Source organism: Hakea prostrata, chromosome 7, assembly GCF_041222555.1.
Source record: "Hakea prostrata isolate BN-2017 chromosome 7, UWA_Hpros_2, whole genome shotgun sequence".
In the NCBI taxonomy this organism is placed as follows: domain Eukaryota; kingdom Viridiplantae; phylum Streptophyta; class Magnoliopsida; order Proteales; family Proteaceae; genus Hakea; species Hakea prostrata.
In genome coordinates this window covers 9,334,494-9,398,164 of record NC_142606.1, presented here as the reverse complement: position 1 = coordinate 9,398,164, position 63,671 = coordinate 9,334,494, and the positions used below count along the sequence as shown (strand labels likewise).

At 36.9% G+C, this 63,671-nt stretch overlaps 8 protein-coding genes, 1 non-coding gene and 1 pseudogene across 12 annotated transcripts in view; 6 read left to right on the top strand and 4 right to left on the bottom strand.

Annotated features, from left to right (window-relative positions):
* Positions 1 to 3,653: 3,653 nt before the first annotated feature.
* On the top strand, positions 3,654 to 7,303 carry LOC149009544 (4-coumarate--CoA ligase 1-like). Its single transcript, XM_089164267.1, has 5 exons — positions 3,654 to 4,790; positions 4,873 to 5,068; positions 6,461 to 6,674; positions 6,761 to 6,863; positions 6,959 to 7,303. The coding sequence occupies exons 1-5, from the start codon at positions 3,795 to 3,797 to the stop codon at positions 7,079 to 7,081; spliced, it is 1,632 nt and encodes a 543-aa protein (XP_089020393.1). The 5' UTR covers positions 3,654 to 3,794; the 3' UTR covers positions 7,082 to 7,303.
* A 3,012-nt stretch (positions 7,304 to 10,315) lies between these two features.
* Positions 10,316 to 12,501, top strand: LOC149009543 (Tetratricopeptide repeat (TPR)-like superfamily protein). The gene has a single exon (XM_089164265.1). It carries the CDS (start codon positions 10,337 to 10,339, stop codon positions 11,888 to 11,890), a length of 1,554 nt encoding a protein of 517 aa, XP_089020391.1. The 5' UTR covers positions 10,316 to 10,336; the 3' UTR covers positions 11,891 to 12,501.
* Positions 12,502 to 12,662: 161 nt separating this feature from the next.
* LOC149009542 (nifU-like protein 3, chloroplastic) lies at positions 12,663 to 14,379 on the bottom strand. Of its 2 annotated transcripts, none has more exons than XM_089164269.1 (4): positions 14,152 to 14,379; positions 13,946 to 14,024; positions 13,384 to 13,682; positions 12,663 to 13,150 (listed from the first exon to the last, which is right to left on the bottom strand). In XM_089164269.1, exons 1-4 carry the CDS (start codon positions 14,230 to 14,232, stop codon positions 12,956 to 12,958), a joined length of 654 nt encoding a protein of 217 aa, XP_089020395.1. In that variant the 5' UTR covers positions 14,233 to 14,379; the 3' UTR covers positions 12,663 to 12,955. The 2 variants fall into 2 exon arrangements, with proteins under 2 accessions (XP_089020395.1, XP_089020394.1); XM_089164268.1 differs by having other exon boundaries at positions 13,946 to 14,063; positions 14,152 to 14,371.
* A 272-nt stretch (positions 14,380 to 14,651) lies between these two features.
* LOC149009541 (4-coumarate:CoA ligase 1-like) lies at positions 14,652 to 18,622 on the bottom strand. Its single transcript, XM_089164264.1, has 5 exons — positions 17,391 to 18,622; positions 16,447 to 16,642; positions 15,764 to 15,977; positions 15,581 to 15,683; positions 14,652 to 15,207 (listed from the first exon to the last, which is right to left on the bottom strand). The coding sequence occupies exons 1-5, from the start codon at positions 18,381 to 18,383 to the stop codon at positions 15,106 to 15,108; spliced, it is 1,608 nt and encodes a 535-aa protein (XP_089020390.1). The 5' UTR covers positions 18,384 to 18,622; the 3' UTR covers positions 14,652 to 15,105.
* Positions 18,623 to 25,096: 6,474 nt separating this feature from the next.
* Positions 25,097 to 27,504, top strand: LOC149009540 (WAT1-related protein At4g08290-like). Its single transcript, XM_089162046.1, has 6 exons — positions 25,097 to 25,377; positions 25,472 to 25,534; positions 25,642 to 25,978; positions 26,610 to 26,777; positions 26,960 to 27,111; positions 27,232 to 27,504. The coding sequence occupies exons 1-6, from the start codon at positions 25,187 to 25,189 to the stop codon at positions 27,353 to 27,355; spliced, it is 1,035 nt and encodes a 344-aa protein (XP_089018172.1). The 5' UTR covers positions 25,097 to 25,186; the 3' UTR covers positions 27,356 to 27,504.
* A 4,519-nt stretch (positions 27,505 to 32,023) lies between these two features.
* Positions 32,024 to 35,659, top strand: ZFP2 (zinc finger protein 2). Its single transcript, XM_089163252.1, has 2 exons — positions 32,024 to 32,128; positions 34,652 to 35,659. Exon 2 carries the CDS (start codon positions 34,927 to 34,929, stop codon positions 35,371 to 35,373), a length of 447 nt encoding a protein of 148 aa, XP_089019378.1. The 5' UTR covers positions 32,024 to 32,128; positions 34,652 to 34,926; the 3' UTR covers positions 35,374 to 35,659.
* A 1,429-nt stretch (positions 35,660 to 37,088) lies between these two features.
* Positions 37,089 to 37,160, top strand: TRNAH-GUG (transfer RNA histidin (anticodon GUG)). Its single transcript has one exon. It is a non-coding gene; the product is annotated as a tRNA-His (tRNA).
* A 10,604-nt stretch (positions 37,161 to 47,764) lies between these two features.
* On the top strand, positions 47,765 to 48,484 carry LOC149009537 (deSI-like protein At4g17486 pseudogene; annotated as a pseudogene). The gene is made up of 3 exons (XR_016174537.1): positions 47,765 to 47,897; positions 48,038 to 48,313; positions 48,407 to 48,484. The product of XR_016174537.1 is annotated as a deSI-like protein At4g17486 pseudogene (transcript).
* Positions 48,485 to 51,667: 3,183 nt separating this feature from the next.
* LOC149009536 (uncharacterized) lies at positions 51,668 to 52,657 on the bottom strand. The gene has a single exon (XM_089162361.1). It carries the CDS (start codon positions 52,655 to 52,657, stop codon positions 51,668 to 51,670), a length of 990 nt encoding a protein of 329 aa, XP_089018487.1.
* A 7,693-nt stretch (positions 52,658 to 60,350) lies between these two features.
* LOC149009535 (defective in cullin neddylation protein (DUF298)) overlaps positions 60,351 to 63,671 on the bottom strand; it is an 11,427-nt gene continuing 8,106 nt past the window's right edge. Inside the window, exons 9-10 of one of the 2 annotated variants that reach the window (XM_089162006.1) lie at positions 61,019 to 61,168; positions 60,351 to 60,912 (exon numbers count right to left, since the gene is read on the bottom strand). In XM_089162006.1, coding sequence (XP_089018132.1) covers positions 61,073 to 61,168 — 96 coding nt within the window. In that variant the 3' untranslated portion in view covers positions 60,351 to 60,912; positions 61,019 to 61,072. The remainder of the gene's footprint in view (positions 60,913 to 61,018; positions 61,169 to 63,671) is intronic. The other variant, XM_089162005.1, reaches the window with a different exon arrangement.

Sequence of the window (63,671 nt, the reverse complement as noted above, 5' to 3'; positions counted from 1 at the left end):
AAGAGTCAAAGACACCAGGAATGACACAATCGCATTAAAGGATATTTGGGGAATGCACAAGTAACCATGTGATCCTTAATTTTACCACTCTGCTCGAGACAAATTAATTAATGCCATCCATTTCTGCTTGGCTCCATAACTCAAGCAGCAGACACTCACATAATTAATGTCATTGAATTCAGGCTATCTTCATTCTTCAGTTCATCTCTGTTTCTCTTGCATGCATGCATGCATGTGCTTCTGATTCACAATTTCCAAGAGTAAAAAAAATAAAAATACACAATACTGAGTTTTTGCTGATGGTACTCCTTAGTATTTGATACTGAGTCATTCATAGTATTATTATACCTTTTCTATTCATTGCGGGTTGGTTATTCGTTGGAACGGATTTAGCTGAGGATGTGTTTGAAAACGCTCGGCTAAACAAGTATTTTACAAAGAACCGACAAGGAATTCTATTAATAACTGGCCGTTTTGATTCTTTGGCACAACTCGATGGATTTAGTAAATCCTTTTAGAAGGCCCCAATGACCATAAGTTGAACCTATCCAATTTTTACAGTGCGATGGTTGGCTTCACGGAGTGGCTATACCTATTTTTTTCTTTTTTGGTCAATATCTGCAGTGCAAACACTAGAAAAGGGTGGAAGAACAAAATGATGATTCTACCCCCCCTCCACAAAGAGAACTATGCAAAGAGTGTAGACCACACAAGTATTGGTAGATGTGTCAATTTATAGTCCGAACCGAACCTTAATAGGCTGTAATTGGGCTGAGGATTGTGGAGTCCACATCAACCCAAAACTGATCTGCAACTCGTTATAAGTTATACCCGTTTTGTAATTTTACATTAAATAGTATTTGAATTATTATATTACCATTAGATAGTTGTTATAGACAATTATAAAAATTAAGCTTTAATTCAAATATCAAATAGTCATTTTACTACTTAATATCTAAGTTCTTGATTTCTATAGAATGGGTGGGTTTTTTTTTTTTAATGGAAATTGATAAATAACAACTTTGTTTTTCATATAATTTTCGCTTTTGTTGTAGGATGTTCAATTGTTTCTTCTTGTTATTTTTCTTACACACCATAAATCGTTAGTCAACTTTTATCTAAACCGTTAATTAGCCTGAACCTAAACTGTACAAAACCGAAACTGGCCCGAAACCGTTATTTTGCTAATGGGTCGTGTTTGGATTAGGTGTTGTTCAGCTCGAAACCGCACCGTTGACACCCCTAGTTATTGGGTACATTGTTTTCTTTTTCGATAAAAATAATTTTCATTCAAAAGACAGAAAAGCACTCATGGAACTAGAAGACAACTCCTCATGTATCCATGGACAGGATACAAGCCACTATGTCTTATTCGACATGACAAAGGCGGCTTATGATGAATGTCTTATTGTTAGTTAACAAGTTCTCGAAATATTTAATTTTATGCAAATAAAAGAAAAAAGAAAAAAAATTATGACTTTGGTATATAAGGTTTTTATTGAATATGGTCATGTAAACTGGACACCTTTGAATAAGCATAGGTACTCTTCAACTTAGTATACAACTAAAAAGGACATGTTTATTTTGAAAATGACCACCTCTCATGTATCCTTATTACCTTATCCATGTTTTCCCAATTCTATATTTATGTAAATTATTTTTATTTTTGTACAGACAAATACAAATAGTTTATGGGTTTAAATCCCTAGTAGTAGACAAAATCGAGAAATAAAAGAGAAAAACAAGAAAATTATTTAAAATATTTCTCACCTACAACTTTAGAATCATTAAAATGCATGCAAATTCAACTAATAATTCCAGAGGTAATGAATCATGTGTGCAGGCCAGTCAAGCTGTTTGACTTATACTAAATTACTGAACCAAATTCAGCCCCACCTTGACATAATCTTATACTCAAGAACACGGTTCCAACCTGCCCAGCAGCCACTTATGATTAAACTCCAACAGCAAACCTAGATGCCATTGAGGTTCAGTTGGTGTTTATTTTTTGGTCTTGGTGGGGGGTGGTTGGGTGGATTCTTCTGGTAGATCAAATGCTTCATTCATAGAATGGTTATATACCTATGAAGATGCATGGCCTTTCGATCGTCACTTCTATGACTCCTATCAAGTTACAGGTATGAGTTTTTAAGTCATCTTCCTGCTCCCAAAATGTTTCAGATAAGTTCGAAATGATAAATTAAATGTAAGTGGGATAATATACACTAAGATATTCTGTTGATCTCAGATACTAATTAATGCTAGTTGGTTTAAATTATCCAAGTTGATATACTCATTGAGTTTATTATAAAACCCTAGTTGTAACTCATCAGTGTATATATAGGTCTATTCTGTGATACATTAATAAATTATGGTGAATCAAACTATGAGCGTTTATTTTCAACACATTATTATATTTTGCTGATTCATTTAATTTTTTATTGGAGTTGGGCGTGGGCACCAGTAGGTTTTCTTTGAGATACTTGGGAATGGGGAGGACAGAAACTTGAAGATATTGTTTTCCTTGAAAGGCAATGTGGTTAAGACTAGATTCACAGGGGGAAGGCTTCCCCAGTCCCCACATAGAACACAGAGACTGTTTATCTTAATAATAATCTTATTATTTTCCTGGATTCATGAGGGCTCATGAAAAAATCAAGCAAAGATTTTTGCTTCCACACGTTATTAAAGAGATCGTTTTCTTACCAACCACAGAGGTACCTGTCCTTGAGTTAGGTGAGTTTTGATCTGGGCCATTAGAGTTTTGGAACTATTGTGACTTTAGCCGACACCTTTGACATTCAATTCGTGGAAGGTCACCATTGGCAGAGCCAATTGATAAATGTTGGTGCAAAATTCGCTCAGAACCGAGAATTTCACAAATAAATAGTGAGACTTTTGGGCTTACCTACTTTGGTGTTGGTGGTCTTTTTAATCTTCCTGAAGTTGGGAATCAATCAGATCATGAAATTTATAAGAAGAATGCCGTATCCGGTATACCATAATTCTCTGATTCAGTAAAATCTTTTCTTTCTTATTCCAATTGCAATCTCACAGTAAATTCTGGACATGGTTTCTCATTTTTTATCTCACAATTATTAAGGATAGAGATACAAATAAGATTTAATTAGCTTTTCAAATTATCCATTTACAGCTTTACCTTATGTAGAATCAGATCTTCCTCCCTTGAAAAATATGATTTGCTTATAATTAATTTCTTTTTTCATTCTCTATTAACCTTCTATAACCTTGAAGATCTATGGCACTGTCATATTAAGGATTTTTTAAGTATTAATTTAAATGAGATTTATTTTAGATATACCTTAATTGGAATACGTTAGTAATGAATTCAAATAGATACGCATTGTTGACCAAAAAAAAAATAAAAAAATACTGGATTATCTTTTCCCGTATAGGTGACATGTATATGTTGTCATACCAGATCCTCTCCAACGAAATTCAGAGTTTGAAATTCCAGAATAATACAAATCTTAAAGAACTTAATTAGTCTTACACTCCACTAATTTTTGTCTCTATACAAGGGAAGATGAAATCTGAATTAATCCAGCTATATCTTAATCGTTTTCATTAAAAGCTTTACCAAACTTCCATCTAAAATCACAATCTCCTTACCGACTAACCATCACCATGTCTCCCTATTTATAAACCTTTCCATTCACTCTCTTATTAAATACCCACAATTCTCTATTCCCGTTCTCATCTCTCACCCATCGTTCTCCATTTCTCTCTCTCTCTCTCTGCCTTTTTCTTGTGTGATTCTAGCTGTTTCTCTAATGGCGCCTGCAAAAGATGAACAAGAGTTCATATACCGATCAAAACTCCCAGATATTTACATTTCAGATCATCTCCCTCTACATTCCTATTGCTTCCAAAGCTTACCAAGGTTCAGATCACGCCCATGTCTCATCGACAGTGCCACCGGAAAAACCTACACTTACGCCGATGTAGAGCTCATCTGTCGCAAAGTAGCAACTGGGCTTCACAAATTAGGCATTCAAAAAGGTGATGTGATCATGCTTTTACTTCCCAACTCGCCCGAGTTTGCATTTTCATTCCTGGGCGCTTCTTATCGTGGTGTCATAACCACCACTGCTAATCCTTTCTTCAAACCCGCCGAGATAGCAAAGCAGGCAAAAGCTTCTGATGCTAAACTGATCATCACTCAAGCATGTTACGTTGAGAAGGTGATGGATTTAGCCCAGGAGAAAAACATTAAGGTTGTGTGTATCGACTCGGCTCCTGAAGGCTGTTTGCATTTCTCTGAGTTGACTCAGTCAGACGAGAAGGACTTGCCGAGTTTAGATTTGGATCCCATGAACGACATTATTGCCTTACCCTTCTCATCTGGGACAACTGGGTTGCCCAAAGGTGTGATGTTGAGTCACAGGAACTTGATAACAAGTATTGCTCAGCATGTGGATGGAGAGAATCCTAATTTGTATATCCACAGTGAAGATGTGTTGCTGGGTTTGTTGCCTTTCTTCCATATATACGCTCTCACTGTGGTGTTACTCGGTGGAATCCGAGTTGGAGCAACGATTCTAATCATGCAGAAGTTTGATCTGGTCCGATTCATGGAGCTGGTGCAGAAATATAAGGTGACTGTGGCACCGATGGTTCCGCCGGTTGTTTTGGCGATTAGTAAATCTAATGAAGTCGATAATTATGATTTATCTTCGATTAGAATGGTGATTTCTGGTGCTGCACCAATAGGGAAAGACCTTGAAGATGCCTTTAGAGCTAAGCTTCCTCATGCCAGGCTTGCTCAGGTGAGAAAACTCTTATTAACGTTTTGTTTTCTGTAAATAGTTATGATAAATTTTTGAAACGAAAAATGAATGTTATGTGAAGGGATATGGGATGACAGAGGCTGGACCAGTAACGATGAGCTTGGCCTTTGCAAAAGAACCGTTCGATGTAAAATCAGGCTCATGTGGGTCAGTGATTAGGAATGCTGAAATGAAGATCGTTGATCCAGAGACAGGTGATTCACTTCCTCGAAATCAGCCAGGAGAGATTTGCATTAGAGGGACCCAGATTATGAAAGGTGAGTCGTTCGATTATATGGCTTGGCTCCTATTCCATATCATTCGTTGTAATTGACCGGTGTGTCTAAAGCTCAAAAATTGATGAAGTAGGTTAAATTAAGCCATTTCATTTTTTCTTTTTCTAAAAAACAAAGATATTTAACTAATTCTACACTAGGGTGGCCCAATCTAACTTTTATGTATTAACTTGAACCCATTAGATACATAACATCAACCTCTCATAAATCACGAAAATGATCTCTCACATCATCGATCTCACTGACAATGTTTGTCGAGGGGCTAGGGCAAATACTGGGAAGATAAAGTAGGAAAGGATATTGTTTGGGCACGGATGTTCTCTTTCAAACTAACCAACCCCATTAAAAGGACCACACGCTCATTAATGGTAATCGTGCTTCAATGCTATGAATGGTGATGATCAAAAGTAGTGGTTGAGATTTGATCTCGATCACCCATTTTGTTTTTTTTTTTTTTTTTTTTTTTAGTTTTTGAACTACACCAATTGAAAAAAAAAAAATGCAAAATGGGTGGTTAAGATCGAATCTAAACCACCACTTGAGTATTGCGCATGAAATGTGTAATAGTGAAATTGAGCCCCATTAATGGAGTCACGCTGGCGATTGATTTATTTTAGTGATTGAACCACCAATGGCTTAAATAAAATGAAGTAATTAGGCTATACCAGGAAATTGGAGACAATATTAGGTGGAGAGACCAAGAAAGACTAGCCACCTAAAGCCGGAAAAACGTAACAATCGTAAGCTTATAAAATTACCATGAAATACTTTACAAGCTAATCAATGCTCATAGATGACTAGCTGATGGTTTCAAATAGCTTTTTCTTTTATGCATGCATGGGACCTTCTACCAAAAAAAAATGCATGGGACCCTGAAATTCAAAGATTCCAACTTTCAAATGCCACTGAACTTCCTGTATGGTGGTGACTATGGTGGTGACTGGTTACCAGCCAAGAAAAGTAGAAAACCATCAAGTAGAAACAAACTTTCCTGTCAACTAAACTAGTGTTTGGATATTGGCTTTGTATAATTGGGTGGGGTTGGTGGACAGAAAAGAAAACCGTGATGCCTCTTTCTCGTCTTCTTTGATCTTCTTTTTCCTACATGAAGACTAATTTTCCACCACAGTTAGCTTTGCAGTCAATAAATATTATATCTTCTTTGGCTCTGGGTGTTTGGTCGCCATGACTACTAGTTTGTGGGATTGTGGGAGATGATAACAAATAATATTCACGTGGAAAAATTGCTTTCTTGTTTTAAATGGGGTCCACCTTTTCCTTTGATGGTGGTGCTCCATGACGATAGCATCACGACATGCTGACGACTATTTCTTTATAATTCAAAATGACATATTTGCCCTGTTTTTTGTTCAGGTTATGTAAATGATCCCGAGGGTACAAAGAAGACTATTGACAAAGATGGGTGGCTACACACTGGGGACATCGGCTACATCGACGATGACGGTGAGATCTTCATCGTGGATCGGTTGAAAGAGTTGATCAAATACAAAGGTTTCCAGGTGGCCCCCGCCGAGCTTGAGGCGATTCTCATCGCACATCCCAAAATCTCTGATGCTGCTGTTGTACCGTAAGTCAACTAACACGATACATTCCATTGGTTCGGTCCAACATTACTGGATTCTAATCGGTGGGTTTTTGTTCACCGTTTTCCAGTATGATCGATGAAGCTACCGGCGAAGTTCCAGTTGCGTTCGTCGTCAGATCCAACGGTGATAATATCACCGAAGATGAGATCAAGGACTTTGTATCAAAACAGGTATCAGGCCCAATCCATAATACCCAGCCCAGCCCATCCTGGCCCAATCTGTATGCATCTTTTTATAATAGTTAACATGGTGTTTGGTGGTGCAGGTGGTGTTTTACAAGAGGATAAAACGGGTATTTTTCTTGGACACAATTCCTAAAGCTCCATCTGGTAAGATTCTGAGGAAGGATTTAAGAGCAACGCTGGTGACCGGTGTTCCTACTTCCTAGCTAGTTAAGAAGAATGTTTCAACTTTTCATGATGGCAAAGAAGAAATGGCAAAAGCCATATATATATATATATCTTATAATTACAGAAAAATGACGGACTTGTTTTGTATGTCTATTATATATATATGTTCATATAATATGTTGAACATATTGTGTTGATAATGAAGTAGCTTCCTTATTTTCCTTCGCTAATTAATGTATATATGTTAGTTACTCTTGTTTCATCTCTCCTTAATTCTATGAAAAATGTCCTCTTATTATTTTTATACCTCTTCCTCACCAAGAATTTGTTGTTCTTTCTTCCCAACCCCTTCAATTAAGCAAGAATAGAAAGAGGGTTTGGATCCTGTATGCCAACAAGGCTAGTGACACGGCTGCCAAAGATCATGACACTTAGATGTAATTACTTTTAAAATATCTTGAAGGAAAGCCATGCGTCTTTGTTGGTAATTTATTCTTTTGGCAATGCTTGTTGGTGAAATTTTGGATCTACAACTCTACAAGGAAGAGGAGCATTTGGAAATAATCCTTTATGTGAATATTTTAAAATTATAAATCTAGACAAATGCAAGTTTGGCCCTTGTGGTCTTAACCCGCCTTGTCATTTCTTGAGCTCGAAGAGGGTTTGGGTTCAAGATATAGTTCTTAAGGGCATGTTTGAACCAAAATATTTTGGTCAAGGTTTAAAGTATCACATATTGATAGTGTATCGGTTGGGTGATTTTAAGAGATGTATCATATCGTATCGTATCGTTTCGCAGATACGTATCGATAGGTACAAAATTAAATAGAAATGACCAAAATACATAATTCAAGCAATGGGCATGCTTCTATAATATTATTTCAATCTCCATGTCATACGTTTGGTTTTGGTTGGGAAGACTCCCACAAGTATGTGTTTTTGTTGGGTTTTTGAAATTTCAATTTCTGATATAATGTTTGTCTTGTAACTCAATTTCTATATTCTCTAAGTTCTCCAATTATACAATACCCTAAGTTAGCTTTGATGATTATTGATTATTTCAAGAGGAACCATTTCTATCAGATGCAGATGAATCACGCTTTAATTTCAAATTTTACACGACGTATTGCAAAAGGAGTTCTTTGACAATCAAAAGGAATTGGACTTTTAATAGTCTGTTGAAGAACTGAATTGCCTTGCAATACTACAATAACACTAGTATCTCACTCAAAGCAAACTTAAAATCTTTTTTAAGACCTGTATGGCCAACAACCAAACTTCGCAAAGAATACTATAGTTTTTCGCCAAAGACAACCCCCTGTGTGTACAAAGGGACTTCCAAAAAATGCTAAATATCCTGCTAATCCCATGCAATTTGTTATGCATTTAAAGTTGGAGCATCAACACTTAATCTCAAAATTTTGCTAATCCCATGCAACAGAGGGGCAAAGAGAGAACACCAAAATTATGCACAACTGAGCCTCAGGAGTAAGAACTAAGTGCTTTAACCATTGGTGAAGCAGCTTTTGATTTTTCAAACCAAGCCTGACAAAGCAACTTGAAGGTTGTGTTGGGTTGTAGACAAGCCCTAAACCCCCACTGGTTTCTATAGGCATACTTCAACTAGAGATCTAAAAGAAATAATAACTCTAAAACTTTAGGAGTCCAGTTATAACTCGGCACAATTTTTGAAAGTTGAAACAATGTTTACACTATTAAGGCATTGAGTTAGGTTATTGAAGAAAAATCGGTGCAAAATTAAGAGTTAAAACAGACATTGATTGCCAATATAGATGGATTTAGGATGATAATCGGATCAGCGATGATATATTGTACAAAATATTTACCAAAATACAAGGCTTCGTATTGACAAACTAACTGTAATTGAGATGATGATGATGCAAACTGAGATAAGAGTAACTCTAATCATCTAATGGCAAAGAGAGAACACCAAAATTAGCATGACATACCTAATCGCTGGATTCACTGCACAAGTCGATTGAAAATCAGCACGCAATGAAGACAAAAGTCACCACGGACTCGAACAAGAAAACCCAATAACCTTATTTCAAAGCCCTGCAACTTGTCAGACTCACAAAACCCTTTTGCCCTTTCTTCCCTGTTTTCCTGCAACTCTTCAAACTCAGAAAACCCTTTCGTTAGACTCACAAAACCCTTTTTCAAGAGCATAAATGAGAGAGTAACCTGCAACTCCTGCAGTAGGATTGACATTTCAAGTTTATCTCTTCCTGCTTCCATGTTCCAACCTCAATGCTTTGGAACTTTGAGAAAACTCGGGAAGAAGCAAATATTTATGAGATTAATTGAATATGTATCGAGTGTATCGATATGTATAGGTTAGTATCGTGTGTATCGTACGATATGTATCGCTTATTTTAAATTCAAATTTAGATTTAAGAAACGTTTCTATGTATCGTATCGTATCGTCGCGTATCGGCCGATACAACAAGAGACACGAGAAACGATATGACAAAAAAAAAAATCTGGAAACGTATCGTCCTGTATCGTATCGCAAGCCTGTGATACCAATATGTATCGGCCGATACGATATGATACGGTGAGATACTTTAAACCTTGATTTTGGTTATGAAGTAAAGCAAAGGGTAAGCTAAGTGCGGCCCAAGGATTACTATTTGTCCCACTTTCGTCCTAATTCTAACATTGATTTTGACCTTGATTCTGGTCCTAATTCTAGTCCTGATGTTTTTTACCTTATTAATTTTGACCCTTGATCTTAACTTTCATCATAATATTAAGCTTTATATTAACATTGATTTAAATCCTAAGTCATTGTGATCTAATAAGTCCACTTAAATTTATTCCTCCTTCACTGTGAAGTTTTATAAAATAATTTAAATGACCATTTTAACCTCCTTAATAACGATTAGAGTTAGTTGTGTTTTAAGAACTGTCAAAAACATATGAAAATGTTTTTCATAGAAAAAAAAAGAAAAAGGTTAGAGCTATTTTTTACATTTGATTTTTTTTCCAACCCTTTTTAAATAGAATTCGATTCTATTTTTTGTCCCAAACAGTAGTATTTCTATTTATTTACTAGATAAAAATAAAAAATGAAAATCATGCCAAACACTTCCGAAGCAGAATTTGTAGCCGTATTATTTAAAGCCCAAGTAAAAGGTAAACACGCCCACAAAATTGATTAAGGCCCAATTGTAGCTAGAGCCCATCTAGATCCAATCTGGTTATATAAATAGGCGAAGACACAGTGTACAGACTAGAGAGAAAGGAATTAAAGGTGAGGTTCGTTGAGGATGAAACCGTTAAGATGGCCAAGGAGACCTGAGCAACTCCTCCATATTTCGAGAAGCCTCATCTCGGCTCTCACATTTTCTTCAAAGTGTAGCATCTCAACTGCTCAATCCTCTGAATTCCGAGCTGCAACAGACAGAATCACAAAGCTTATCAATGATCATCCATTCCCTGATCTCCCTCTTCAACCCCTTTTCATCCAACACATCGAGCCATCTCTCCTCTCTACGGCTCTTGTCGAAAACGTACTTGGTCGCCTCTTCTCCGGCCATTCCAATGGCCTCAAAGCCTTTGAATTCTTTAAATTTTCTCTCAATCACTCCCATTGCTTCTCTCCAAGCTCTGACTCATTCGAGAAAACCCTCCACATCTTAACTCGAATGCGGAAATTCGATATTGCGTGGGAATTGATGGGAGAAATTAGTCGGAAACTTCCTTCCTTACTTACCCTGAAGTCTATGAGCATTTTGCTGTCGAAATTGGCCAAGTTTGGATCTTTCGAAGATACTCTAGAAGCCTTCGAGAGAATGGAGAAGGAGATATTTTCTGGAAGGGGATTTGGAGTTGAAGAGTTCAACGTACTACTTCGGGCATTCTGCACCCAACGGCAGATGAAAGAAGCTCGAGCTGTTTTCAACAAGATGTATCCAAAGTTTTCTCCCAATACCCAGACCATGAATATCTTGCTTCTGGGTTTCAAGGAAACGGGTGATATAACATCAGTGGAGCTGTTCTACCATGAAATGGTTCGAAGAGGGTTTAAACCTAATGTCGTAACTTACAATGTTAGAATTGATGCTTACTGTAAAAAAGGCTGTTTTGGTGATGGTTTGAGACTGCTTGAAGAGATGGAAAAAGAAAATTGCTTGCCCACGATAGAAACAATTACTACTTTGATCCATGGTGGTGGAATCGCTCGAAATCTGTCCCGTGCTCGGCAGTTGTTCGAGGAAATTCCTCTAAGAAAGTTGAGACCTGATATTGGGGCCTATAATGCTTTAATAGCTACTTATATTAGAGCCAGAGACGTGGCATCTGCCAGTAGACTGATGGACGAAATGCAGGAGTTAGATATTGGGCACGACAACATTACTTATCACACGATGTTCTTAGGATTGAAGAGGTCAGATGGCCTTGAGGGTGTTTGTAAAATGTACCAGAGGATGGTTGAGAGAAACTTTGTGCCGAAGATGGGAACTGTTGTGATGCTGATGAAATTCTTTTGTGAGGGTCGGCGACCTGATCTGGGGTTGGCTCTATGGGGTTATCTAGTGGATAGAGGATGTTGCCCTCATGGACATGCATTGGATTTGTTGGTTACAGGGTTATGTTCCCATGGAAGGGGTGAGGAAGCATATGAGTGCTCTAAGCAGGTGTTGGAGAGAGGAAGACATCTTAGTGAAGGAGGTTTTCAAATGCTGGAGAGGTTCTTGGTGCAAGCAGAGCAGAAGGACAAGTTGCGGAAGCTTGACCAGATGATAAAGAAGTTACATAAAGCTTTGCCCCCCTCAAGAGGTCATACGCTTGGACTTATTGACCCAACTATTGTAAACTAACAAATAGTTGTCGGGATTTTATACTGGTCGATCTTAATGATATAAATTAGCACAATTACAGATTGTAGATTTTTTTAACTGAGATAATTTAAATCAAAGGGGTCTTATTTCCTTTGTGTTGGTTTATCTTTTCCCTGTATTTTCACAATCTTGTTTGGAAGAATATACTTGAATTTGTTTTATTTTCTATAACAATTCTTCTCCTCTACTCAATACACATGTTGTAACATGAGTTGAATGAAATGGATTGATTCCAAACTGCAGCAAATCCGGGTAAATTCGATGAATTTAAGTTCATCTCTCATTTAAAATTTTACAAGATGTCTATTACATTGTGTAAAGCTGTTGTTCCTTTTACATTGTTCGTGCAGGAAGAGTATAGAGGTGAGAAGAAGAGGGTTGAAGACTTGAAGCATAGAGCCTTTACCCGGAATAGGGAACCAATGGCTGGTTTTGACAATTCTACAAATCCACCTTGTCCATTTTCATTGTTTAAACCTAGGAAGAGATACAAAGCAAGAAACATGGCAGAGGGAGAAGGATAGAAAACAAGTGAAGAAGTAGCTGTAGGAAGTATTTAGATATTATGAACTGGGTTCTGTAGTAAAGTTTCTTCTAAGCTCCTAAGGTTAATGGATAAGCTACATTGAGGGCCTAGTCCCAATAAGGTATTCTCAATTAAATCCACCCATGGCTTAGTATCATTCTTCTTGTTCATTATCTCAGAGTCAGTCAGATGGAATAGAATGACAGTACAAGTAATAACATGATATGGAAGTCAAAGGCTCCTCTGAGAGGTTCAGTATTCTTGTGTCACTTAAAAATTGGAACATATGATTTCTATTGTTTATCATATAACCAAACAATGGGATTGGAAATCTTAGAATTTCAAATAATTTTACAACATTTATCATTAATTTGGAATTTCCCCCCACATTCAGACCATGTAATCTATATACTGCCTAAGTAACTATAGAGTATGAATAAATACTTCTACTTCCCCCTTTTCCCTTTCCAAAAATATCTTTTTCTTTCCTTAAAAACTTAGATGATACTCTTATTGTGTTACTTGTCTGTTAACTGAACAGCCGCTATAGCAGGAATCTTTTCTCTCAGTTTTTGAGTAAGAGCAACCCGGACAGTCATCACACCTGCTGCTGGTCCGCTGAGTTTGACCTTCACAACATAACCATCAATTTGAATAAGCTCTAGCTCTCCACCCCCTGTGCCCGCAAGGTACGGCCTTATCTCTGCAAGTAACTGAAAATTACAGTGGATCAGAGCAATATTTTTGAACTAAATGTTTCTTTCCTACTAGAACTGTTGCAATGTCTACAGATAATTTTCTCCATGCTTTGATACATAACTACCATATAACCGAGCACCAGAGCATTAAAGGATACTAAATTGGATCCTCTATCAAACATCTCAGGTAATAAAAATTGTAGGACACTGTTTTCTGACAGATGAATGGTTCTAACAATCTTAGTTACCTTTTCTACATTATCCTCATTGAGCTCAAGTCCTGTCTCTGTATCCATAATCTGCTCCACTTCCTGTATTTCAGGTATCTTATCCCTGAGACGAGTTTCAATTCCCATCTTCAATGTCATAGTTGAACTTGGACATGAACCACATGCTCCTTGTAGCTTTAGTACCACAACAAGGCCGTCAATCTCATGTAATGCGACATTCCCTCCATCAGCCATTAGGCCTGGCCGCACATCATCAAGTACTTTCTCTACATTTTCTTCGGTCAATGGAAGAACACAACTAGGCACAAGTACTGTTCCTGAAGCACCAGACACCAAACCAACATCATAACCCAAAATTGTATATATGGTGATGGGTAAGATACCTAATTCTATTTCAAAGGGAATCTGCAGCTACAAAACAACACAAAAACGAGTCCCCAAAAACCCAAATCACAACCAGCTAATAAACTTTCGTGTAATGGTCACTTCAAATTGTATGCAGCAAAAGCAATTAAAATGCAAATGACCTAAAATAGGATTTCTCAGGGTTTAATACATCTGGGTTTACTCATTTGACTACCTGTTTGGCTTCTCAAACGATGCGTTGAGGTGATTTCCAGTAACTGTTTGATATTGAATTGACCCCTGAGGAAGGAGTTCTGTTTCGACGAAATTGAAGTGGGTTTCTTGATCAGGTTCTGAACAAGAAGTTAGGAAGCAAGATAAACAATGATACTGAATAGATTAAAAATCTTCAAGAACCGTAAAATATGATAAATAAAGTACCTTGAAGAGGGACGGACTGAATGTTGAAGCTCTCGGTGTTGTTGCTTTTAGAATTTGCATTTGATTTGAGAAAACAGTCATCCTCCTTGCATGGACCTTCTGTTCTGTGCTTTATATCCTGTAAGACTGTAATGGAAGAAATGAAGATAGAAGGGTTTTGGTTATTGGCCGATAATGATAATGGGAACGTTCCCTAGGAATTTGTGGACACAAGTCGACAGAGATAGAAAGGGGAGCCGCGTGAGACTTTGAGAAGTGAAGACGCACACAGAGGATCAGAATTATGGCCCACAACAAGATTCCAAATTTAGGTTCAGAATCATCAGCTCCAAAAATCTGGTCGGCAGTGATGTTAAATCTGGATCGCTGGCTTGAAAATTTATGATTTAGTATGAATGTAAATTATGCCTTTAGGGTTGATTTAGTAGGTCAAATATCAATGTCTCATGAGGCTAAGAGTTTGAATCTTTTTGTGAACTTTATTGTATATTCTTCGTGTGGCTGAAAATATGTTTCTTCAAGAAAATTCTTATTTTGAACCAAAACATAATATGTAATATATATAACTTTTCAATATATCGAATATGTAGACAAACATGAGAATCGTCACCACTCCATCCAGGGTTATGATCAAATTTAAGTATATATTTAATAATCCGGAATGTTAAAAACAAGATTCAGTTAGATCCTCAGACATCCAATCATTGAAACGGCCAGGTTTCTCTTAATACAAAAAATTAAGAAAGAAGAAGAGTGTATCCTCGTATATACAAAAGCAAAAGCAGAAGCAATAGCACGAGCATGTTGTTTTTTGAATTTATTATTTACCCAAAAATAGATTATGAATCCATCAATCTACTCTTTCATTCTTAAGTTTCATGGTTGAAATAGGATCACGAGATGGCCAACTGGCTTCGAGTCTTTGGAATCTCTCTCATTGAATCAGATGCCTTCTCACAACTTTGATCTCAAATCCTTCCGTAGGATCTTCCCAGATGGTGCTTTTGGGATTGAATTCACGAAAAATACCAGCCTGATCCTCTTATAATGTACTACCTGCACCAATAAATAACCCAGTTAAGAATTCTACAATGGGCTTTCATTGGGCTATTATGGCCCAGAACCATATTGAGCAAAGGCTTACTTAATTAGGGAATCGATCATTTCTGACCAACCCAAGCCCAATTTCTATTAGCATCTTATATTTATAAACAAACCAAATGGGCCCAAGGGTTTGTATTTTTTTAGTAGAGTGGAGTTTTTTTTTTTTTTTTTAATATATATATATGGGGGTGAGGATATTATATAGACTTGTAAATGGATTGGATTTGACTCGAGATCCCAGTATCCGAGCTTGATTAGCAAAACTGCTATCCGAATTCAACAAAAATTTAGAAAAGGCATCCAAATTCAAATCTGCTAAAATTACCTGTTTTGAGACGTATTCTTTGATCTCATCTATTGTGACATCACAACCGTTCGATTTCACGACAAATGCAACGGGTACTTCACCAGCGACTTGGTCTTTCATTCTGTAACATCAGTGAACCAAAACCGGTTGGAACCTGAATCGATTTGAAACCATAATTTAAATGACATTTTGAGGACTTACGCGACAACAGCGGCATCAGAGATTTTGGGATGGGTGACGAGGATTGCTTCGAGCTCTGCGGGGGCTACCTGGAACCCTTTGTACTTGATCAATTCTTTCAATCGATCGACGATGAAGATTTCATCATTTTCATCAACATACCCGATATCTCCTGTGTGTATCCAGCCATGCTCGTCGATAGTTTTCCTAGTGCCTTCAGGATCGTTGATGTAACCTACATGACAACCCAAGGGTAAAAGTGTCAGATTGGATGAGCCTTAGAATGTCAAATACCAAATCAGTCCTCGAAAACTTATGCTTCGGAAGAGGTTAATTATTAAATTTGAGGAATCAAAATCAATCCTAATGTCTTTTATTGCCATATTCATCCCTCCTTCTCAATTGAAATGAAAAAAAAGGACTTGAAACATGAAGATCTTCTCATGGATGAAGGAAAACTTTTGTCTGGATGAGTTGGACCATAGCACTATAATGACACTAAGTATATGAGAGACAAAGACCCCAAGAACTGCAAGCGACCAAAAGTTTCTTAGCTAATAGGTATATAATAGTCCCTATATGCATGGGGATCCCCTTCCACTGACTAGTTTTAAATGTATTCCAAATTCCTAAGATCATGAGAGCCCCCAAGCTCAATGAATGCAAATGCTAAAAAATGTTGGAAGGAATGCATAAAACACTACCTTTCATTATCTGGTCCCCTTTAATGCAGATTTCTCCCGGTTGATTTGTGGAGAGAGAGAAGCCTGTTTCTGGATCAATGATCTTTAAGTCAGCATTTCTAATAACAGTTCCACATGAACCTGGTTTTGTCTTGAACGGTTCTTTGGCGAAGGCCAAGCACATTGTGACCGGCCCGGCCTCAGTCATCCCGTATCCCTATTCATTCAATCATTTGTTATTTGATCAAGAGAATGTACACAGTAGAAGCATCTAAATTAAAACTTCTCATCATGCAATTTGTATTTCTTTTATAGACTAATCTTCCATAAATAGGGTTCTCTGTGACCATTGGCTTTTAGTTGATGCAAAAGGAATGAATGCCTAGGTACTTTATTCATTTCTATAGTGAGTGTCAAGATCACTTTTCCATTGAAGGAACACATTTTGTGGTAGTAGAACCTTTGGTGGTTCCTGCATGGACCCTATACAAAATATATGGTGAAAAAGTATCACGAGAGCACTCTATGCTATTCTGATGGAAATGTGATCTGAACTCCTTTAGAAAGGCCGAAATTGCCTACCTTTTAATGGCTTACATCCAAATAAAAAAGAAAAAAATAAGGTAAACTTCATATTAGAGGTGTGGTACCCAGGCCTCAGAGGTGAGAGCTAACCTTAGGTGGTCCAAATGTTGACAGTAATTTCAACCGGCAAAATAATGCTGAAATAGGATCTCAACTGTGCATGAAGCACCCAACGACAGGTCGAGCCCCACCTACCCGACAAACCGAAGCCTAGATGTCCCTAAGTGGTATCTAATTCCTAATTTCAATGGAAAACTGGGTCTAAGCTAATTGTTAATTAGAGAAAACAGGTTTGAATTTGAATTAGTCACCTTTCAAACAGAGAGAGTTTTGGTTTTAGTCAATCGATCTATGAAAATCTGGTAGCAATAGAGGGTTACCTGGCCAAACTTGGCGTTGGGAAACTTTGATGTAAATGCATCTTCAAGATCTTTGCCAATTGGTGCTGCACCAGAGATCACCATTCGAACCGATGAACAATCGTAATTCTGAACTATGTTGCTTCTGCTGATGGCTAAGACGGCCGGAGGAGCCAACGGCATAACACTCACTTTGTATTTCTGGATCAGCTCCAATAGTTTCCCAACTTCAAACTTCTGCATTAACAGAATCGCTGCCCCAACTCGTATACCGCAGAGTAACACAGCAGTGAGTGCATAGATGTGAAACACAGGTAATAAGCAGAGCACCACATCTTTATTGTGGATATACAAGTTTGGGTTTTCTCCATCTACATGTTGAGCAACGCTGGTGATCATGTTCTTGTGGCTTAACATCACCCCTTTTGGTAACCCAGTCGTCCCAGAAGAGAATGGTAACACAACAACATCGTCGGGGTCCGATTCAACAATCGGCAGGTCATTCTCGTCTGAGCGAGACAACTCGGAGAAGTGCAAACAACCACTCGGTGCCGAGTCAATGCAGACGAGCTTGATTCCCTTCTCCAGGGCTAAACCCTTCACCTTGTCAACATAGCAAGCGTGGGTGACTATGAGTTTTACATTAGCAGCCATTGCTTGCTTTGCTATCCCTGCTGCTTCGTAAAACGGATTCGCCATCGTGGTGATGACGCCGCAATATAATGCACCGAGGAACGTGAACGCGAACTCCGGCGTGTTGTGGAGCAAAACCATGATCACATCACCTTGTTTGATGCCTAATCTGTTGAACCCAGATGCTACCTTTCGTGATAAGAGATTTACATCTGCGTATGTGAAGGTTTTTCCGGTGGCGCTGTCGATGAGACATGGGCGTGAGCTGAACTTGGATAGGTTTTGGAAACAATAAGAATGGAGAGGAAGATGGTTTGGAATGTAAATATCTGGGAGCTTCGAACGGAAGATGAACTCTTGTTCTTCTCTTGCAGGCTCCATTGGTAGAGCTTTTTTTTTTTTGTGTTTGTAATGTTTATGTGCCTCTAAGAGCCAAGACTTGTTGATTCCAAAAATGCAATGGTCAGAAATTGTTATTTATAGAACGATATGGCAATTCAAAGGAGATTTACATTGGTTGTTGGAACTTGCCAGAGATAATTTAATGGGCGAAGACAAAGAACCGTGAAATTGTCTGGTGAAGGAGTATCAATCAAGTCTTGGGGCAACAAACAGAAAGATACTTTCGACATATTAGTACAATTAGGGCTCCAAATACAAAGACGAAACTGACGAAGTTATATCGTTATCTGCATCACTCACCTACCCATGGTTGAGTTTGGTTAAGAACGGATAAAACAATTACTCGATTAATTAACTAAAATCGAGATTAAACCGTTGTTGTTCGATTATGTTCTTTATCTAATTAGGGCATGAGGCATGCGAAAATCACAATTGACGTGATTAGTTACTTTCATATTCCTAAACTTAGGATCTTTGATTAGCAGGAACGGTGTTGAGAGGTTCATGCTCGTGTGGATGACTGGATGGAGAATTTTCTTCTTTTCTTTTTTTTGATAAATAAATTTGTTGGATTTCACTTTCAAATGAAGGGCTGACCCTACTACCTCACATAATGGAAGACTACACCAACCATATGGTGGTGTTTTTGTAATTTACGAATCATCAAAAATTAATTTTGCTTTTGTGTAGAAGTTTTTATTCATCTATACGTAAATGACAAATCTATGAAGTTGATGAAAAATCAGTTTTATTTATTTATTATTTTTGGACAAATATTCGAAACGCAGTATCATTCTACTGATCTAAGGAGAATCTTTCGTTGAATACCAATGGAGATGCATGAATCGATCTTTTTATTTATTTTTCTGAGTTTTTTTGAATGGCGCCCCCTTAAGTGGACCTTAAAATCTTGACTGACCTATTTTTCTGAGTTTTTTTAAATGGCGTCCCCTTAAGTGGACCTTAAAATCTTGACTGCCCTTATATGGTTTAAATTGCACAGTACCCTCATTAATTAGTTAGTTCAAATATTTCAAGTCACCCCTCTTAACAAGCTAAGTCTTTTGAATTTTGACTGTTAAGTTTGGGTTGTGAATAATCTAGTATACCCTCTTAAATGTGTAAAGACCAAAATACCATTTGTTAATTTTCATTCGTTTTTCTCCCTTTACCCATCATCTTCCTTTATCTCACCGAAACCTCACCACCGCCCCTCCCCTGCCGGCAACCACCGGTACGGGAGAACCTCTGTTTGAATGTGAGTTGATTATCTGTGATTAATATGTACTAACTAGTGATGTTAATGTGATATATAGTAAAGTACATAGCAGTGCATAACTAATTGTTTTGTAGAAAGAGTAACGAATTAATGACCAGCGCATGGTTTACGCCAAAGAGAAAAAAAGAATAGACCGACCAATGAATGAGATAGGGAAAGGGAAACGAGGTCCTTGACAATGACACTCAACTGTTGAAGTCACTTTCCCACCAACCATCCGGGGTAGGGACTATCTTAAATAATTATTAATGAGTAATCATGAAGAAAACAAGTAGAAAAGTTCTTATAAATCATCCATTGGAATTCAAAGGGCCCATGACTTCATAAAGTCTCATATTTTTCCCAAATTCTCTCTAACACCATCTACTAGGATGGGTAACTTTCATGACTTAACACACCTAGTTAGAATTAAAGTTAAGATTCCATTGTGCATTAACAGTATAAGAAAACTACAAGATCTTCAATAAAAAAATTTAAAAGCGAAAGAAAATCTTGACTATATTACCATGTAACATGATAGAATTCTTTAAAAAAAATAATAATTTCAAGTGGGACACTGTATTTTGTAAAATGATGTCCATTGGTAGCAGTGAATAAACTGTTCTTTTCATGTTTGCTTTCCCTTCTATTCCTATTATGAATTCTTAGGTTTTTCAAACAAAATTTGGTTGCATTATTCACGTTCTTGTTATCCCCAGCAGATGTTTTGATTTGAAATCTCATATAATATTTCATTGTCCACGAGTTCTAGCTGTATTTTCTTTCATGCAATCTGTATGTGATTCGATCTGTTATAGTTTACAACATGAGATAAACAAGACAATTATGATTATTTCACAAGGTTTACCCCATGTACAACTTTGAAATCCATTTTTGATCAACTTTCAACAATTGAATCCAAACAATAGTGAGCAGTTATAAATACAATTGAAAATTTCGGATTTTGATCTATCCATGAGTCTGATCACCTAATAAAAGAAGACTTCCAAAAATCTAAGTAAGGGAAGCATGCATTGAACCCACTTAAAAAGAGCAATGGAATGTGGTAAATATTGATTTCATTTGCTTGAATGTCCACGGTCAGAGGCAGCTGGTTCATTAGATTGATTTCATTTACTGCCACTTCATTTCTTAAGCCATAAATACACATGAAACCCATTACACATGAAACACATTGCATCTTGGAGCTTTGGTTTGATTCATAGCCATGAAGAGAGAAGGAGACAAGAAAAAAAAAAGGAGATGGAGACGGAAAGACAATCTCTTAGTGGGAAAGAAAAACAAAATCATATAGGGAATATAATATTTTAAGAAAAGAATAAAAATTTGTTAGGGGAACTTTTTTGTTTACTTTTGTTAGCTAGTGTCACGTTCATCACAAGAGGTGTAAGGAGAGTACATGATTTCAATTTTCGACAAAACAAAAAGTCTGTTTAGAAAACTTTTGGCGTAATTGATATTTCTGTTCCTTTACCCAAATAAAGAAGAAAAAAAAAAATGACAGGATTGCCCAATTCGTATTAGCATCTTATAGTAAAGAGGTCACGAGTTTAACTTTGTCTGTCGTACATGTAATAGTTTCCACCCCCTAATATAAAGTTGTCAATTATGCGTGGGTTTGCTCGTGTGCTGCCAGCAACTTAGGACAGGTAATTGTCGTTTCTTTCACACTCCTATGTCTAATATCTGGGCGTAGTCTGAAAAAAATGTATGTCATGCTCTGTTTCTTTGTTTTTATGCATGTGAGTGTTGGAGATTGTCTTTATTACGTATTAATACATCTGAGTTTCTGAGACATCTTTACATGATTGAATGGATTTCATCTAAACTGAGTTTTTGAGACATCTTTACATGATTGAATGGATTTCATCTAAACTGAAATTTCTTGGCTGTGATAATTTGACATTGGTGAATCATATGTGGAGTGTCTTAGTCTAGTGTATTTGGAATAATAGAAATGCGATTCTTTTTAGAGGGACTGAGGCTTCTATAAAATTCACATCATGACTACTTTTCTTATCTATGCATAGATATTCAACTCCACATTAAGGAGCTTCAAAGGAATAGTGAGATTCCTTTTCCAGGACCCCATCTATGACTCTTTGGAGGAGCTTGTTTTTTTTAATATTTTTGTAGACGGCTCTTGGGATGTACTTCGCACAATGGTGGTAGAGTATGCCTAATGTCAGATTTCAATGGAGACTTTGTGGTGGCTCAAAGCAAATTTGGGATTAGTTCTTCGGCAACTTCAATTAAATGGGAAGCCATTAGAGATGACATTCTTCTTGGTTCCTCTTTGGCTGCAGTAGTTGTACAAATTCATTCCGATTGCTTACTTGTTGTTTTGGCTCTTTAAAATAATCAATGAACTTTAGATTGGATGAGCTTTAGCCTAGTTTTATATATTTTACAATTATGTTTCTTTATTTAATAGTGTAACTTTTAGTTATATCCCTAGAGTTGGTAATGAATTTGCAGACTTTCTTACAAGGGATGCTTGTAAGTTCCTCCTTCACAGATCATGATGGGGTATACCATCTTTGTTCATTATGGACTCTTCGGGGTCTGTAAAGGTCCCCAGACCTTTATATTTCATTTAATATGTATTTTTAGTTTTTGGCAAAAGAAAAAGAAAAAATTATGAATTTCAAAATTGATTTCTTTCTTTCCTGCTCAGGTCAGGTTCTCTCATTGACATATTAATGTTCTGTGCAGACTGGCCTTACCATAAGTTCTTGTGGCCGTATCACATTATGTCGATAATCTGAAGTTTCTCTCTCTGACGTCCGGGCTTGCGAGCTATCTTCTGTGCATTTTTCTGATGGGGCTTGCAAGAGAAGATCAAGAAGGTATCTTCCGATCAAAGCTCCCAGATTCCAAGTCATCTCCTTCTCCATTCTTATTGTTTCCAAAACCTCTCAAAATTCAGATCTCGCCCATGTCTCATCCACAGTGCCACCGGCAAAACCTTCACAAACGCAGATGTAAACCTCTTATCGTGAAAGGTAGCATCTCGGATTTAACAAATTGGGCATCAAGCAAGGTGATGTTGTTGTGTTAACCATTCTCGTCGAAACAGGTGATTCAAAAACAAACTCACAGTTAATGCAGGGTTGGTTGAGCATTAAGACTCATATCTCTTAAGATGGTAATGGTAGGTTCCATATATATAAAAATCTCCTCTTTCCCAACCCAAAAAATAATTAAAAAAACAAGCCCATACAACCAATTGTGTTTGTGGACTTGGGCCAAATGGGCTTTTTCATTTTATAATGTTTGCCGGGATTGGGCTATTTGACCAACCAAAACCCATGACAGAATTTTTAATTGGGTTGTCCATTGATGCAGGTAGTACACTACAAAAAGATCAAACGGGATTAATCAGGTCCATTTCCTTGTCAAAAATAGGAAATGGCCCATCCATTTTCTTGTAGATGTGTGTATGACCCAACATCACATCAAATGATTGAAATCCATTTATCAGTTACATCAATCTACAAAGAAATGAATGGGCCATTTCTGACAAGGAAATGGACTTGATAAATTTCGTCAATAGGATATGTTTTGCGCGGTTCCAAAGAGCAACATCTGGCAAGTCTGTACGGATTTAAGAGCAAACTTGTGATTAGACAATTAAAATTCCAAATCACATTGAGATTATAGAAGATTTCAAGCCAATTGGCCATCTAATCCTATTTCTTCCCTTAAAGCATACTTAATGCTTTATCTTTCCATTAGAAATTGGTGATCAAAGAATATTTTTCTCAAAACCGTGGGGTTCTAAGTAAAATATAAATGATTAGCATCAACGAAGAGAAATGGGGATAAGGTTCAAATCAGTTATTGCTATTGTTTCCTTGAACCAAAACATGTATCAAAAAGGGAAATTAATTGGGTCATGTGCATTAAATGCTCATGACCGTCAAGTCAAGATTTCGGCCATCAGATTCAAAATCTCGATCGAGATTCAATCTCGTCCATTGAATTTTGATGGCCGAAATCGAAATTTCAATCTAATTGTCGAGAATGTGTGGCTTGATGGTCCTGCATATTTAATGCGCAAGAAACAAACAAGACCCATCAAAAAACTAGTTAGGAAGTAGTAATAAACAAACGGTCTACTAGGATTCTTTAAAGAGTAGTACAACAAGAATAGGACCACTCGAACCAAAAAAGCTGAAATCATTATCCAAAAAGTTCTTTGGCACATGCTGGAAGAGAATCCATCCGCATCAAGTGAAATGTATATAATATCAGTCTACCTTTTTAAAGTTACATTAAACCTTATAGAGCTTTTTTACCATTGGTCGACTTAACTGTTGATGAAATTATGACTTTGCCCATTTAAGTAGAAAAAATGACTGGATGTCCATTTTTTACATTATAAAAAATTATTTGTGACTCACAATTATAATTGCTGTAAAAGTTTGAATCTAAAATGACAAATTTGTCCTTATATAGTAAAATGACTTTAATGCTCCTTCACTCAAAATTACATTATCATATCCTTAGGTGGGTGAAAGAATTCTTATACCTTGCCAAAACCCCACCACCACCTGGCAGTTAGCAACCACGGCTCCCAAAATTATAATCTTTTTTAAAAAAATTTTTTTTTTTATAAGAAGGGGCTTTATTAAGCCGGGAGATGGGACATTAATATGCCTCAATAAGAGTCAAACCCACGATCTCTTCATTAAGAAGTTTTGATTTCACCACCAGAACAGCTTTCTGCGTTGGAAAAATTTAGAATCTTTAACTTTAGAGATCATAACAAAGTAATCATATAGAGTTGTAGAAACCTAACTCATTTGACATTAAAATCTACCCAAATCTCTGGAAAAAATTAGGGTTATATTGGTGTATACTTATACAACATATTTTTGTTTCTGATCATAACAAAGTTTTCATTGTTGCGAGGATCTCTAATTCTGGCTTTCCTTCTTCAATCATTGTTGTAGTGATCTCCCTTAGCGCTTGTGAGTTGCAAATTAAACTCTGGATAAATAGGTGGTAACCAACAGGGGGGGGGGGTGTGGTTACCTATGGTGGTAGAGTTTTCCGCCTAAGAATTGGGTAGTGTGAATGAGAGTTGAAGGGACATTAAAATCATTTTGCCACATCAGGACAAATTCGTCATTTTAAATTCAAATTAAAAAAAAAAAAAAAAAACGTAACCATAGACAATAGGTAATTGTTCAGCTTTTACCTACTTAATGCCAAAAAAATGTATAGAGAACATTTTACATTACAGACCAGAAAAATAGATAGAACAGGCCAAGCTGCTTGGCTCTTTGTTTAGTGCATCAAGCAAGAGCCATCAGCCAGACAGTGTAGGAAGGGAACTAGAAAACCAAATAATGTTTGTTAATGTACAAGAAGTTAAAATGCATGGACCAATCTACAGAGGGTCCCAAAACATAAAGAAAAATATCTTCTATCTTGCATTATTGGAGAACAAGGAGCGAAAGCAGAAGAAGATCGAGGAGAAGCAGCAGCAGCAGAAATGGACTTCATAGGATCAGTGAAGAGATACACACCTCATCTGGTGTTGATTTTATCATCTCTAATCACAGCAGGTTTCATAGTTCTTCTTCATTCCTACATCTCTGGAGGAGCAAGCGCCACTGTTTTTGTTGTCTATGAACACATCGTAGCTACTTTAGTCCTGTCTTTCCTTGCCTTCATCCTAGAAAGGTAACCAAACCAAACCAAACCCATCTCTCTATATGTATATCAAATCCGCTTAATTTCAAACGCAGAGAACTCATATTTGTTTAATTTCTTGCAGAAGGAAAAGGCCACCCATCACATTTCAAACACTCAGCTGGGCTTTCCTGTTGGGTTTGTTACAGTAATTCCTCACATATATACCAATTTCTCCAAAATATTCTAGAATTTGGAAGTCAAAATTAGTCTTAATTCCTTTCTTCTTTTGGTGTTCGTTTGTGGGTGCCATAGAATTCCATTCGGACAGTTACTGCTGACATGGAGTCTTCGATTTGTGTCTGCGAGCTTCCAAACCATCATAATGAACACAAGTACAGCACTTGTCTTTATAATTGCAGTGATTTTCCGGCGAGAGAGTTTCAGGCTCTGTAGCATCAACGGGCAAGCCAAGGTCTGGGGAATCGCTTTGTCCCTACTGGGAACTGCAGCAATGGTGCTCTACACCAACGAAACGGTGCCTCAAAACCCATTACCAGGAAACGTTTTTCCGGTGATCGGAGATCGCTTTATTGGCTTTGTTGCTAGCTTGGCTTCTCTCTTCGCTCTCGCTTCCTTGAATGTGTTGCTGGTGAGTCTTTATTTTTTACCGTTAAAAGTTGTTGATAAGTCTTTATGTTTTTTGGAAAACAAGCTGTTGTTGATAAGTCGACTGTTGCATTTCTGCTAATCAGCTAATGTCACACCTACAATGTGGACAACAAGAATCAAACTGACATCTGCCAACTTTCCTTTGTTTTGATTGATATATTAAACTGGCTCCTTTACCAAAAATATCATAATCTAAGAGTTGAAAATAAATAGAAACCCATAGTACTCATTGAAAGCTCGTTGTTAGATAACTACTTAGGGCACTGCAGAGAATTTGAATTCTGAATCTGAATGGTTGGTCCTCTCGCCTGCCCGTTTTGCCGTCGGATAAGTTATGCGTGGACTGGATTAATTGAAACCATCAGATGAACAGTTGATACATAATCAATCTGTTATTAGTGGTTAAACATAATCAATCCATTTTCAAAAGATGTGATTCTTCTGTAATAGTTGCAAGCCGGGCCCTTGTACTAAAGTTCGAGTTGTCTTTTCGCATGTGAGATGAACTTGATTTTTTTTTAAAATTACTAGCAAAATTTCATATGCATATGAGGTGATTTTTGTTATTTTAGTGGTTTTTGTGAAGGTTGAAGTGTTAAGACATTGTGCAGGAACATGTAACGATTAAATACGAAGGAGATATGACATGGTCAGCCATGATCAGCTTCTGTGGAACAATTCAAACTCTTGCTATTGCAGCCTTCACAGAAAGGAATTCCACTGCATGGCAGATCAGCTGGCTCGATGGAAGTTCTCAAGTTCTAACAATACTTTACGGGGTAACCTTCTTTCTCAGTCCCTCAGATTTAAGTTAGGTTATGTTTGCAGGCCTGTGAAAGAGATGATAAATAAAAGAAATCAAAATTTTTGATCAGAACTTAATCATACAAGTACCCATTACTGTTTTCACGTTCATGATTTTTTAGCAAATGAACTCAAACATAAAACTAGCTGTGCACAGGGAATCTTAATGACTGGTATAGGCTTCTATGCATCAACATGGTGCATACATAAGAAGGGACCAGTTTTCACATCAGCATTTGGCCCACTTATTATCGTCTTTTCCTTTGTCTTTGAGACTGACTTCCGGAGAAAAGAAATTCCATTTCAGAGGTTACTTCGTTCTCAAGCAAATTTCTATTTTGTATCTTACTTACTTATTGTCTTTTAATTACCTCATGCATCAATGCTAACGAAGTGCCTACTTGTTGTTTGTTTTAATGGGATTTGCAGAATTATTGGAGCTGCATTAGTGGTGGTGGGATTTTATGCCCTTTTGTGGGCTAAAGCCAAGGATGGTGAATCAGAGAAGATTAGCGAACCCTTATTGGAAAACAAGTTAGATTCTTGTCCTTGAGGCCCTTAATTCCCTTTTAATTAGGGATAAATAAGTTGGCTTTGGCTAAAGCTGCTGGCATGTAACATGTATGATAATCTCCGTAATTTGGCATTCCCTTCCAGTTCATATCCATACATAATAAATATAATATAATTACCCAAAAAAAAAATTTAATATAAAATTTTTCCAAGACATTCTAAAGGTATTTATTTAGCTAGAAGGTTGAGGGGGAAAAAAAGGTAATGGAAATAGGAAAATTTTTACGTTTTTACTGGTGAAGTGTTATCTGTTGCAAGATATATTGCAATTTGCATCACATTTATATTCTATTAGATTTACTCATGTCCTGAGAGAAGCAAACATGGCAGCCAATTCCCAGGCCCAAGGATGCCGCTATGAACCAGTGTTCTTTCTTTCTTTGCCACATCCCTACCCTGCATCTTAGCCATGTTCTTACTTTATGAGGTTGAAGTTTCCTCAAGGTTATTAATAAAATTTGCTTAAAGAAAAAAAAAAATTTCTTCCTTGTAGGTCCCTACAAGCTAACATTGGGTCTCCTTAGTGCAATTATTAATGTGGGTTATAACAAGACTAACACTGTTAGTTGCCATTAAATATATTTAAATTTCAAACGTGGAGGACTAAAATGCTGCTCAAGTATTTAATACATTTTGCTATTATATATATTTTTCTTTTTTTGGATATATATATATTATATATATATATATATATATATATATATATATAATATATATATATATATATATATATATATATATATATATTTAACTATACACTTATATAATATATTAAATAACCTAAGAAGCATTTTGGTAGCTTCACATTTGAAATTTGAATATACTTAAGGGCGGCTAACAGTGTTAGTCTGCTTGGGACCCATACGTAATATATTACAGTAAGAGGACCCAACACTAGTTTATGGTCTAGTAAGAAGACCACAAGTAAAAAAATTCAAAAAAAAGAAGCCCATATTGAAAAGAAGGTGGCCTAGCCCAATCATAACCCAAATCATCGACATGGTTCAACTTTAGATAAAACCCTTAAGACCCACAATTGTGGCTCACCATAAGATTGAGTAAACTTGTATCTTTTTCCTTTTTTATATATAATTCCAAAGCATCAATTAGTAAGATCCCACGCAAGGATTTGAAAGAGAAGTTGTGATAAGGCATATGTGGCTGAAAAATTCCAAGCCAGATTGCCATCTAATCCTATTTCTTCTCTCTTAAGTATATATACTCTAATGATTTGTGTTCCCTTAGAAGTTAGAACTTGATCTGTATTTGCTCTCCTTCCATCTATGTTTCTATTTAAGCAAGTTCCCTCAAAGCTGAATTTTCATGCGTTTGCTTTTTTTCGGTAATAAAATGATGTGCGTATGTATGATCATGCTTGTATGAAAAGGAAAGCGAAGTTAAAACAAGGCAAGCTCACTATAAAAAGAACAAGCCCCAGCCCAATTAAGCACACGTTCAGGTGAAAACCAAGCCCATACTGTGGCCCATTTAAGGTACACCTGTGGCCCATAGGGTTCTGACACTTGGACGAGCTCCTAAAATGATGCTCCACCATATGTATTGCATGATAATTATTTCTTCATCTATTGTGGAATGCACCAAATATTTTACATTCTCTCTTCCATTCATTACAATGCATGAATTACTAGTTTCTCTCTCTTCACTGTGGATGAGAATTTCACTGGGTCATATCATTTATAGCGAAAATTTTTCCTCATAGAGTAAGGACATTTTTTTTTTTTTGGGTAGAAGATAGAAGGGTTGTTAAGTTTCAGAATCATCTGACTCTGATTTGAAAAAAAACCAAATCTCAGAAAGGGGCAACCACCCTCAAAACCCCCAAGCCATTATTCAATCATCGACTCATCAAACCATTATACCATATATAATTTTGATATAGACGTTCCCTTCTAATGTTGACAAATGAATTTCTAATCCATTCACTATGACCAAAAGATGTCGTAACATGCACCTTACATCATTTCTACTCCTAATAAAAATTTACATCTTTCTCATTCTTCTCAACATTTCAATAATTCATTATTAATTTTTTTAAATTACTCATGTTTTCTTCTTCTTTTCTTAACAGAGGTTCTCCTAAATCAGCTTATACGTACCTTCACTACATCCTCAAAAGGATAACTTTTACATATAAGATGAGACTTTGCTCATGACCTTGTGTAGATTTGATCTCTTTACTTCATATTATGAGACATTAGTCTTTTACCAACTGAGCAACCCTCGAATAGATTTGAACTCTTGACCTCATACTATAAGACATTGGTCTTTTACTTAACTTTATTTCCAACTAGAAAACCAAATAGGCTAGTAAATTGTACGAAGAAGGGTATGCCATGAGGAAGATAATGCTTACGTAGGAATAAGATGGAACAGAAAAGAAACTGTAACTCCAAAAGTAAGTGGAAACAACTCAGCTTTCAATATCTGACATGTCATCCTCATAGGTCAACTTGTGTTGCTGTCTTGTCTGCCACCTATATATCACCTTTCATTTCTTTGCCACGCATATATGGTTCTCCCACCCATTTATTTTCTCCTCATCTCATGACCCTTAGTTTCGTTGGGAAGAAAGACCACCTTCATATATCCTAGGATTTACAAATTTCTCTTTGAATATCAAAATCATTCAAAGAGTTCTTTTTAGACAATGATCCCTCTTTTTATTTTTTATTTTTTATGCAGCTTAGTGAATAAGATGTCAAATTAATTTACGTCAGGTTTGAAAAGGAAAGCATGGCTCCACCACACAAATGGGAGAGAGATGTTAGATAATAGTTAAAATGCCATTGAAAATCAAAAGCATAACATGTTTCATCTTACAAGGAAATTATACATCAATACTACAACTTGTTTGAAAAGGAATCTAAAGGGACCACCACAGTGTGGAGAGAGAGAGAGTGATTTTCGATTAAGAGTCATTGCAGTATTATGAATAAGGGCATATTATGTTCCATCTTACAAGGTAACAAAGTTAGTCAAGGACAGTTTGGAAATAGACTTTACAAGCTTTTAAGGTTTTGTATTCTTTCTCTTCGACTAGTCTACTTCCACCAACTACTTAAATTAGAAATTTAATTAATTACTTGATTGAATTTAATGAACCCCCACAATGCTTCTAAGGTTGTGGTGTAAGATTATGGATTTTTCTTCATGACGTTGATTACTCAATGACAATACCTGTTGCGGAGTTAAATGATGTTTACAAGTTAATACGTCTATTTTTCTTTGATGTCAAGGATACGTTTAGTATTCAATTACTTACTAAACTAGATGAGAATGCATACCAAACATGTTTAAATTGTTCCACATGAATGGCCTACTTACCAAGACGTGGTTTGTTTTTGTTCTGATAAATCAATTTATAAATGTAAAATTTTTGCCATTCAGATGTGAGTAATTAATTGCCACTGTAAATCTGTTTGTATAAACAAAGAAACTGTCAATTAAGGGTTAGAGAAGTTTCTGGGTATCAGATAGGGTAATACATCAATGTCCATGCTTGTTGCTTCACTTCATCTCTCCTGACCAGTAATCAATCGACAAGAAATATGTAGTTGATGGATTTATGTAGCTGCTAGTCTTTTTCAATCTATCAACTTATATAGAGTTGTATTCCTCTCTCTCTCTCTCTCTCTCGTTTGTATCAACTGACAAGGAATAGCTCAACTTACATAAGACACGACTGAAGAAACACTTTAATTTGGAGTCTTGTTGATAACTTAACTCAACTGAACAAAGTTTTACCTAAACTAGCCAATCAGAACCTTAGAAAATGCATAATTTGACTCAATATGAATCATTAAGCTCTATAGTCGGTTTCATCTGGTGCCCACCACATGAATTGGTGACAAATTCACTGATTAGGTTCGAGAATCTCTTAATGACCTTTGCTTTCAGGACAGAAAAAAGGATTGATCAATATGTGGCCAACGTCTCTCTCTCTCTCTCTCTTAAGTGTTGATTGCTGTGTGTGTTCATTCCCAAGTTTAACTTTTCAGTCCATATCCCAGGGTTCATGGTTAAAACACTAATGCATGCAAGCAATAGAGTTCAAGACATGAAAACCCTCCATTTCTTGAATTCGCTTAAATCATAAACCAGTGCATGCATGATTACTGCAGTCAAAAATTTCCACAATAAGTAGGTTTCAAACCGTCCTCCCAAGAAACCCTAACTCTCATAGAACTTATTATTAAAACCTGCACCCACCAATCATATACAACCAACTAATTAAGATCTTACCAACCCAAACCAAAATACTCACAGATCAATGAAGGGAAGGCACCAGGTTAAGTTCCAACTGGAGTAGCTGACGTGTTTATATCCATAACACACCTTAAGAAAAGATTTAATAAATAGATACAGTTAAAAATGGAACTTAAGCTACGTACAGTAAGACTGAACTTGAACGAATGGATAACATTGATACATAGAACCAGGAAGGTTCACACCATATATTGCCTTGATGACCAAAGAACAGTACTGAAATACTTTATCCACGTGGGTTAGAAAAAGAAGACCCCCCACTGAGTCATTTCTGAACTCAACTACTCGGTCCCCATGATCCCTCCACTCAGTTTATAAATCAGAAAAACCACAACACATGTCCACTGCACCTCTCCAATTTTGTTCCATCTCTTTTGTCTTCAGAAATTTTTTAGCTCCAATTTCCTCAGATATGGCAAAACCTGAACCTCTTTCAACTCCTTCCAACTAGATCTGCACTTTCCATGTGAGTTCTCTCCTCTCTAGTTTTATTTCTTTATTTTCTTCTCTTTTTAAACTAGATTTGAAAGTTGGGTTTCTATTTCCTGATTGGATATGAACTGGATCAAGAAAGACTAGATGAAATATGAGCTTGTTGGTCTTACGGCTTCTCTAACTTGAATTTAATAAGTGGTTTTCCATGTTCATTGTTGAAATCGAAGTGGGTTTGGGGGAGTATCTTCTGTTTTAGAGGTTTAATGTAGAGATCACCCATGGCAAGAGCATCTTCTGTTTTAGAGGTTTAATGTAGAGATCACCCATGACAAGAGCTTGTTGGTTTAGTCTTTGTGGGTCTTTCTAACTACAAGGGAACAACCAATTAAGTGTTACGGTTTCTGTATGATTATCGAGAAGAATTTATATTATTTTCATGATTGGGATTTGAAACAGGCTTTGTTAGAATAACTGAATCTCTCAAGAAACGAATAAAGAAAGCCAATCATGTTGTTAACTGTTTGTGGGGTTGAAGAGACATACACCTGAGTGTTTGGTTATAATAAGTTCTTGAGAAGAATTAATGTTGCTTCACCTTCTTTCTTGTCACTGAAGAGCAAGACAGGCCTCGGCGTAATAATAGCCGACCTGTAAGATTCAGATCTCAGATATAAATCTTCTAATATTATTGAGAATAAACTTTTGTTTCTCTCATAGTCTCCTTATTCTTTCTTGCTTTCTTTTATTCTTCTTGTGGTCACAATGAGAAGCATATTCCTCTCTTCTTGTTTCTGCACAAGCTGCTCTGGTAATTAAATTTTAATAATTAGCATTCGGTGCATTCGGTGTAACTGGCAAAGAAGGGTCATGGGTTATGGTCCCACAAGGTTATAATCTTGACCTTTTGATCCATAGAACCTTCCCTCTGATTCCTTGACCTAGGGTTTTATGGAACTCTGGATAAAGACGGTCCAATGAGTGGACAACTCATGGTATCTTATCATCTGATCCTACTTTTGATTGCTTCTGAAAGGGAAATGCGCACATACGTTAGATATCCCTTCTGTTTTAGTATACCTTTAGGGCTTGATGATTGATGAACAAGAGAAACATTGAACCATGGGATCAGGTGGTCCTCATTGCAGATTCTGCTGTGGGTGATTAGAAAAAAGGATGTAGAGCATATCATCTCAAATGCCCCGGAGAGCACCATTTACTTTATTCACTTCATGAGACAAGGATGGAACATATTTGGTTTCTGTGCAATCTGATTGTCTGTCAAGTACATATCTATATTAATTCATCTTTTAAGAGGTTTGAAGCAAATAGTTGCGGTCACCATCTATGAAGGTAATTGAAGAAGAGAGACCCATGGTTATAAATGATTGTACTTGTCATTGTGAATTCCTTATATACTCAAAATACTTCTCTTCCCCTTCCTACCCACAACAAACACACACAAAGAGAAAGCTACACAAGTGCAATCTTCGCTTTGGATTATTTCTATAAAAATAGAGGAGAGTTTCCTTTAATTCACCATGGGTTCAAAAATAACCTGATAGTTTTTCAAAGAGAAAAGGGAGAAAAATAACAATAATAATAGTATCTGTTTCCAATCACAGTTACCCACAAGGATTTTTTTTTTTTTTTTTTTTTTTTTTTTTTTGGGTAAAGAGATTACCCACAAGGTTTTAAAAGCTACCCAAGTAATGGGCAGTGAATGATATGTTGGATATGATACGCAGGATAAGCATGGACTTGACCAGCAAATATCAAAATACATGGGCGCCATGATAACCTAATATATACTGCAAGACTGATATGTATGACAGAAGGAGATTTACTAAATTAGGAAATTTATTTTGGCCGTGTGAAATCTGCAGAAAACCATGTAAATTGAATGGAAGCACAAGCTAGGTAGGTACTCATCTGACAACTTTGATCAATTTTGTTTGTCAGAAGCGTTCTTTGGAAAAAGACTAGACTGATTCATCACTCTGTGTAACAACTGTGTTATCAACAAAAACATGTCAGAACATCCAAGCTAGTCTAGAAATGGCAATCAGTTGGGTTGGGTTGGGTTGGGTTCAGAGTTTCAGATCCCAAGTGAGATCTAGATCAGCTAACAGTTCCTTACCCACCCGTGAGTTGGGCAGAACTCAAACTGGGTGGGTTAGGTTATACTTATACCAAACTGACTGAGTACATATAAAAGGAGATGAAAAAGGATGGAAGTCTGTTCAATTATTTTCTTCATGGATGAAGATTCAAGATTAAGAGAAGAAACTAACTAATTTGGACAATAGAAATAAATTAATATATGATTCATTGGGGTTTTGGAGTTGGAGTGGTAAAATGAAGGCTGAGTTTACTGGAAATATATAATTTTTTTTTTCATGGGCCGACAATGGGCTCAAATGGTACCACTAAGTAGGCGACAACAGTTCGATTCCCCTTTGATTTTTGCAGGTCTTTGTCTTTCTCTCTCTCTCATCTATCTCTCTCTAAAAGCCATTTCCCTTTGTCACTCTCTTCTTTCCTCTTGTGGTTGCAGGAACAGTAGACTGTTGCATCTCATATAATGCAACACTATAACCCTCATCTGTCATCCTTCCTGGCCCATCTCTTCTTCTTTCTCCTCACTTTTCCCTTCCCTCATTGATTCTCTCTCTCTCTCTCTCTCTCTCTCTCTCTCTCTCTCTCTCTCTCTCTCTCTCTCTCTCTCTCTGTGAGTTTCTTTATCTGGATTCATATACCTATTTCACTCTACGTGTGTTTTCTATTCTTCTCTTTCTCTCTCTCTCTCTCTCTCTCTCTCTACCCATAGCTATGGAGCTGGAGCCAAACACAGCTCTCAACCTCAACTTAGCTAAGAGAGACCTGAACCTGGACCTTGCCCTGGAGAACTCTTCATCATCGTCTTCTTCGTCACCTCTATGCCCCACAGAGCCACGTGTCTTCTCCTGCAACTTCTGCCAGAGGAAATTCTACAGCTCCCAAGCTTTAGGTGGTCATCAGAATGCTCACAAGCTTGAACGCAGCTTGGCCAAAAGAAGCCGAGAGATGAGTGCTGCCTTACAACCTCATGCAGGTTTCAGCCACCGTCCAAGCCTCGATATAGGCGGTACTTCTACCCACCGTCGTGTTCCACCGCCATTCATCAGCTATGAGCATCAACAGCACACGGGAAGATACGGCAGAGAGATGAGTTACAGGCCAAAGAACGTTCAGCATCAAGAAGAGTTCAACCAGTTAGACCTGTCACTCAGGCTTTGAGCAAATTTTACCCTTTATTTATTTTTATTTTTTTTCTTCTTTAAATTCTAGTCATTTTCTTCTCTTCATCTTCTATCCTTTTTTGCAATTTTATTATCTAATTTTTCGGATTTGAAGCTGCAAAATTAGGGTTTGGACTTAGAAATAATAATTTTTCTTGGGTGTCAGTTGCATGAGATCACAGAAAAGATCCAAGATATTAATATTTTTGTGTATTTCTATCTTATAATGTAGAAAACTGATGATGAGATATTATTTTAAATGCTCTTTAATTTCATACCAGAACTGGGCCATTTATGAATCAAATGGTCACACTTTTTTTCTTTTTTTTTTTTTTTTTTTGGTAGAAATCAAATGGTCACGTAACACATATGGCCTAGGCATTAATTGTTTCATTCCACTAGATAACTGTAGGGACGGATCTGATTAGTATGTCCACTAGCCAAAGTCACATCTAGTTACTAATGGAGATTTGCTTTGAATTTGGATCCTAGACTTCAGATATCCAAATCCAGGAATAATTAGATTCCATTTCACTTTTTGTTTAATTTTTTTGGGTTAAGATTTCCTAGAATCATTTAACCCTACGTATACGTATATGAAATTACATTTTTGGGTGTAAAAAATACAAACATGTAGGAGGGGAGGAGGAGGTTCAATTGGAATCCTTCGAAATAAAGTCACTGAAAATGAAAAAATATGAAAATAAGTACTTGAGTAAATGATTATTGTCATCATCTTTGAAAGAACTTGTTTTCAAGTTTGAGATGATTATCATTTCCTAAATCATTAAATTAAAGTGAGTAAAATACTTTATGGCATTCAAGAAGTAAGTACTAGCGCCTAGAGGTGTATTCTTGTTTGGCATTGATAGAAATATCATCATCGATAACCTTCTTCATATCGTTGAGTTTGTTTTGTGATAAGTAGGTATATTTTAGAACTTGTTCATTTTAAGAATTACAATTCTAGCATGTAAATTTGTGATATAAATGATCGAAAATATATGGGAGGAAATCATTCTCAATGTACCCATTTTAAAAAATTACTTATAAATAAGTTATGATTTATAAGGATGTGTCTTGTATGGATTTCTTTATACCCTTCTCGCATAATATATTTTGTCTTTTTAATAAGTATCTCCTTTTATATTTTGATGAATGTCTATTTTTATATATTTTAAGGGCTGCAATTCATATTACAAATACCTTGTACATGAAGATTCCCTTATTATAGATAGGACTATTTGGTCGAATTCCAATCATTGTTTCTCTTTAGTAATATTGACTGCAGGTCAAAGACATATAATTCGACCATTTTAGTGAATGGATTTCTTTTTTGTTAAAAGCGGGGAAAAAAATGGTCAAAAAAAGTGGGGGGGGGGGGGGGAGAAGAGTAACTATATCATTAGTCCCTTAATTGGTTACCTAGATAAGTTTTGTCAACCAAAGCAAAAGAAGGGCTTTATTTGATTCTTAAGAAACTAAAAGAAAAAGATGGATTTAATGATTTAATATCTCATATGATTATAGTAATTTCTTATAAATCGTTTAGTATCTTCCATGGACTTCTTTTATTGATCATATCATATTTAATGATTAAATCTCATGTTACTTTGAATGTGAAACATCTATTTGGTTGTGAAGGCAATGAAAGAGAGGAGATATGGAATTTTTTCAAGTATAATTACTGATTTCAAAAGTAAAGACATACATGTGGCTGTAGTTTAGTGGTGAGAATTCCACGTTGTGGCCGTGGAGACCTGGGCTCGAATCCCAGCAGCCACAATCAGAAAATTTTGGTTTTATTTTGTATTCAAATGAAAGAGTAATATTTTTTTTTCATCACATGTTCTTATAGTATTGAAATGAAATGGAGTTGGACACAATGTAAAGTTTTCAACTGAAAAATTCATATCCTCTAATCTCTTCTTTGCTATTAATTACAAAGTTGGGCCGTGAAATCTCTCTCTCTCTTCTTTTTTTTATGACATCTTCTTGTTTTGCCTAGCAGAACAAGAAGATATCATCTCTACTAAGGCTATGTTTGGAGTTTTTCTCGGACTTAATAGGGCAAGAAAACAATTTTGATAAGAATTAAGCTTTCTTTAGTCGAAATGTTCTCTATGTTGTTAGAACCCAGATCCTATCGATCATCGGTATCACTGAAATAAAAAAAGATTCTCTCTACTTGGGTACTAATTTACTTCCAAGAAAATTCAACTCAAAAAACTTGAACTTCCTTTTAAAAAAGGTTCCTGCCCGCTTTGCCACTTGGAAGGCCTCTTACTTATCTTTTGCAGGGAGAGAGGTACTAATCAAATCATTCCTACAACCTTTATCTCTCTATCACATGCAATGTTTTCATTTACCCAATGTTATTTGCAAACAGATTGATTCAATTTGTCAAAAAATTTAGCTGGGAAATCCTTCAAAAAATAAACAATTAACTCTTATTTCTTGGGATGACTGCTATAAGCCCAAACAGTTAGGAGGATTAGGTTTTAAGATAATGTAATTTATTAATTCAGCACTATTACTAAAACAAGGGTGGAAACTGATTAATGAACCCCACTCTCTTCAGGCTAAGGTTCTAAAGGAAAATTACTTCCCAAATTCTAGCATCTTTAATTCTAAGGTAAGGAAAAAAGATGAATACTGGCCATGGAAAAGTCTTTGTAGCATTATCACTTATTTAGAGGGAATGGTCCGAAGAAAGGTGGATGTCTCTGTAGCATTATCTCTCAACCTTTAATGTCTCAAATCTAGTATCTCTAATGATAGTGATTTTTTTGCTAAGTTGGCAGGAAAAGCATTATTGAAGAACCAACTCCCCCATATCTCAATGAATTCTCCCTGTGGTGGGGAAATTAACCCTACACCCAAAATTTAAATATTTCTTTTGACGTCTCTTGCATGCAAGGTACTAGTTAGATCTACATTATCTCAATGGACGAGATGTACAATCTTTGTGAACTGTGCAGAAATAAAGAAATAGATTATCTGGCATGTTCTTTTATCCTACAAATGGACCAAAGGAATATGGGTGGCGGGACCATTAAGACTGAGAACTTATCATATCTCATACAACGCCCTTTTGCAATTCTTCAAGTCATACCTAATGGACCCACATCTAGACAAAGATTTGACTCGTCTTTGTGATAACTTGCTTTTTCATTTGGAATGAGCTAGCGAAACTTTGTAATATGGAACAAACAAAAACCCAATAGTCATGAGGTTATGCATAATATCTCTACAAGTTCAATATCACACCTAACAGTGTGGACCACAAATATATGTCTTTTGCCACCAATATCCCTTAGCACTACATTGAAAACTATTGTTGTCATACAATTTACCAAAAATAAATAATTTTCACTCTTCCGTTCTGTTGTATGCAGGGATATACAACGAATTTCTAAGATGTACAAGATAGAGTGTGGGAATAGTAGGAGATGGTGTCCTTCACTACCTTAAGGCAAGGCATATGAACAAAGGGAGCAAACTGGAAGCAGTCTTGACGGCTCTTAGTGAAGGACTGGTGCACATGAATGCAACCAACACAAAGCTTAATGAAGTTTGGTGTAATGAAGATGAACAACGACACTTCCTTCCGAGACCAAATAAGACTTGGCTTTTGGATATTGCTCCAATTTTGACTAATATAAAGACTTGTATTCCTAAAGCACCTTTTTACAACTTTAAGAATCCCACACTCCTTAATAACCTAATTAGTGCTGCAAATCAAGCAACTATCACTACTAATGGCCTATCTGCTGGATCAGGAACAATATGTAACTCCTATGATTATTATTAATAGATGTTTTCTCTTCATTTTCAAAAAGAAAAAACTAAAAAATTCATACATTATGAAACTTGTTCAGGGAAATGGGCTATTTTTAGGTTGGTTGCTCTTTTCTGAAATTTTCAGGTATTCTTAAATTAATATTGATTATGTGACTTCAATAACCCTTCTCTCTTGTTTATTATCTTATTATATAGCTTTTCATTTGAATTGTTTCAAATCGAATTGAATCCGTCCAAATTAAACATTTCCGACAATTTTGACTAAATAGTCTTGTCTGAGAGGACATTGTTTGAAAGAAAGACCACCTTGATACCAAGACTGTTGATGATCTTGCTCTTCATCAAATCATAAATCTAGAAGACCTTATGTATGATGTCTTATAAGAAACCCTAATTTCAAAAGAGACAGTCGACAATAAGATATCAGAGCTGATGATACCCAACAAAAAAAAGTCATTTGATAAATTAACAACAAGACATTACATCAAAAAAGTTGAATAAAACAAGTCAAGATTTTTAGGGTATTTAATTACGTACCCAGTTGCAAAAACAGTATGAGAAGCACCATTAAATGAAAACTTGATAATTACAGTTACCATTTTGGGAAAATCATGGATTCAGGTTACCTTTGATAATGATTGTTAATTTGAGAATCTAAAACCCCACCTTTCTTGGTTTTCCTGCTGATTTGAACCTGAGAAAAGAAAACCTACTGCGATGGCTTTCAAACAAACAAATTAACAATCCCACACGTAAATTGTACATCAATCATCAAAAATATGAAAATCACAAACCAGTGGGCCTGCTAAGCTTTATTATGTTTTGGATTACAGCACATCAGAATCTTATCTTGTTGCGGTTCTTCTGCCAATCAAGGATTGAGATGGGACTTAATGTACCTTCTTGATTCCTAACCAAAATGTGACAATGGAGAAACATAATACACAGAGAAATAGAGAGAGAATCTGAACTAATGACAATACGATGGTCCTTCATCTTGCTTTTACAGGTTGCCATATGATCATATGATCACAGTACTCTTCTGTTTGTCTTTTGAAGGTAATAATTTACTAAAATTATGATTTTGTTTGGGTTCGATGTCATTAATGTGTTGAATTGTTAAGCGAAATATCATGGGTTGTCGCATCAAAATTTCGATCTCAACTAAAATGCATGATTCGACGCCCAAGGGATGGAGATATTAATATGCCTTTGAACCCACAACCTCTTCACTAAGAGGTGTTGGTTTCAACCACTAGAACATCTTTGCGTTGGTTGTGTTTGTAATTTTAATCACCAAATTATATGACATTAGTAATACGATTGTAATGGGTATCTTGTCTTAAATGGTTTTATCTAACTGAAGGCAAAATATTTTATACGTTCATATTGAACTTCTACCGGAGAAAAAGAAAAAGAGAAAAAAGAATTGCACACCAAAAATGTGAATTACATTGGGCCAACCCTTGGGCTAAGCAGGAATTACAGTCCATTGATGGCTTTATTGGGCCCAAAATTAAATTGTGGTGGCATTATTCAACTGTCGTACCTAAAACCGCTCTCTAGATCAGATGGGCTTAGAGCCAGGGCTAGTTCAGACTCTCATTGTAGGCCCAACTGGCCTGACCTCCATCGTTCACATAAAAAAACCCAACCCAGGCCTTTCGCTGGTTCACTGTAGGCGTGGGTGCGCCAGGATTTGCTGGGCTAAATTTAGTCTCCTTTCGCTATGGAATCAAAGGCCCAATACTTCGGAAATAGAATAACAATTGGACTTTCAGGCCCACAAGACCAGAATTAAATTATGGTCCTTGTGGCATTCAGAAAAGAAGCTGGTTATCTAGAGAAGAAAAAACCATCTAGTCGGGCTGCACCTTTTCTTTTTCTTATTTTTAAGTAAATTATAGGTATGTTGTTGCGGAGCTTAAAACTCTAGACTGCATGTTTTTGTGCCCTAAATTACAAATTGCACACTCTCAAAATTACAAATTGTACACTCCTAAATCCTAATATTATCATCAAGATTCTATTAACTCATGTGTGAAATATTCATATTACTCTCATTAGAGTCAAATGACATCAATATCCTTTTTAAAAACTTTCATACCTAACCCTTAGGTGGATGAAGAAATTCTCCCTTTACCCATCTTCTACCTATACCCTAAAAACCGCCCACCCTCTTCCTTTGCTGGCGACCACCGCCCTCACCTTCCCCTACTGAAAATCAACTACTTCTCTCTAACTGGATTTAAAAACTGGATTGTAGAGGCAGCGACATTGGTTGAAGAGCCGTTAGGAGTGTTTTATTGCTTTCTCGATACTGGTTTCCGTCTACTACCCTATAGTAGAGTGATTTATTCCAATGATGGAACCTTTCAGGGCCTCAAATCGAAAAGTGCAGCTATCTGATCTCCAAAACAGTACGAGCGTATTCAGGAGAAGCCAGTAGAGTGTTACCTGAGCTAAATCAATGACTTGCTCCATGCCATGTCCAAGATCGCATCGGAGTCTCCATGGGGTTCTTGGTCGGGTCAGATAGGTTCAATTCGGCTCAACAGTTCTACCTTCTGTAGCTACACCATGCTCCCCAAACTGTGGTTCAGCAGATGTGCTAGAACTAACAAGCATCTCCACCAGAATATTCCTATTCACAGGTGGGATCTTCTCTATCTCCACCTCTAACGATGTCTAGACCTGATTGCTATTGCTTCGAGTTGTCTCATACTTCTTCCATGTTTCCTAATTCAGCCAATAAAGGCCCTAAATCCGGGTGAAAATCAAGTGATAAAGGACTAAAGGGTCCAAGATTCAAATCAATATCTATTAAGTCGTCTCCCGCATTGCCCATAACGAAAGAAGGATAGAAATCAAACCTAAGCTGCTCCAGAGTGCAGCACTAGTGCTTCCTCTTTCCTATGAAAACTCAACCAAAGAATCACACAAAAAATGATTCAATTTCACGCACTTAAAAAACCGACAAAAGCAGAGGAGAAGATAGAAACAAAAATTACCAATTTCAATGATTTCTAATCGAAATTAGTAGCGAGTAGAAATCAAAGGCACCCATTTCAAAGACGATCACAAACTTGCGACAAATCAAAAGGGCTGAGCTTCCTCTGCTAAAACCCACAGAAAGAATAAATTCCTACAGAGAATCCACCAACAGTATTCCTCTGCTCACAGGTACAAATCTCAAAAAAAAAAAAAAAATCTAAAATTTCAATTACGAACCTTCCAATCTCCCTTGAGGGGTGAGGTCTAACGATTTTTCAGGGGCTTCTTTATGCAATTTCATAATGCATGAATAAAGCTCAGGTGCAATTTGATAACACTGATGTTATTAATCTCATCGAATCCTGCAACTCCGCTAGTCCATCTTCCTCTGTAAAGAGAGATGAAATTTTTTCCAGCATGATGTGGTGATTTCTAGCAAAGGCGGGCAGCTTCTGAAAAAGTATGGCTAAAAGATGGATTAAAGGAAAATTCCTTCTCCCACCTAAGGGTTAGGTATGTCAGGGTTTAAATGGGTAATCACATCAATTGCTCTAATGAAGGTAATATGATCATTTTATTCATGACTTAAGGGCCTGTTTGATTACATGAATCATGAGATTTCAAATCTCTAGATTCATGAATCTGAGAATTATACGCGTTTGGTTGTAAAAATCTCTAGATTCATGAAATCTAGAGATTCACATTTTTACACTAAAAACGTGAATTTGTAAATTTATGGGTAAGGGGTGAAATCCAGAGATTTTAAAAAAGCTATACATTTGCACATTCACAAAAATCACGTCGATCAAATAATTTTTTAGGATGAATCCACAGATTTCATTCCACAACCAAACATCTAATTTTATAAATTATAACTTCATAAATTTTAGGGTAATTTCACGGACCCCCGAGGTTGGTCATGCATTTAATCCAAAATAACGAGACTTTGCACCCCCCCCCACTATAGAAAAGTAATTTAAGGACAGATTATCATTTTATGACCAATTTGTCCTTTTAATTAAAATACAACATAACCCACGCTAATGTCCCTCCCCTATTCTCCTTCGGTTCTACCATCGCTAATGTTTATTACGGGAGAAAGTACACAAATTGTAAACCCTAAAAATTCTTGATTTTCTCCCTCCGACGGGGGGAAAGTACCAAATTGTAAACCCTAAAAATCTTGATCTTCCTCGGAGCGGCCAACGCTTGCAAGCCAAAGACAAGCGAATTGTGATTGGTTAGAAAAATTCATGGTTCCTATCACACTCGATCTCCCTCCCATCGATGGGAAAAAGCAAAAGGCATAGCAAATTGCCCAAGAAGCTTTGGAGTCGCGACAAAGAACAACAAGACAAGGGCACAAAGATTAGCCAACACAACCATAAACCCAGAAGCCATTAGGCCAAATAATTGTCCATTGATTACAAAGAGCGTAGAAAACTCAAACGGAAGAAATAGGAAGTCTGTCCCCTTTCTAATTAGTTTGCTTATAGATTGCGTATAACCAAATGGGGAAAGCGCGAGTCCACAGAAGATGCATTTGAAGCTTGGAATTTCCAATGAAAATGCATTTGAACAGCCACGACACGTGAAGAAATTAAAAAAAAAAGGAATCTGATCAACCTCAAGTTTTTAAATTACCTTGACAACCTCAAGTTTTTAAATTATGTAAAATCCAAATTGAAAAAATTAAAGGGCAAATTAGTAATAAAAGTGATACTTTGTCTTTAAATTGACTTTTTTATAGTACAGGGGAGGTAGATGCAAAGTCTTAATTTTTTTGGACTAAAAATGATATAGACCAAACCTCAGGGGGTCCAGATGAAAATTACCCTTATAAATCTATAGATTTGAAATTTCTAGATATTTGAAATCTCCAGACTCTTGTAACCAAATAGGCCCTAACAGAATCTTGGATGGAATATTAAGAATATGCAACTTATAATTTTAAGAGTGTAATCTATAATTTAGAGCACTAAAGCGTGCAAGCCAGAGTTTTAAGCTCCACTAAAGCGTGCAATATGTTACCCTCTTTTTTTCCATCAAAATTCTATCCAAAGAAAGGAGTTTTACTCCACGACCAATATAATCTACATAGGAATTTCGCTTATTGGATGTCACTTTGATCAAACACCAATTACTTATCTTCCTCTTTCTTAGGCCCACCAACCCATCTTATAGATCTTGTCGGCGAAACAAGAACTCGGACGACAACCCAAATCTAGCTCATTTACGCCCCATCTCTTGAGTCTGGATCACCCACCTCTCCATTAGAGGAGAACAATGTGCTCTCCTGATTCTTGCCCATCACACAATAGTGACAAGGCTCACGTGGGTCCATTAGGGGTTTCATTCAAAAGTGGAGCTACATAGGGGCCGAAGGGTCATGCCCCCCTCTAAATTTTGGTTATTTTCCTTATCTTTTCCTTATTTTTCTCACTCATCATGTGAAATACCACTATTTGGTCCCACTCCCCATTGAAAATAATTTTTAAAAATAAAAATAACAGGTATAAATATCATTCTGAAAAAGTGTCCAACGAGATTAATGCTAAAGCCTTATTTTTAAAGAATGAAAAGTTAAATTTCAACTATAAATTAACTCATAATCCCAAAAAATTCTCTCTATTTATTTTCTGCTCTTTCCATTTGTATTTGTTCCTAAATCTTATCGACAAGGTATCCTCTCTCTCTCTTTCTCAATTTATTTTTTTCCTCTCTATTTCTTTTTTGATTTCTATCTCGATCTTTCGATTCTCTATTCGTTCTAAACCCAACTCACATATCACTTGAATCGGCAAACAACCGAACCCTAGGGACCTTCTTGATGAGTCGAAATCAAAGTGCCAAACAAAAAACCTCGAACTAATTGAATACTTTATCAATTTAATTATTGAACTAATTGTTTTTTCTCACATTGAATTGAATTACTTATTAAATTAACATGACTTTTGAACTCAACTAAGCAAATCACTAGTATTTGATTCTTATTCTTTTAAAAAAATTATGAACTAAACAATTCTTAAAACATTTTTTTAAAACAGGTACTTCAAAATTTTTTATACTAGTGCCTAGTCATTTGTTTAATTAGTTCAATTTTAAATTTAGCTAAAAATTAAACAATTCTGTGAGAATTGAAATGTAAAGTTGAGTTCAAATTTTTCTAATTTTCAATCAAAACTAATGATTTGGAGGAAATTTTAAAAAGAATGGTTTAACAAGTTTCTAAACAACTTACTCCTAAAATTGAAACAAATTATTTTGAATTTTGAATTATTTATTCCTATAGAAATTTACATGTACTTTTAATGTGTGAATCCCACTTCTAACTATATGATAAACTAATTCAGAAATGTGACTTCTCGTGGTCTCATAATATTTGCGGTGAGAATGCGATAGTGCTTGACCTCCATGTTGAATCTTTGTTCGGTTTCGTTTACAACCCCTCCCTTAAGTCTGGATTACCTCTCCGTCAAGGGAGCTCGAAGAACTTTCCTCGCACAACACTAATAAAAGGAATGACTCTTTTAAACAAAGACCAATCCGAGTTATATATACTCAACCGTTCAAATCGTTCAAAATTCAAATCTGAAGTCTCTTAATACTAATCAAACTGACTCTCAGCTTCTAGTGAGTTACTTATCAGAGAGAGCCTTACCCCCCACTTTTATACTACCTGTAATTAAAGATATCAAATTTATAGGTAGTAGGTTTTTGGGGTTTAAGCCCATTTATATTTCTAGAAGATCCAACTGTGTTGCGGATCATCTAGCACGGAAGGCCTACTCGGTTCAAGGCCCGAGTTATTTGTCATATTCCTCTGATTGGTTACTGAGCTTATGTTTAGTTTCCATCCTGCTCCTGCTTTTCAATGAAAGTTTGATTACAAAAAAAATATATATATAAAATAAAAAATACTAATCACGAAGTCTTATTTTCTGTTTGGGTAACACGGACCCCTAAGGTTTGGTCCATGTCACTTAGCAATAAGCTTGCATATGGCTCCGTGGTTTTAAGAAATGATTAAATAAGGACAAGTTAACAGAAACGGTTAGTTTAATAAATTTTGTGACAAAAATACCCTTGTGTCCTTTGAATTTTTTATTTTAATTTTAATCTACTAAAATAGATATTAAAATAAATAAATCAAAACCTATCAAATTATTTCCCGCAAAAACGAAGAGTTTAAAACAAAATGGAATACGAACGCACCGCAAGTTCACAACCGAAAGAAGAAGACCAACGACCGCCAAGTCCACACTGAGACTTGACTCTCATATCCACGCACGTTTCCCTGGCCGGAAGAGAAACACGATGAGAAAGATGAGAAAGATGAGAAGTTTCCTCTTTGGGGGAAGAGAAACACGATGAGAAAGATGAGAAGAGACGAGAAGACGCGACATTCGCACTCACCACGGCCGACAGCTCGAACCCGAGACGAGAAGAGAAGAGGTTCGATTCCGCATCTTCTACCTTTCCCAAGCCTTTGAACCTCGAGACGAGAAGAGGTTGATCGTCATACCGCTCAACAGCCTCGCACTCTACCTCGAGTTCAAAGCAAACATAGAAAATGCCCAAGGATGCTGGAAGACAATTGCGAAGCCAAAGGCCTCAAGAACATTGATTCCGACATCTCGAAATATGAAACTCCTACTAATCGATTTGCTCTAATTCTCATCCGATTCTTAGATCTGATTTCTCCATCTTTCTGTAAACAAGTAAAGAAATATATACGGATGCAATAAACGAACATGCTGTCATCCAAACCGCAGATTTGTGCCAGCTTAGATTTCATATTGCATGAAGCATTCACAGTGGTATCGCTGAATCTAGCAAGAAATGGAACCACCACACCAAAATTTGAGGGTTGATGCCCAAAAAATAAATGAGGGTTGAGCACGAGGCGAACACCCAACAAGAAAAGAGTCATGTGATGGATTTGAAGGTGCTTCTTTCGGAAACGAAGCAACTTTATTCCGTTTGTTTCAACCCTCGGTTTTGGAAGGAAATAGTTTGGTAAGGATTTTTATTTATTTATTTTAGTATTTATTTTAATAGATTAAAATAAAAATAAAAAATTCAAAGGACACAAAGGTATTTTTGTCACAAAATTTATTAAACTAACGGTTTCCGTTAAACTTGTCCTATATAATCATTTATTAAACCACGGGGAGCCATATGCAAAGATAACTTAAATTGGACAAATGCGCCCCAGGGGGTTCAGATGAAAATTACCCTTTCTGTTTTTAAGTAGAAATTAAATCAATTTGTCAGTTCCGTAATTTTGGTCAACTCGATGGGTTATATAGTTGCATGAACCTAGATATCAGGAAAGGAAACAGCGTAGATTCCAAGTTTTTCTATATAAATAAATCAGAGGGGTTGCGGAGAACGATAAATTAGGCGATGCTTTTGGCTGCCGGTGGAGCCCGAGAAATCTAAGTTCTCTAAATCATCTGTGATTTTTTTTTTTAATATATATTTTGTCCGACTATCGTATTGATCTGGGTTTGTTCTCTTTGCTGAGCTACACTTTTGCATGCATGGTTCTCTCTCTGGTTGAATATTATTCTCAGAGGAATTGAAGAATGTTTGGAAAAGCTATCTCTGAGAAGAGGAAAACTGGAACTATCCCTGTATATCTCAATATCTACGACATCACCTCTTTCAATGGCTGTTCGTACTGGTTCGGCTTCGGTGTCTACCACTCCGGTGTTGAAGGTCAGCAATTTCTGCATTAGAACTGTTTTAACTTCTGGACCCGAGTCCCGACTCTGGGTTTGTTGCAAAATTAGGTTTAATCATCAGTTGTGTGTATAAACTTTCAGTTTTGGTTTTCTACTTTTGTGTGTGGTTTTCAGTTCATGAAGTGGAATACTCATTTGGCGAGGTAGGGCTCCAGAGAAGTGAACCCAAGGAATGCAGTGAAATTATCCCTCTCAGAAAATCCATCTTGATTGGGAAAACAGATTTAGGTCCACGAGAGGTTGAAGTATTGATGGTAAAGTTAGGGAAGGAATACAAAGGGCACACTTACAATCTCACAGCTAAGAACTGCAATCACTTCAGTAACGATGCTTGCATCAAGTTAACTGGGAAACCGATCCCTAAATGGGTTAATCGTCTCGCAAAAATTGGTACAAACAACTCTTTTATTGAATTCAATTCACTAACCCATTATTTTATCCTCTTCATTTGTATTAATCTGGTTTGTTCACCGATGGTTGTAGGTTTATATTGCATTTGTGGGCTTCCGGTGGTTTTGAACTTTAAATGCAGTGAAGCTTCGGCTTCGCAAAGTGGAATAAAGGATTCAGGAAGGTGATACAAAGAACCAGGGAAGCCATTCTTTTTTTTTTTCTTTTGGTCTGAGAGAAGCCATCAAAGTATGTAAATATTTGTTTTCCTCTAACAAACTGCTTAACGCTTTGAATGAATGATCATCTTGGTCAGTTGACCATTGCGTTAAACTCTCTTCTTATGACAAAAACAAAATAAAAAAACACTGTTCATAAGCTAAAGCATATAAAATTCGTTGGGGGAAGGACCAACACCTCAACCCAAACCAATTTGGGTTCTTATCTCGTCCCTATATTCGTTCCTTGGATGAAGAAATCAGTTTTTTTTTATTTTTTTCTCAAACCCTAGGAATCTGCCATTTTATTCGTCCTCCCAATAAATTGGTAAAAATACAGAATTCTTATAGAAATCCACTACATAGAAAGCTAGAAGTACATCCAACTATTAATTATATATTTATATATCAATTTTGTTCTTTTATGGATTTTTAGACTAATAATGGTGAGGCTGACTGAATTTTGTAGTTATCTCATCTTCACACAGTGATGCATAAATTAGACTAGTCTTGTTTTGTTGCAGATTCTTTAATGCTGTGTAAAAAGCTTATGATCAGAAGAAATCTCAACTATTCGTTTTTGTCTCATCGCGCATGTGTGAACTTTTTTTCTAGTAAAATGTAATTAACTGCGACACGAATTGTCAAAATTTCTTCACCACCACAAGTATTAATGTCGATCATAAGCTCCACTATTGTTGAGCTGAGCAAGACTGCTTTGCATGCTGTACGCCTATACCTCTATGTCGACACGAATGGGAAATCACACGCCAACTCTTTTTTGTGGTCAAGCAGTCAACATCAGAAACTCCATAAAATCTTGCTTTTCCCATTCCTTGGATCACATAAGACACAACATAGCCACTATTTCCTTTGGGAGAATTACTAAAATGCTTCTATTTTTTATTTTCTTTGATGATTCTCTCGATTAAATGAATTTTCATATTTTGTTCTTCCTTATGTTTGAAGAGTGTTCAGTAGAGTTGTTAGTTGTAACAGGCCGGATTGGTTGGGTTTTTTTTTTTTTGAAAAAGAGAGAGCTTTGATTAAATAAAGAGAAAAAAAATTACATTTTGAAGAATTTCTTACCGTTAGCATCATCCCAAACAAAAGTAGAAAGAACTAACGGAAGAATATCTCCCAGAGGATTCGGGAGGAAGCCGGATCTGGGAGGATTAAGGAAGCGCACACGTTAACTCATGAAAAAACTAACACCGAAGTTTCACCGTAGCACATCCGCAAAGTAAAAGAACTAACGGAAGAGTATCTACACCTAGATGGATTTCTTGGGAGGTATTAAGGAAACCTGTCAGGAAGTTTGCACAATCCCTAATCTCCATGATCAAATCAACAACCCTCCAAGATGTAGAAAAATGTCCCTGAATAGATTGGATGGCAACCATGGAATCGGATCAAATTTCTATCATCGTCATATCCATTACACGAGTCTCCATGCCACGTTTGATCGCATATAATTCCAATCGAGTAATATTTTTCTCATTACTACCACCTGCCAAAGCAAAAATAACGGGCAATAGCTCATACCCACCAATGTCTTCTCGACTAGAACCATCACAATTTATAGCCACCCAATTACCTTCTGGCTTTTGCCATCTATGACAAACTGCCTTAGGAAGTTGAAAAATCACCCCAATGTGCCATCAAGCAAAAATATTCCTATCTTCTAGATTAGTTGGGTTTCTTGAAACCCTAGATTTTTTTTTTTTTCTTTTTCTTTTTTTTTCTTTTCTCTTTCTTTTTTTCTTTTTATTTTTTGCCGGGTGCGAAACCCTAGAGTGAAGCTATAGTGTTGGGGTGAGTGACCAATTGGATATTAAATTCATCATAATGTAAATTACAAAAAGAAAAACAATGCATTGTTTTATACATTTACTAAAATTAATGAAGACATGGTCAAATTCTCAATTCTAATCTTGATCTTAAATCTTGTCTAAGGCCACTATGATCGACACTATCTTGACCACCATGGTTTTTTTTTGTGGTAACCACCTAGACCACCACCCTAAGGGCATAATTCTTAGTTTATACATCATTCAAGCTATGAGTGGACCAACACAAGTTTGCACCATCAAGACAACTTATACCCATAACCTTTTCCCCATTTGTTGTCATTGGTGGTCATTAATTATATGTTTGAATCAATTTGCTTACTAGATTCATTGATTTGAGCCAAACCAACTAACTAGGATGGCATCTAATTTCAAGTACTGAAAGCTTGGGTTTCCACACTCAACCATATAAGGAGATGTACTGCAATTGAAGTCACTCATCATAAAAATAAAGTATATATTCTAGAATATGGCTTCTTATCAAGAAAAGAAAATGATAACAGAATATGACTCAATGAAACTCTTAGGAAATAATAGATGAATCCATTTTAATTGAAATTTGAAAGAAATGAGCTTCGCCAACAATGTTTGTGAGTTTCATTCCTTATGAGTTGGTAAAGATTCTAAGTAAATATTTTAAATTTTTAATTGGGAAAGAGTGAATGTGAATCTTCTTCATGAACAGAGTCTCCTAATAAGATAAATCCAATAAGTATCATTAGATTAAAAAACTTATTTAGTCAGATCAGCACTCCACCTCTTCGTGAAGAGGTCGCATTCTTATAAAAAATGAAAATTCGCTTTTATAAAGAAAAAGGAAACAAAGTTAAAGATGAGGAAGCTTCAGTAAATAAAGGCGTCAGTAGGTTGAATGACAGCATCTAATTAACCTTTTCTTTTCCTGCTGCTCTTTTTCATTCTGAGACTTTTCAGCTTACCAATTGAACATCTCTTACAAAATGATGGAGCTGTTCATATGACCACTCACGTTGGGCCATAGACCACATTGTCCTGCTCTCAATAAATGAAAAAGAGGAAGAAGAATCCTAACAGACAGAATCTATTTATGAGCAGAAGAAATAAATGCTAATCTCCATCTTCATTCTTAAAAATCAGTGTTCAGTGTACAATCAGAAGCAGCAGAAAATGAGACTGATAACAATTTATTCTACTATGTTCAAGAACAAATGGGTTAGTAAATGAATTGTTTTACCACTCCAAACAAAGAATTAACAAGAGGGAAAGAGAAAGAAGAAGAAAAAAAATTCGAGGCTCTTTTAATTTCTTCAGCTGCTCTTCCAGGCGTAAACCAGCAATGAAAACCCAGATGGGCTAAGCAATTCGCTCTCTTCTGTACTAGTCCACTCCATTACAGAAGAACTGCAACCAGATGAAGCCGAAGACAGTGATGAAGATGACAAGCTCCTTGTCTTCAATAGATTCTTCCTTATCTTCTTCCACTCCAAGCCATTCGGGCCGAACCCATATGGTTGTTGCGGTAACCCTACAATCCCACCTTCTTCCTCTAACTCGTCCATTTTTTCAAACCTGAACATGAACACCGCATGCCCATCCTTGACATCATCGAACAACCAACTGTAGACATCCCACGAGATCTGAATCGGAACACCATCAACTACAACCCTCTCGTTCCCTCTGAATTTCCATTTCAATCGCTTCACCTGCAGAACACTCTTTCCATCGACGCAGAAAGAGAGACTCTGCTCCTTTCCCGAACCCGCGCTGCAATCAATGGAGATACATCTGGTTTTACCTCCAAATCTAGCTTTAGTTGTGTAATACTTGTTGCCCACAATATGCTCTCTCCTCAGCATCAAAACTGGGGCTCTCTCTGGCTTTCTTGCTCTGGTTTTTTTGCGATGAGATTGTTCGTAGGAATCACCTACCAGAAGAATCATCTCGCCATCGACAACAATGGCAACGTAAAACCCAGATTGGGGTTCTGGGCTTGAATTGAATTTGACTTTGGTGAGATCCCAGATGATTTCAACCTGCCTTTTTGGATTACTCAGATTGAATCTCTTGGAACCGTGTCTTCCCCAGAAGAGAAAGGGCTTGATCTGGAACCGAAAAAAGAGATCCTCATCATAGTCATCCAAGCGGAGGTCGATATGGAGTGTTCTACCGATGACTTTGCGATACCAGGTGAGAACAAACACACCCAAGTCAGTGTTGTAGACGCAGGTGCTGAGATTGGTGATGCCAGAAGTACGCGACGCCGGCGGCGACTCCAACACTGGGTGGTCGAGATCCATATCCATGGGGTGAGTGGTGGAGCGAAAGCAAGAAGCAAAGGAAGAAGAGGAGGAACGACTTAGCATCTCAAGGTTTAGGGTATTTGAAGAAGATGATTTGGGTATAAGAAGGAGAGGAAGGAGAGGAAAGAAGGAAACAGAGACTACTAGAGAGTCGTTGAGACGAAGGAGCGGAGACAGCAGGAGTTGAGTTGGAAACTTAGAATCGGACTTTCTCATGGAAAAGTCTTTTAGAGTGATCTGAGGGTCCAGCTGAGCTGCCTCCAGTGTTTCTTTCTTTCGGATAGTGATCTCCAGTTGAACGAAGAATAGACCGACACGTATTCCTAATCCTTTTTTTGACGGATTGGATTAAAATTTGATTAAACTAATTAAGACTCGTTTTTTTTCGGTAAGCAGTCAAAGCCCAAAGGTACTCTTCAGGTAAAGAACAAGACAAGACAAGACTCGTGGAATTTACCCAGAGGATCTTTGACCGTGGATCCCGTTTAAAACTCGAGAGAATCACATCCGTTACAACATGGAACAAAGCCAGGTGTCAAGATTACTGCTTTGACCGGAGATCATTACCCTAATCTCTTTTTAATCCAGCTAGATAAATCATAAATGTGGAGAGAGGTAAGAAGTAACTTTAAGTGACTTTTATGTTTGGATCGTTCCTTTTGGAATTTGAACTCGGTGTGAGTTTGGACACAGAGACAGAGACAACAGGGAGCGTCCGTGAATCTTCTTTTAAATCACAATCTCTTTCTGGGTTTGGATTGAGCTATATAGATTTCATTTTCTATGGGAGGGAAATGAAAATTTTGAGTGTCTGTGATGTGTTCAATGAGCTAGCACAGTTCTTGAGTAGAAGGTGTCAACACTTGTTGTAATTTCCGTTACACAGTGACAAGCTAAAAGTAAACACAAACAACAAGATTGGATCTGTAGAGATATATTTGGATCTGAAAGTGGTTTCTGGGTAATGTGATCAGCCTGAGGATTTGGGAAGAATGTAAATGAAGATGAGATGAGTTCTTTCTATCCAACACAGAGGGTCATGGTAGAGATGTTTGGGACCAGTGACCCAAATTCACTGTAATAAGAAGACTTGGAAACAGTCCAATTCTTATTAGCAAAACCCAGAATCCCTAAAATGTTATTAATGTCTTTAGTTGCTCCTCACTAATTAACCAGCAAATCAATCGATCGAACAGCCTGTATTCAATAGTTTAACCCCAACAGTGCTTAGTCTCTCCCATGACCAAATTCTTATCATAAATTACTCACCAGCTCTTTGTGCTTTACATGAATTAGAGACCCCTTCACAATGATTAGTCCCTGCTTGAAAATAGTTTCTGGTTTTTTCTGACCCAGAGGATGGCTTCTATAGTTAAACCGGTCCAATTAGTGCTTGTGTCTGGGTTCGATTGGCTCTCTGCTGGGTCATCCAATTTCCGATTGAGGGGGTGGGGGTCTAATGTGGTGTCTCCTTTGGTCAAAAAATCAACCCGGTTGAACGATTCAATTGGACTTCTTGATGACTAGTTTAATTCAGGGTCAAGGGACCATTTACATACAAGTCAGAGTAAAATCGCTGCAAAGTCAATAGACCCGCGTGTGGATTGACAATCTGACCGAGTCAAAATCGGGTTTATGCTTAGTAGTTAATATAAATAAAAATCGACGATGAAAAGCTGACCAAATTAAGCTCGGAAGCAAGCTGCTCTTGCTTTACGTTAACAAAACTTGATCTCAAAATTGTCAATTTATCAACACGAATAAGATTCTTAATTTTATTGGAGGAAATGTCAAATTTTCAAACACTTGTGGTGTATGCCCCCATGAAAAGCCTAAATGATCAGCCACCTAGATTATTTTGTGTGCGTTTCACCGGTTGTCAAACTATAGGCCCTGATAAAAAATGAATACAAGTTGCCAATGCAAGATTGGTTCAGTGATAAAGACTCATGCTTCTTAGTGAAGAAGTCCCGGGTTTAACCCTTGCAGGACATTACATTTCTTAGTATTATAAAAAGCACCAGTATTGAAGGGGGAAAAAAAATATATAGAAAAAACACATTCAAAGATGCATTATGTTTTTTGTAAAATATTAGTATTTGGCTCCGTTAATGTTTAATCTTAACTTCACCATGGAAATACCCAAACCCAACTATACCTCCAACGAATTTTCATATTTTGTAGAAGATATTCTATGGATGTGTGACTTTGACTCCCTATGTACTCCGTATGTATTCTCATTGATCCTACACTAACACAATATCATACATGCATGCATACCAAAAAAGAAAAAAGTAAAGGAATAAGAAGAAGAAAAGTTATTATAAATACCTAGTTGGATAAAAGTTTCATTCAACTAGGCTGCCATCTTCATCCTTACTTCTTCAATGATTTTCCACCTCTTGAGAAGCAAGTATGGGCCAACCCTGGGGGGGGGGGGGGGGGGGGGGGGGGACTTGCTAATCCGTCTAGATTCCCATGGGAATTCATCTTCTTTTGGCAATGTGAATTAATTTTTTGAAAAACTTACCCTTGAAATTGATATCTTGGAGTCCAGCTCCTACACGGATTCAAAGACAATAAATGAGAAGAAAAAGCTTCTCTCTTGTGCTTTTGATGCTGAGGAATTATTCTAGTTTCAAAAATCTAGAAACTTGTATATCTTTGAGGCTGATGGAAATACTTGATTTTATCATCTTAGCTCTAAGATCAATAATCATAGAAGAAAGAATGAATCTATTCATTATGACGGTCTCACCCTCTCTGATCCTCATACAATCGCCTCTACTTTTGCTAAATACATGCAAAACCTCTTCTTTTCTTCCAACCCTCTTGATACCTCTTTCATTCAAATCCTTCTCCCCCCCCCCCCCCCAACCCCTTGACTGATCAAGACCTAACATCTGCCCTGACCACTCTACCTACCATTGAATAAATAAAAATTATAGTTTTTTTTTCTTGGACCTTATAAAGTACTTGGAATGGATGGGTTCAATGCTTTTTTCTTTCATAAATATTGGGACCTTATTCACAAGGATGTACAACAATGTGTCTCTGCTTTCTTTGTTGATTGTACCTTGCCATGGGGGACAAACACTTTACTATGTTTCACACCCAAAAGAGACAACACTTGGCCTGTTTCAAACTTTAGACCCATCAGCGTATGCAATGTCATTTACTAGATAGTTGCTAAAATTCTGGCACTTCATCTGAAACCCATCCTTAACCACATCATCTCCCCTCTTCAAGGTGCCTTTATACCAAAAAGACAAATTACTAAAAATATTTTTCTTACACATGAAATCTTCCCTTTCATGAACAAAACCAAAGGCAAGTTAGATTTTGTAGCTTTAAAACTTGACATGTCAAAAGCTTAAGACTGAGTTGAATGGAAAGTTATCCATGGTCTCTTCTCTTTCCTAGGTTTTGACCAAAATTGGTGTCGATCTTGTTTCTAAGTTCATGAACTCTACCTCCTTTTCTGTCAAAATCAACGGCAGCCCCTTTCAATGGTTTACTGGGACAAGGTAACCCCCTCAGCCCCTACTTTTTCCTTCTTCTGATGGAGATCCTATCGAGACTCCTTAATGAATACATGGCCTTGAATATGTTCAAGGGCATTAAAATTGTAAAAATTGGACCAGAAGTTTCTCACCTACTTTTTGTAGATGACACCTTCCTATTTTTACGAGCTGAAAATGAGGATTTGTTAACAATAAAAGTTGCCTTGAAAGTGTTCTTTAACATCACTAGACAAAAAGTCAAGTTAAAAAAAGTGGAGTGTTCTTTAGTAGAAATGTTTGCGATGAACAAAAAACTCAAATCCTGTCAATGTTGAGAATCTCATAAATGAAAAAGGAGGTTGCACCGTGGGACAAATATGTTGCATGAACGATCTAACTCAAAAAAACTCAAGTTCCTACTCAACAGGATCAGTAGTCGGTTTGCATCCTAGAAAACCTCAACCCTCTCGTTTCTCAGGAAAGAAGTCCTCATCAAGTCCGTCTTACAACTTTTATCCCTCTATCACATGCAATGCTTTAGCTTCCAAAAGAAATTTGCAAACAGATTGATTCTCTCTGTCACATATTTTGGTTGGGAAACCGTGGCAAAAAAGTTGTTCCTAACCTCGTGGGATAAGTGTTGTAGACAAAAACCTTTAGGGGGATTGGGTTTTAAAAAATTAGAAGACATCAACCAAGCCCTGCACTAAAACAAGGTTGGAAACTTCTCACTTAACTCACCTCTTTTTGGGCTACGGGCTACCACTCTAAAGGCCAAATACTTCCCCAACTCAAGCCTCTTCAATCCTAAAGGTCAAAACTCAAACGTGGCTCTTGGCATTGGCAAAGCTTATGCAACATCATCCCAGAGTTGAAAAAAATGGCTTCCTAGCAGGTAGGGAATGGCATGGATACTTCCTTCTAGTACTATCCTTGGCTCCCCAACACCATGATTGTAGACTGTAGTAGCTAGACATGTACCCCCTATCTAATGTTTGGTCACATGACACCACAGTTGCCTAAATGTCACAATACATCTCAAGTGAATAGGGAGTATCTCTTAAACTACCATATCTCCCACATTAATCTCAATCTTTCTCATGACATCTGCTCTCACATATTTATGCCAATGGAGAATTTTTTGCTAAACTGGCAGGAATGCACTAATCAAATAGAAATATTCTACAATGCCAAATGAGCTCCTGCAATGGTGGAAAATGGTCAGAAAATTATCAATACACCCCAAACTCAAATATTTCTTTTGGCATCTCTTAAATGCAAGGTTACTAGTTAGATATGTATTGTCTCAGTGGACGAAGATGCATGATTTGTGTGAACTTTGCGGAAATAAGACAAAGACTCTCTAGCATGTTTTCATCTCTTGCGAATGGACCGAGAGAATCTGGTCGGCAGGAGCCACAAGACCACTTGGGCTGAAAACAAAACACCTAACCCAATATTCCATCTTGCACCTATGCAATAGTCTCCTAGTTGACTTCCAACTAGACAAGCAAAAACTTCGGTGGTTCTTCTCTGTCTTTGTGACTACATGTTATTTTATATGGGTAGAAAGAAATAATGTAATTGTGAACAAACTTAAACCCAGTCCCGATAAAATAATAACAATATTGCCAGGAGGTTCATGGAGATGAACATAACACCATTTATGGACAAAAATCCAATTCTACAATGCACGACCCATACCCTAGTATTTCTACAATGCCAACATCATGCTCTCATTCTCTTATATTATTGTGTACAAGGTTATACAATGAATCTCTACATATAGCAAGTTGGAGTGTGGGACTTATGGAGCATGATCATATCATCTATGCTAAGATAGGGATTCTAGAAAAAAGTAAAGCGTTTGATGCCTTATTACAAGCAATGAAGGATAACATAGAATATACCAACACAAACGACACAGATCTAATCTAACAAGTTTGGCTTAATGATGTGGAGGCAGTTCTTATCTTTCATACCTCCACCCAAGAAGCATTGGCCTATTCACCTAATCCCGGTTTTGATAGACATTAAGTCTACACTTTTTAAGGCCTCGTTTTGTAATTACAACACTGGTGGAGTTTTTCACCAACATGGCAAGTAATGCTTTTAGTACTAACACCTCTAATAACAAAAGAGGTGCCAAGTTCTCTAAGCAAACTGATGGATTATGTGTGACAGTTAATTATTAATATATATTTTCCTTTTTATGATCAGAAAAAGAAGAAGAAAAAAAACCCTACTTGTGCCACTTGAGGAGAACCAGCAAACGTGCAATGTCTTTTCGAGACTCAAAAGTTGAAAGAGAAGAAAGACTAGTAGGATAAACCACCTCTATGTTTCAGTTTTTTAAAACAAAAACTGCCAAACCAACAACTCTTGGACCCCTCTACCATGTGCCTTCAAATTCTCTTTCACACCACCAAGATCTGCTTGATTTCAAGCCACCAACACCCCCAAAAATCAAGTGCATCATCATCTTTATGTTCCAATTAGTTCTTCCTCTTGTCCTTTTCCAATGAGTAGAGTTCTCCTCATTCTGATTAGATAAAGAAGCTAAACGCTCCTTCCAGTTGTCCTTTATAAGCACTTTAGGACCTACGTTAAAGCTATTTCCTTTGTCAAAATGTTAGGATACACTTTTTGATTAGTTTACTCTTAATATTGCTTTAGTTTGTTAATGAATAAGCTAATGTGTATAACTTTATTATGGCATCCGACATCCGTATTATGCGCCTTGATTACAGCTTTACTATTGTAAGGTAGGTAGTTCACCTGATCGAAAAATGGATTATCATTTGATATATGTCCCAGCTAACCATGTCTCATCAAAGCTCACTGCGGTAGTTCACTTGAAAAATGGATTATCACATGATATATGTCCCAGCTAACCAGGTCTCATCAAAGCTCACTGTGATATTAACTCAATAAGTAATGCTGCAAATTAAGTAGCAGAGATCATTGTTATGGTAGGACAACCCTAGATTATTGGTCATTCAGTTTAGCTAGATACATAAACCCAATATAGTAATAATGAAGCAGCTATACAAGTTGAAGCATGGGTGTTCTCTGTCAGTTCTCAAATCCACATCCATGGCAGGTAGTGCTAATATGTTGACAAATCAGTGGATCCTTTGTGTGTTACAGCTAAATATTCTTCTTTTCCTACTACGGATCTAATTAGACCTCACCAAACTACGAATATTTTTCATGGTTGTTATATATCTATATCACCAGAATTTTTAAAAAAATTAAGCATTGGATTGGAATTTTGTAGTCAGTTTCATTTTTTGTTCTTCCTTGCTTACCAAAAGCTTGAAAACAATGGGGATTGGTCTCACAATCTTCGATGAGAATTTGTTCTAGGATTTAAATTCAAGCTTGAATTAACATAACACAGTCATGATTCAATTCAAGTCCACTAACCTTCAATGAAGCAGTAGGAACAAGGAAGACTTTGGTCATCTCATTGCACCCATTACGAACCCCTCATATTTCGATTTTCAAATTGTGAAGAGAGTGGTTGACAGCTCAACAAGGAAGAGACAACGAGAGCAAGCTAACCATGTGGAGACGATTTGAACTCCTGAAGCAGAATTGAAACACCTTGATCGGATCCTACATTCAAAATTGTGATAATCGTTTTGTTCCGAGTTTGAATCTCTAGCCGCCAAGTAGACGGTTATCCTCCCCTTATGCTTTTCCACTCGGTAAAAATTAAACCTACATAAGACCCATTGAAGGTCTCACCTCTAATTTATTTTCTCAACATTAAGTGATAGACCTCTCCCCTCTTATGTGATAGAGAAAAATGAAAGGAACACAGACCTCTGCCTGAGTACAGGATCCAACATTAAGCCAACAATTAACATACAAGTTTTTTTGAATTGTAGACCAAGATGAATTATCCATAACCTGTAAATAGATAGACCTATAGTTGAAGCACCCATTGAAACCCATACATGCACACATGGAGAATAGGTTCAGAACCACTGGGGAAGGACATAATGCTTCGCTAGTGTTGAATCCTTCCATAAGATTCGACAGCCGGGGCGGGGAAGCCGGATGAGACATTTTCCCCCTTTCGGTCGTGCAGGTAGGTTTCAACAGTTGTTTGTCAACCCTTCCATAAAGCCCATCAGAAATTTCAGAGGCCATCATAATATCTACTGGGTTGCTAGACGATTTGCAAAATTATTAATGTAAGACAAATGGCCTACCAAGAAGCTACTGAATGCTACATGCGCATCCCATCGGCTATGAAAGGGCTTCTGATAAAGTCTCTCATGGGTCCTCTTACCAATCTCAACCGGGCACCATCAGAGGAATTCACAGAGTAGAGCATCCCATTTCTTTAGGTCTAATTGCAAATAGATTGTTAAGCGTCCAGGGCTGACACCATGGAAGGAATTCACAAAGTTTGTCAAAGGTTTTGGTATGATCGATTTGGAATATAGGTTTAATTTACCATGATTGGTTCTATTTAACCCCCAGCAAAGATTTAAGAGAGACTTCATGTAAAGTCCGAAATTAATTTAAAATAAAATCAATGGATTTCATTTAACCGTTTTGCGAGAACCAATGAACAGAACAGTATAGCATTAAAGCTGGAAGCACGGGGGCATTGAATGCATCAGAACTCTTTCCAACTACGAACCAGAAGAGGGTCACCGTTGTATCACGGGCCTCTGGCAGGAATTCTGAAAGTAGATGATTTAAAAATGCCATCTGATTCTAGGCGCAGACCTGCACAAAGAATTGCCAGAATTCGGTAGTCAAAATTGCCACCTCTCACAAATACAAACAGAAACCAACTCCCCAGGGTATAGCATAGAGATATAAGAACAGTTACCTTTTCTAATAACTATTGCAGTTTCATGCAGAATAAATATCAGAGAAGTTGATACTAGCTTTGCCTGGCTCTCATCCACTCAACAAAATTGTCCAGGATCAGTGGCCAAGCAAGATCTGGATCATAATTGCTTAGGTCAGGAAAACGTATCTGCAAATGAAAAGAGGGAAAAAGAAGGGGGTCAAAATACAGCATGACATGCAGAATAACATCATCCTAGAAGAGATCTTTCAATAATGTTGCAAGTAAAGAGAGTTTACTACTCAGAAAATTGTGATTTATTAATATGCCGCATAATGCACTTATTAATTTACAATCTGAGCCAGTCCCACTCTTGAGTAGGAAAAGAAACACAAAAAACTAGGAATAGAAAAACTAACCCTAGAACGATTAGGAAACTAGTCTAACATAGAATAGGAAACCAAAATACAGAAGATAAGAAAACAAAAACATAATTAAGAAAGGAGTTTCAACAGGAGGCCTACTCCAATTAGGAAACTACTTGATCAATCGAGAGGGATAATTCCCTCTGAAAACAAAAAAAGTTATCATAGCTTTTATTCCCCTACCATGATACTCCAGTCTGTCTCTGTGTATGTCCATGCTTTCTTTCTTTTTCCTTCTATTTTGTGGGGCTTTTTTTCAGGGGGAAGGGGATGAGCTGGGAAACCAGCTATTCTTACCAAAACTTGCAAGCAGGACACAGGCTGGTACTTGGAACAACAGTGCAAGTTTGGCGCTGCCACCCTGAGACCAAACAGGGCATGGGCTGAGATACCCAGACTCTGAGGGTAGTGCAAAGAATTTCTGGCACAAAGCCAACGGCGTCCAGGTAATCAGGATCAGCCCAGCCCATAGGAATCCTATTTCAGCCCTAGAAGGAATAATATTGTCATTCCATGTGTGATATACATGCACAAAGGAGACCTCACACTACGTGAGAGTCGCTAACTGAGAATCCAATACGCTAGGATATCAACCTTTTTCTGGACTCATGTGCCACCAAATGAACAACCAACAGTTAGTAATTTAGTATCACCCATTTCTGGACTTATTTGTACTCTACAAACCTTTTCCTTAGGGCTGCAACAGGGACAGGGTGGGCTGGGCTTTTTAAAGCCCTAAATGCTCTTAGCTAAGCCAATTCCCGTCCTGGCCCTGACCCTAACAAACCACGCCAGGCACAAGCAAAGCACAATGTCGCTCTGGTTGTCCCTGATTGGTTGGATGGGGGCTGATTGTCCTTGTCCCTACCGTTGACCCTCCCTTGACTAGTCCTGTCCCTAGTCCTAGCAAATTTGATATAATAAACATCACAACCAAATTGAAAATTAGATGCACAATACAACAATAAAACTTCCAAGCTATTATTATTGCCCATGTGTTAAAAAGCACCTGAGGTAGTTCCATTGGAATTTTGATTATAAAAAACCCTAGTTTAATTAGATTTTAGATTCCATTTACAACAATAATGGAATATCACGTAGCCAAGTAAGCCAACAATTGTTTTTTATATAAATTTTTAATAAGAACGTAGGATGTAGCCAATAACTTAGTTTGTATCATAGTAATATACTAAAGACAAAAAGAAAATAAATCATGTATTTTTGCTAAATGACAACAAAAGAACAAAAACAATACAAAAAGAAGTGAAGTCATGGGGTTGAAACGACTCAATGTTAAAATTCGAGCTTAAATCAAGGTTAATATAAGGGTCAATATTAGGGATAAATTCTAAAATCAAGGTTGGTATCAGAGCCAAAATCAGGGCATGGATTAGGGACAAATTCAGAGCCAAAATAGTGTCAGGAACAGCGCCAAAAAATCAACGTAGGGTCTAGATGGGTCAAACGGGACAAACCCTAATCCTAGGCAAAAAACGGGTTGGGACAGTTTCCCCAGAGTTACTTGCGATATGTGATAGTTGGATTCCCATTTTAACCAAGTTTCTTTACAGATATAATGGATAGATGTAACAGTGGGCATGCAATTTGAGTTGTGGAACCTAAACCATATACCTTTTTTACCCCATAACACAAATATAGGGTTGGACAAGCAATAGACATACACCCAATATAAGATATGGATTTGTAACTGCAGTGCTACACCACATCACAAGTTCACAACAAGTCAAGACTTAAGACACAAGCAAAAGACAATTATATTTGTAACTTTTCAACTTCATCCACTTCATATTTTTTAAGTGTTTACCTCCTTAGCTCCCAACATTATGTTGCAAGTTCACAACTGCACTCTACATGCTTACAGACTGCTGGATCCAGTTTATAATCTTACTGATATGAACCAGATACTAGGGTTTAGTTGTTGGATTATTACCCAAGAATCTAGCTCACTCCCAAGATCCTCTCTCTTCAGAACCAGCAGTCTTCTAGGGCTGTAGTTAGCTTTTTCGTGAAGGGTTTTGCAGCAAAATATAGTATTGAGGATTTGGTTATGGCTGGTATAGGTTTCGCCAGGCTAAAGGATCTTAGCATGGTATCTCGCCACTCAGAAATACCGAGATCTCGGTCGAGATATGCCAAAAATTTGGCGGTAGTCTCGGTGGCCCATCTCGGTGGGTTTTAGGGCTCTGGTTGGGCTGAAACTTGGTATTTAGCCTATTTAAGACCTTTTGAACACATTGGTGGCCTTA

Coding starts and splice junctions, on each gene's coding strand:
- LOC149009544 (XM_089164267.1), top strand. CDS start 3,795: ATGGCGCCTGCAAAAGATGAACAAGAGTTCATATACCGATCAAAACTC. Junction 4,791..4,872: donor CTCATGCCAGGCTTGCTCAG/GTGAGAAAACTC, acceptor TGTTATGTGAAG/GGATATGGGATGACAGAGGC. Junction 6,864..6,958: donor AGGACTTTGTATCAAAACAG/GTATCAGGCCCA, acceptor TTGGTGGTGCAG/GTGGTGTTTTACAAGAGGAT.
- LOC149009543 (XM_089164265.1), top strand. CDS start 10,337: ATGAAACCGTTAAGATGGCCAAGGAGACCTGAGCAACTCCTCCATATT.
- LOC149009542 (XM_089164268.1), bottom strand. CDS start 14,232: ATGACTGTTTTCTCAAATCAAATGCAAATTCTAAAAGCAACAACACCG. Junction 13,683..13,945: donor TCGTTTGAGAAGCCAAACAG/GTAGTCAAATGA, acceptor CTGGTGCTTCAG/GAACAGTACTTGTGCCTAGT. Junction 13,151..13,383: donor ATGAGGATAATGTAGAAAAG/GTAACTAAGATT, acceptor TGTAATTTTCAG/TTACTTGCAGAGATAAGGCC.
- LOC149009541 (XM_089164264.1), bottom strand. CDS start 18,383: ATGGAGCCTGCAAGAGAAGAACAAGAGTTCATCTTCCGTTCGAAGCTC. Junction 16,643..17,390: donor CCAACGCCAAGTTTGGCCAG/GTAACCCTCTAT, acceptor TTGAATGAATAG/GGATACGGGATGACTGAGGC. Junction 15,684..15,763: donor TCTGATGCCGCTGTTGTCGC/GTAAGTCCTCAA, acceptor CTGATGTTACAG/AATGAAAGACCAAGTCGCTG.
- LOC149009540 (XM_089162046.1), top strand. CDS start 25,187: ATGGACTTCATAGGATCAGTGAAGAGATACACACCTCATCTGGTGTTG. Junction 25,378..25,471: donor CTTGCCTTCATCCTAGAAAG/GTAACCAAACCA, acceptor AATTTCTTGCAG/AAGGAAAAGGCCACCCATCA. Junction 27,112..27,231: donor AAAGAAATTCCATTTCAGAG/GTTACTTCGTTC, acceptor TGGGATTTGCAG/AATTATTGGAGCTGCATTAG.
- ZFP2 (XM_089163252.1), top strand. CDS start 34,927: ATGGAGCTGGAGCCAAACACAGCTCTCAACCTCAACTTAGCTAAGAGA.
- LOC149009536 (XM_089162361.1), bottom strand. CDS start 52,657: ATGGATCTCGACCACCCAGTGTTGGAGTCGCCGCCGGCGTCGCGTACT.